General features: G+C 40.5%; 3 protein-coding genes across 3 annotated transcripts in view; 2 read left to right on the top strand and 1 right to left on the bottom strand.

The window, feature by feature from the left end:
* Positions 1 to 1643, top strand: part of LOC146628865 (plasminogen receptor (KT)-like) — a 4579-nt gene extending 2936 nt beyond the window's left edge. The window contains exons 2-4 of the mRNA XM_085358139.1: positions 47 to 177; positions 294 to 403; positions 1297 to 1643. Of these exons, the coding sequence (XP_085214265.1) occupies positions 47 to 177; positions 294 to 403; positions 1297 to 1424 (369 nt within the window). The 3' untranslated portion in view covers positions 1425 to 1643. The remainder of the gene's footprint in view (positions 1 to 46; positions 178 to 293; positions 404 to 1296) is intronic.
* Positions 1644 to 34597: 32954 nt separating this feature from the next.
* On the top strand, positions 34598 to 41274 carry LOC146628864 (plasminogen receptor (KT)-like). The gene is made up of 4 exons (XM_085358138.1): positions 34598 to 34688; positions 38655 to 38785; positions 38902 to 39011; positions 39905 to 41274. Exons 1-4 carry the CDS (start codon positions 34608 to 34610, stop codon positions 40030 to 40032), a joined length of 450 nt encoding a protein of 149 aa, XP_085214264.1. The 5' UTR covers positions 34598 to 34607; the 3' UTR covers positions 40033 to 41274.
* Positions 41275 to 54273: 12999 nt separating this feature from the next.
* LOC146628863 (uncharacterized) lies at positions 54274 to 60130 on the bottom strand. Its single transcript, XM_085359741.1, has 5 exons — positions 60116 to 60130; positions 56112 to 57137; positions 55797 to 55952; positions 54888 to 54980; positions 54274 to 54614 (listed from the first exon to the last, which is right to left on the bottom strand). The coding sequence occupies exons 2-5, from the start codon at positions 57129 to 57131 to the stop codon at positions 54303 to 54305; spliced, it is 1581 nt and encodes a 526-aa protein (XP_085215867.1). The 5' UTR covers positions 57132 to 57137; positions 60116 to 60130; the 3' UTR covers positions 54274 to 54302.
* Positions 60131 to 72089: the final 11959 nt, after the last annotated feature.

Below are 72089 nucleotides of genomic sequence, written 5' to 3'. Positions count from 1 at the left end.
CTTAATTTATTTTTGTGTGTCTGTGTGCGCGCGTGCATGTGCCCAGATGGAGCGCCAGATTCTGATGCAGAACCAGATGAGAGAGCGGCAGATGGCGATGCAGATCGCCTGGTCCAGAGAGTTTGTGAAATACTTTGGCAGTTTCTTTGCGGTGGCCACAGTGGGACTAACTGCAGGGTGAGATTCTAACACCTCACAAAGATCTGACACAAACACACACAGACTCATCTCCGTGTTGTGCTTTTATCTTTGCAGTTAAATATTGTCTTCTGTTTATCATCATTTTTCTTTAGAGCTATTAAAAGAAAGAACCCAGGCATGCTGGCTCCCATCATACCTCTCAGTTTCATATTTGCCTACCAGATGGACAGCGCCTATGGAACGCTTATTAATCGTATGAGAGGTAAAGCTACACACTTACAGGCATCATCATCTTAAGGAAACCTGTTTAACATTTAAAAAGAGGGTGCACAGACGGGTAAATAAATCCTTATCAAGCATTATATAGTGATTCTTTGCTTTGGTTTTCGAGGATTATTTTACTTTGAACAGCAGAACACAGACTCACTATATCCAGAAAACACAGGCTCTAATATACAGTTAGGTCCATATATATATTTAAATACGTGAATAGTGTCTGTTTACCAAAACAATTTCCACTTTCCGCTATGATGGGCATCTATATAATGTGTAGACGCCCAGCTTTCATATGAGAAAATCCACATTCAAATCGGATGAAGGTTTTGGAGTTCCGGCCCCTTAACGTGTGCCCCCCGCTTTTTAAAGGGACAAAAAGTAATTGGACATTTGACTGAAAGGCTATTTCATGGGCAGGTGTGGGCACTTCCTTTGTTATGTCATTATCAATTAAGCAGATAGAAGCCCTGGAGTTGATTTGAGGTGTGGCGCTTGCATTAGCACGATTCAAATGAATACATTTTATTTTATTTGTCCAGTTACTTTTGATGTCCTGAAATGATGGGATTGCATTTTAGTTCTCACATTTTTGTGCAATCTTTTTGTTCAACCCACTGAATTAAGGCTGACAGTCGGCAGTTCAACTGGATCTGAGTTAATTATATTTAAAGTTGTTATATTTAAAATTAATTGTGGTAATGAACAGAACCAAAATGCTAAAAAAGAAAAAGTCTCTGTCCAAATGGACCTTACTGTTTACCAAATAATGCATCTAAATGTTTAACAAATATTGTGTTTAGTTATTCATTAATGACATTTTTAAAAAAGATTGCAGTCACTAATTATACCCATTAAATGTGTTTTTCATGATGTCTTTAGGGGAAGCTGAGAATATCATGGAGACTGAAAATGACCGTCTACAGTTACCTCAAGGGACTCCAACCTTTGAGAGCATAGAGAAGGCCCGCCGTGCTAAAAGCAGCCTCAGCGCCTTCTTGGAGAAATAATGTAATTAGTTATTGTCTAACAGCGTGGTTCCAGAGAGGAGCTGCAGCCACTGTACATTTCGTTTTCAACAAACCACAAAGACGGGGAAGTGGCTCACAAAGAAACCTCAGGTTTAGCTGTCCAAAACATACCCACTCCCTAAACGATACACAACTATACTTTATGTAGCATTAAGGTAAAAGCGGCCTCAGCTCCTTCTTGGAGAAATAATGTAATAATTTATAGAACCAACGTCCTCTATCATGGAAAATTTTAAGGCTCTGCTATTTCTCTCTGTCAGGTTGACCTTATTGAACGAAAGGCTCCTTATTCTGTCTCATTTCAGTCTTTCAGATACACCAATCGGGCATTACATTATGACTACCTAACTAACACTGTGTTGGTCGCCCTTTTGCTGCCAAAGCGGCCCTGACCCATCACATGATATCTGGCACCAAGATGCCAGGTGTGGCCTCCGTGTTGAATAGTCTGAATCAGTGTTACTCACTTTGCTAGTGGTCATAATGTTATGCCTGATTGGTGTATGCCACATGTTGATCCATGAGTTAAGTTTTATTACAGTGTTATAAGAGCATTGTGTGACCACAGCAGATAACTTGTCTCTAAATATTGCACAATTGCAGTTATATCATCAGTGTTTTCTTTAGGTTGTTATTTTCCAGGGTTTGCTTTGATTATGTATGATGGACTTGAAGGGAAATTGATAGTAATATTAATCAGTTTATGTTATCTCTCTGGGGGGTTTTGTTGTATTTAGATGAACAAGAATACCAGCTGCTATAAGCCTGGTTCATGAATGTAATGATGATGATTGAACAAAGTGGTAAGACAATGATTGTTGGTCAAAGCTGCAATTAGACCAGTGCAGAGCAGAAATTCTCTTAAACACTCTTCATAACAGCTCATTTTATCTGGCTCTTATGTGTAATACGTCGCCTTTAAAAAGCTCCTGAAACACTGATGACTGTTGCAGGTCACTTGCCTCTCTGTTTAGATGATAGACTGTATGCAAAAGATGGACGTAGCATCCAAACCCTCCACTTTTTCTCCTTTACATTCAGCTCCTGCTGTCCTGGAACAGCAAAGGCTTGCCCTTTCTTTCTCATTTCAGTGGCTACAATCCATCCTTTGTATTCAGTCTGTGGTTCTTTTCTATCCAGGTCATAGACGTGTTACTTTCTAAGAAGCTTTGTTTTGATGAAATGCCCTCTGCCAGGCTGGTAACTTTTGCAGTTGCCGATAACCAACAGCTGAAGTGATCAAAATGTAATGGTGCATTATTGGTAAAGATTCTCAGACATTTGTATTGACAGATAAAATGTATTATTTTCAACACTAAAATTTTAATTGTAGGTGTGAGGGAGCTTCAATACAAAGCTGTTGGACCTCCAACTTTAAGCCATCACAGTAGATTCCAAGGTGCTGATATCTATACTTTGTGTTTGACATCTGGAAAAAAATTTAAATTAATAAAAAAAGAAAATTGAAAAGATTTCAGTGTCTGAATTGATCTTTGTGACAAGGACACCCCCTGAATGCAAAGCTGTAGAGCAGGGATGTCAGTGTTTCTGTTAATGTAATGAGATCTTTTAATCTCAAAGAGCAGCAACTTAAGCAGTATGTGGGGTTTGTTTGTTTTTTAACGTGATAATGAAATGCTGCATATTAAATGACATTTCTCAGGATGACTCTTTGGGCTTAAATTGTTAGAAGTTAATGTGTAAAGTTATGTCCTCTTTCATATTTTCCACAGCCATTCAGTGGACTGGAGTGGAGCATATTTCACAGTTTGAGTGTGAGAGGATTCCCCAACAGGGAAACAGTGAAACTAGCAGAGCCAGAGCTCAGCAAAGGCCAGAAATATTAAAGATCCTACTTTGTGCATCCTCAAAACACGCTGGCACTCCATCTTCTTGTGAGCCCTTGAGGGTCGGCCTCTGTTTCCTCCCAAAGTTGTGGGGGCCTGCTGCATCCTCCACATAATATCTGTGTGGCAACACTTGATGTCTACCAAGAAGAAGGAGAGGAGGCGGCACAAGCAGGACAAGCCGAAACAGTTGAAGGCACAGGTGCAGACGGGGAGCTTTCAGGAACCTGTGTCTGAGCCAGGCTTGCTGCACAAGTGTCTCCTGAACAGCTACCTGCATGATGTAGTAACGCACAGTGATCACACTACTCAGACAATGAGCAGTGTAGTTAATTACCTCCTCCAGAGAGTAGTGGGAAAGTAGTGGGTCTAAATGGATTTGGTTGTAGTCATAGAGATTAAAAATGTTTGCAGACCTACAGTTGCTGTGGATGTCTCCTGTACTCATGGAGCTGATACAAAAATAATGCAAATAAACAAGTGCACAATTTAAACTTAGTCCGACATCATTTCAGCATCTGCAACTAGTACAATTTCAAAGTATGAAGGTAAAACCTTTTGGTGGGAAGGTTTGGGGCAATTTTATGTGTTAAAAAATAATTAAAAATCTGCTTTTTTTTTTTTTTGCTTTTTCACTTTCACCATCTTTCACTAGTGAAAGATGTCACAGCAGAGGTCAGAGGTGATGTGCGAGTGGGTGCACTTTCACTCACCTGCAGCCGTGCATTCGTTAGCATGAATTCTTGTTGCTTTTTTAAATTGTCATCCATGGATTTGGACAGCAGGACACCCATGGCTGCGTTGGCGTTTCTGTGAATTAAACACGCAGTCATTCAAACGTGCTGCTCTGCTCTCATCACAACAGCAAACAAAATTCCAGAGTCGGGCTTAGAAAAGCCACCTGCTTCAAACTGGATTTGTTTCAGCATGTAGTGACCTCTTCAGTCCTTCAGTGTCTCTTCACTTCAGCTTTAGCTTTAAGCCTCAACTCATTTTAAGCTTTCCCGTTAAGTTAGCGAATAACAACACGACTACTGTCTACACAGAGGAAGTATTTGCAGCCCACCAAAAGGTTTTACCAGAGAAAAAGAGGGGAAAGTGTTTTTTTTTTTTTAACTTTTACACCAATTCAGGATTTTTAATAATGTCAACTCTAAGAAGCATATTTGTTTACAAAATGGTCACAAATAACAGGAAAAGGCGTTGATTTTTGTCAGATAAGACGATGAATTCGCCTCCTTCAAAAATACTGTAAATGCTTCAGCTAGAACCACAGTTACTGCCAAATGCAATAAATACTGAAGCACTTCCACAGGTAAGTGCTTACGAGCTTTATCTTATGATTGCCTATCAGGTATGCTTTTTGACTTGTGCTATGTTTAAAGTGATAAATGTTACAAGGTCAACAGTAATAAAATAGCTGGCTCCTTTTTTTTGAATGAAGGTGATACATGCGTGCAGATTCATGCATACAGAATGGATGAGGTGCTGCAACTGAGACCCGCCGTTTGTCTTTTCTGGTCGGCGAGTGGAGAATCACACAGGCTGGTCTGCAAAGAGAGCTTTAGGATGCTTCCTCCCACTGTCCACTGCATCGTCCATCCACAGGGTTTGCAGGGCTGGCTCAACCCATGGCTGCCACACCACTAAGATGTTTTCAGAAATATGCAAGCATGCAACAATCATGTTTTACAGTCCTGTGGTCTCAGCCTCAGATGCTTATTAAATCACACAAAGCTCATGTAGAAACAAACAAACGAACAAAATATGTTCTCCTTAATTTCTGTCAACCACACGTTTCCAGCTATCATGGTTGCTAGGCAACCTGGGCAGCGCGACGGAGGCTAGACCGTCCCATTTCACAAGCCTCGCACTTCCGGCCTTAGCGGTCTTTGAGTACACGGCCCTTGAGGACCATTGAGGCTGCGTACTTTAAGGCTGCAGACCCTGAATTGGGATACAGCCATAAAAACCATGAAAAAATATTGCCGTAATATGAAGCGATAGACTTTTTCATATCATCATCCATATGTGTCGTTATATCGAACAGCCCTATTTTGAACTCTCCTCGTCCTTTGAGTGCGCAGTCGCCTTTGTTATATAGCAAGGTATTTAAAATGAATAAATAAATATCCCGTTCATTTCAATACGCATGATCTGAGCATGCGCGGAATGACACGGAGCTATTCTTTGATCCTTTGATCTTCTCAAAGGGGAGACTGTGACGTGACGGTCGACCGCACGTCACAGTCTCCCGTGACGGTTGACGTCACCATCTCTGCCACATGAGTCTATAAATAGAGGTGCTTCAACACAGTTTACCTTTAGGACGGCCGCACGTAGAAAACAGTTTTCATTAATCTTGCGCGTGTAGTTAGCAAATATATCTGTAAACATGTCAAACTCCGTTTGGGGCGCGATTTGCACTGTGGGCACTTATGCTCACAAAATTATGAGAAAAACGTTGGGATTTGATGACCAACGTTCACCCACTGCTGACCAAACTGTATGCGAGGCACCTGAAGTTCGCTGTGGTAACCAAATTTTACACGCGGAACATGAGGTACCATTGCCAGATCAGCATATACCTGAACCCCGCTTCAGCAGCTGCAGAGGACAGCATAATCAGAATAGCGGTTTAAACCAAGTGTGTGAAATTCTTCACCCTGAACATATACAGCAGCAGCCTTCTGTGATTCAAAGACATCAGCTATGGGAAAATACAAATCGAGATGCATCAGACCCTGCTGAATCCACGATCCCAGACCTAAGACCTAGTCCCTTGGAAGGGAGAGAAGAACATAATGGGATTCTTCATAGAGGGGTTTCTATCATCAGGAGAGGAACTGGATTTTTAGGACAATCCATTACCACAGTGTCTAACATGTGCAAGTTAGCAATTGTGGCTATTCATCACATGTTCTGGAAAATGGTCCAAGAGGTCAGACATTATGTGGCACACCTGATGTCACATGCTGTAGGATGTATTTGCGTTTGCCTTTGCATTTTATTGTTCTTGGTCAACAAAATTCGAGCTATATTAATTTATTTACTTTCATTTTTAGCACAATACCTTTAATTTTCCTCTATGGAAATGGAAAAGGTGAAGACAAACCTAATGTCAGTGCCAACTTTATTTGGCTCTAACTGGACTATGACGATTTTAATAGGGAAATAACTAATAATTGGGGTATAATGGGGTTAATTAGGCTCTTACCATCTCAGTCATGCAAACAACAGTTGAGAACCCAGCCAGTCACGGCAGAAGGCTGCTCCTTCCTGAGCCTGGTTCTGCTGGAGGTTTCTTCCCAACGGGGAGCTTTTCCTCCCCACAGTTGCCAAGTGCTTGCTCATAGGGGATCATCAGATTGCTGGCCTTGTCTCTAATACTGTAGGGACCACCCTACAGTTGTCTCTAATACTGTAGGGACCACCTTACAGTTGTCTCTAATACTGTAGGGACCACCCTACAGTTGTCTCTAATACTGTAGGGACCACCTTACAGTTGTCTCTAATACTGTAGGGACCACCCTACATTTGTCTCCAATACTGTAGGGACCACCCTACAGCATTAGAGACAGGCCAGCAATCTGATGATCCCCCATGAGCAAGCACTTGGCAACTGTGGGGAGGAAAAACTCCCCGTTGGGAAGAAACCTCCAGCAGAACCAGGCTCAGGAAGGAGCAGCCTTCTGCCGTGACTGGCTGGGTTTTCAACTGTTGTTTGCATGACTGTATTTGCGTTTGCCTTTGCATTTTATTGTTCTTGGTCAACAAAATTCAAGCTATATTAATTTATTTACTTTCATTTTTAGCACAATACCTTTAATTCTCCTCTATGGAAATGGAAAAGGTGAAGACAACCTAATGTCAGTGCCAACTTTATTTGGCTCTAACTGGACTATGATGATCTTAATAGGGAAATAACTAATAATTGGGGTATAATGGGGTTAATTAGGCTCTTACCATCTCAGTCATGCAAACAACAGTTGAAAACCCAGCCAGTCACGGCAGAAGGCTGCTCCTTCCTGAGCCTGGTTCTGCTGGAGGTTTCTTCCCAACGGGGAGTTTTTCCTCCCCACAGTTGCCAAGTGCTTGCTCATAGGGGATCATCAGATTGCTGGCCTGTCTCTAATACTGTAGGGACTACCTTACAGTATTAGAGACAGGCAGCTGTTGTTTGCATTCAAAGCCACATAAATAAATTTGAATTCTCAATGAAATGAATGGATTTGATTTGATTCCTTTACCTTCACAGAATCCTTTTACTTCAGTTTTGTCTTCTGCTTCTTGGTAGCAATAATTAAGCTTCTTGCCCCATTCATCCTTATGCTCTCCTGTTTTTTCCTAACTGGCATGTCTGACCCGTGGGAGTGCAGACACCACACAGAGAAAGCCTCAGACTTTAAAGCCGGAAACATTTTCAGTGACGTCACAGAACAACGCACCTGCAGTCCACACAGTAGGTGACGTATCATTTAGTTAATCTTATGATTGCCGATCAGGTATGCTTTTAGACTTGTGCTATGTTTGAAATGATAAATGTTACAAGGTCAACAGTAGTAACATTGCTAGCTCCAGTTTTTTTTAAATGAAAGTGACAGATGTTAATGTGTGAAAAGCTTTAACCTTCCCATTGTGATGAATTGACCTGATTTCAAGTTTTAAAATGTAAAAAGAAAATTGTTAAAAGGACCTTTCTTATACAAAATTTCTGCTTGGATTAAAAAGTGTAACCAGCATATAAAATGAAAATGGTTTGACCTGGCAGCCAAAGTGGAGGCTGAAAGGGTCTAAAACTACATCTGTCTTTGCAACTGTGAGACATATTTCCCCAACACACACACACACACACACACACACACACACACACACACACACACACACACACACACACACTCCGTATTCTATTGACCTGACGTGTAAAGTGCAAGAACGCAGGTGTTGTGAACTGTCCTGTTCCTGTGGGCAGTAATGGAGTTGATAATAAGATATCAGCAAAGTTTACTGGAATTTTTTGGGTTCTGACACTTCTGGATGGCTAAACAAACTGACTCAGGGATATCCTTGCTGTACCACAGAAACAACACAACAGGAGGGTTAAAAACTGAGACCACAGTGAAATTAAGCATTCTTTGGTCAACACTGCCACCTACTGGACTCTACATTAAGGCCTAAGATTTTCAACTTTGGTTTAAATCATCTAGCCACGCAATGTGAGGAAAAGTTCACTCCAATAAAACTAGTGAAAGAGGCAAGAGAATTGTGTAGCAAGGGTAAACTAAGATTAGACAAAGTTCATACCAAACTGTGAAAATCTGATAAAGTCACTGTCGGGAGAAGAGAGTGCTGAAAGTATTAAGGACTTAGATCTATTGATGGAAAGACCACTTGGTGTTCAGTGGTGCATTTCTTCTGATGAGTTTTAGTTCAGAGTAACTGTAAAAGAGCGCCCAATGACAAGAAGAGGAATTCTGTGCACAATAGCATCAGTGTACGACCCACTGGGATTTGTGGCACCCTTCATCCTAAGAGGAAAACAAATCCTGCAACAGTTATGCCAAGAGAAAGTAGAATGGGACGAGCCACTCTCAGATCAACACTGTCACTGTGGGAATCCTAGATCTTCAAAACTTGTCAAAGGTGAAAGTTCAAAGACGTGTCTTACCTGCAAACACAGGCAGTGTGAACTACACCATTTTTCAGACGCTGGTGTGACAGGCTACGGAAAATGTAGTTATTTAAGAACAGAACAGAACAAAGAAATCAAGGACTTGACTCGAGGGAAGGACATTCAACTGAAGGATAAGACACACATGCTCTACAGCCTAAGTCCATTTGTTGATGAGCAGGGAGTACTTAGGGTGGGAGGACAAGAGCAACTCTACACCCATATATCAAACATCCTGCCATTATCCCCAAATCAAGTCATGTTGTGTTTACTTATTAAACAGTACCACGAAAAGGTGCAGCATCAAGGAAGAGGAATAACTGTCACTGAGCTGCGCTCCAATAGAGTATGCATTACAGGATGCAGCAATTCAGTTGCTTCTCACATCTACAAGTGCACAACCTGCACAAAGTACAGGAGACATAGTCAAGATCATGGGAGGTCAGATTTACCAGAGGATAGAATGGAAACAACACCCCCATTCTCCTACTGTGGCATTGACTGTTTTGGACCTTTTTATGTAAAAGAGGGTAGAAAAGAACTTAAAAGGAATGGTCTTCTTTGTACATGTATGTGTTCTAGAGCAATACATAATGAAATGTTGGATGACCTTACAACTGATCATTTTATGAATGCATCATGTTGTTTTATTTCTATTTGTGGACATGTAATCAGGTGTGACCAAGGTACTAAATTATTTTGGTGCTAAGGGAGAGCTTTTGAGGGCAGCATGGTGGCACGGTGGTTAGCACTGTTGCCTCACAGCAAGAAGGTCCTGAGTTCAATTCCAACCGTGTTTGCATGGGTTATCTCCGGGTACTCCGGCTTCCTCCCACTGTCCAAAGACATGCAGTTTGTAGGGATAGGTTAATTGAAAAATCTAAATTGCCCGTAGGTGCGAATGGTTGTCCATCCCTGTGTGTTAGACTGGCGACCTGTCCAGGGTGTACCCCACCTCTCGCCCTATGACAGCTGGGATAGCCTCCAGCGCCCCCCGCGACCCTGAAAAAAAAGGAGAAATGGATGGAGAGCTTTTAAATGCACTGAATGATTTTGACAAAGAACAGTTGAAACAATGCAGATGTAAGTTTGTTCTGAGCACCCCTCTTCAAGCCACATGAGAGGTTTTTGGGGAAGGCAAATTAGGACTATTAGATGCGTTTTAACGACTATTCTAGATCACACCTCTAAGAGACTTGACACTTCCTCACTCAGAACGTGTCTTTATGAAGTTATGGTTATTGTGAATAGCACCTAGTAGTAGTAGAGAACCTAAATGACCCAAATTTAGAGCCTCGTACACCAAATCATATTCTCATGATGAAGGCCAGCATTATTCTACCCGCTCCTGGCAAATTTGTGAGCAGGGACCTGTACTTGAGAAGGAGATGGCGCCAAGTTTAGTTTTTAGCCAATTAATTCTGGACAAGGTGGAAGAAGGAATATCTTCTCACTCTTCAACAGAGACAGATCTGGCAAAAAGATAAAAGGAGTGCAAAGGTGAAAGATATTGTTATTCTTCAAGAAGACAATTCTCCAAGGAAAAAGTGGAAACTGGCAAGAGTAACAGAGGTATATCCAAGCGTAGATGGAAGTATTAGAATGACTACGCTGCCGACGTGGTTCAAAAGAGGAAGGAATACGCTGGAATTAAGAAAGCCTTAAAAGAGAGAGGAATTCGCTTCCAGACGCCTCTGACCAGAATCAGGATCCACTGGGAGAGCGGCGTCAGGACATACGACAGCGGCCGGGCGGCGGAGGAGGAGCTAAGGAGGAGAGGAATACAGGTGGAGGTGCCGCAGCGGAGCGGGGAAAGCACGATGCTGGAGAAGCGACTGCAAAATGCATTGGGATGGCAGCGATCTAACACCGAGAACTTATAAGTGAGGATACAAACATTTGAATCTGGTGGAAATGATTGAACAGTAGAACTCAGAAACTAAAGGTTCATTACTCTGTTGCTTTTCAAGGCAAGGTAGACCGGTAAGTGGTAGGTTTTCTTTTTTTTTTCTTTTTTTTAAGGAACCTATGTTGGATCTCACGGGGGCCCCTAATCTGAAAGGGATATACCCCACGAACCACAGGGACGCTGTGGGTAAGAAATACATATTTTCAGTTTCTCTTAAGTTTCTTGTTATCTTGTTCCAAGTTCTTAGAGTTAGTGTGGGATGCTATGATAGTGATAAGCCAAAAATAAAGCAAAACTTAACAGTGAAAAGATGAGGAATATAACGCTGGTGTCAATGAATGTCAATGGGATGAATAACCCAATTAAAAGAAGTAAAGTGATACTTAAAATGAGAAAGCTTAATGCCAATGTAATATATCTACTAGAGATGGCACGATACCACTTTTTTATGTCCGATACCGATACCGATATCATAAATTTGGATATCTGCCGATACCGATATGAATCCGATATAGTGTTTTTTAATCAACAAAACTGTTTTTTAAATATCTTGCTGCATTTTGTTTAAGTTCATACTCAAGTTTAAAACAACAACTACACTAAAGCTATTCCGTTATACCTGTATGCAAAAAAAATATTTCATAGTTCAGCAATACTGATCAATCTAATAAACTTAAACCTACACCATCCTCCCTATTCTGGTATTTTAAAGAGTACTTAGCATAAATATTAAGCAACCTAACTAATAGGGTTCCAACTCCCAGCAACAACAAAAATAAATAAATAAAAAATAGGGAACCACCCCTCACGCTCCACCTCATGATGATTAATCAACGTAATCAACCTTAATTTGATGCAGTGTGAAAAAAAAATGCACAGAAATCAATTATTTTTCAAGAAATATTAAATAGATTCAACATCTTTCTTCAACAAAATTGCAGACTGCACAGATGGTACCTTCCCAAAGGAAAAAGTACTATAGCTTACTAGGGTATATTAGACTTAATAGTTACTATATACAGTAATTGACTTCTATTCATTTTACATCAAATTAAAACTTTGGGTGTCAGATAATTATTTATTAAAAGCTAGACATTTTAAATGAGAATAAGAAAGAAATGTATGTCTTTGTGCCCCCTTTTCCCTGTTAATGCCCTATCGGCCCCCCTGGCTAAACTTTGCTAGATCCGCCCCTGCACAGTTACCAGCCGTCAGCTACGTAGAAAAAGATCCTGGAGTAGAAAGTAATATTAAATAAATTCTAACAACAGCTGATCAAGCTTAAACGTGCTGCTGTTGTTCAGCCGCTGGTTTCCTCTTTCTGGTGCAAAGTGGGCCAAAAGCAAACAACAGACACGGACTCGACAGAAAAGCCGATCAGCTGATCGTTAAGCAGTTTCATGATTAAAGTAGCAGCAAGAAGAGGCAGTAGCTTGTTAAGCTTAACGCAGGAATGCTTTACATACATTCAGAGATGGACTTACACACTTGCTTTACTTCTCTCGGAATAACTTTGTCGGAGATGAAATGCCGGGTTGCTAGCGAAGCTCCACATGCTATCCAGACCACCGACAGGTCCCGCATGCCACAGCCGCTCTATCACGTGATGCATACTGCTCTGACGTGCTAACGTTCTGAGGTGAGTTACGGCGTGTTGCAAGTTTTGTGAGGTGCTTTCGTGATATTTAATGGATCGGATTACATTTTTTATTTTTCTCCGATATCCGATCCAGTAATTTAGGTCAGTATCGGACCGATACCGATACGTAATATCGGATCGGTCCATCTCTAATATCTACAGGAAACACATCTGTCGCAGGAAGAGCATGATAAATTGAAGAAATTTGGGTACAGAAATTCTTACTATAGTACTTGCAAGAAAAGTCGTAAAAGGGGGGTAGCAATACTTATTAAAAATTCAGTTAATTTTGAATGTTCTAAAGAAATTCCGGACAGTGAGGGGAGATACATTATTGTAAGAGGTAAACTAGAAGGGGAGGCATTGACACTAATCAATCTCTATATTCCCCCTGAGAGCAACCAACAAAATGTGAAGACTCTACTTACTACAGTCATGTCAGAATCTGAAGGGACTGTGCTGTGTGCAGGAGACTTTAATGTGGTATTCGACCATAGAATTGATACAACAAGTACAAATAGAAGCAAAAACAGCCTGGCGAGAATGGTTAATACATTTATGAAGGAGCATGGAATGGTAGATGTATGGAGGGAACACCACCCACTGGATAAGGAGTATACACACTACTAAAAGACTCACAACACTTACTCAAGAATTGACTATGTCTTAATGAACAGATGGGATCTACACAGAGTAACTGAATGCACAATTGGAGTGGCAGATATTTCTGATCATTGTGCCATTCATTTAAAGCTAAATCTAAATAGTAGGCGTAGAAATACCTGTTGGAGGTTAAATCTGAGCTGTCTGAATAAAAAAGAAACGAAAGACCAAATCAAGAAAGATATAAAGCAATACATAGAGGAAAATTCCACTGAAGAAATTAGCCCAACTGTGTTTTGGGATGCATTCAAAGCTGTACTCAGAGGGAAGCTTATTGCTATAACTTCAAAACAACACCAAATGAGGAAGGCCCTGTACCTAAGCCGGGTGGAGGAATTGAAAAACACAGAAATATTATACCGAACAACTCGGAATGTTCAGCTCCAAGACAGAATCAAAACACTAAAAAAGGAAATTGACAATATATTGACTGAAGAAGTGGAAAAAAAACTTGGATTTTTGAAACAGGATTATTATGAGAACGGCCCAAAGGAAGCTAGACTGATAGCACGGCATCTTAGACAGCAGCAAGCTGTTAATTCAATTCACAAGATTAGAGACCCATCTACAAATAACTTGCAGTATAGCCAGGAAGCAATAGAAGAAACATTTAAGAAATATTACGAAAACTTGTATAAACAACCATGTTCAACAACAACAACAACAACAATCTTTATTTATAGAGCACATTTAAAAACCAACGGCATGCCAAAGTGCTTAACATGCACTTTCCTCAAATAAAGATGAGAAAACTGCTTTTCTTAACTCCCTAGACTTACCACGTATTGGTACGCAGCAAAACAGCAAACTGACTGCCCCCATCAGTCATGAAGAAATATCTAGAGCAATTTCAAGACTTAAAGCTAATAAATCACCGGGGGCCGATGGGTTTCCCTCAGAGTGGTACAAGAACTTTAAGGAGGAGTTGATACCAATGCTTCAATCATCATTCAATCATACCCTTGCGGAGGGTGTAACCCCTCCCTCATGAAGAGAGGCGATTATCTCAGTAATCCCTAGAGGGAAAAGACACCGAATATTGTAACAATTACAGACCCATATCGGTTCTTAATGTGGACTACAAAATATACACATCTATAATCGCTAAGCGATATGGAGCAATTATGACAGACTTAATTAATGAAGACCAAACTGGCTTTATCTCAGGACGTAGAACTCAAGATAGTATAAGAAGGACCCTCCAGATAGTTAATTCGATACAAACAAAAAAGGGCAGTACGGCCCTAGTAAGCCTGGATGCAGAGAAGGCTTTCGACAGTGTAGATTGGAACTTCCTGTATGCCGTGCTTGAAAGGTTTGGTTTTAATGACGGTGCTGTGATGTGTATCAAATCCATTTACCAATCTCCTACGGCTCGAATTAGAATCAATGGCAGCTTAACGGAGCAAATCTCTCGAGAGAGAGGGGTACCCGTCAGGGTTGTTGCCTCTCACCTCTTCTCTTCACTCTATATATCGAACCCCTGGCACAGGCCATCCGACAAAGTGAGGAGGTGAGAGGAATAAGTATTAAAGGGGAAGACCACATCATCAGCTTATTTGCAGATGATATCATACTCTACCTAGAAAATCCAAACCAAACTTTAATTCCGATGTTTAATGTAATTAATATCTTTGCTGAACATTCGGGGTACAAAATTAATGTGACCAAAACTCAGATACTGGCTTTCAACTATTTGCCATCCGAAGAGGTTAAAAATAAGTTTAAACTGAACTGGACTGCAAAACAAATGAAATACTTGGGTGTAACTGTGACTAAACAATTGAGTGACCTTTTTAAAACAAATTATGATAGACTGACCACTCAGATTAAACACGATCTAAACCGATGGTCAACTCTTACACTAGACTTTAGTGCAAGAATCACAACAATAAAAATGAGTATCCTCCCACGGTTATTGTACCTTTTCCAATCTCTGCCAGTTAAGATCCCAGTGGAAAAATTCAAGGACTGGGATAGGCTCATCTCTAGATTTGTATGGAATGGTAAAAGGCCTAGAATAAAATACACAACATTACAACTATCTAGGAAGCAAGGTGGTGTGGGACTCTGAAGGATATAAAAAAAACAACAACAGCAATAGAATAATATTAAACACAAAGTGAACCCGTCATCCTTCATTAAATAGGTTCTTTTAGATGTTAAGGAGGAATTGACTTAACCAGGCTGGCGGAGAATGAAGACAACCGGACACCTGCAGCAGATGGGGAATCAGTGAACTTTTATTGAGACAGAGACAATCTCTCAACACAGCTCACAACAGGAGATTCCTCATATTTGCTGTGAGGATGGGTATATATTCTCTAAAACTTACAGGAGGGGGTTGTGAGGAAAGTGCTGCATTAGCAGAAAAACAACTCCATAAAAGGAAAGCGGCCTTGGGTGTTCTAGCCTCTTCGCTTGCAGATATCTTCCACCTGCAGGATGAGGCGATCGCTTCTTATCGCTCTCAAGGCCAAAGTCGTGAGCACACATTTTATTACACAGTTGCACAGTAACTTTAAAGCTGAACAATATTTAAAGCTGAATAATGTTTGATCAGATTATATTTTCTTCAAATCCCCCTTTTGACCCATCTTAAATGGGTCAACACACAAAAATAAGTAACATTCAAAGGAACACAGAGACGTGTCGAAGCCTGGCTCGAAAAACTCCTCGGGTCTTATCATTTGTCTTTATCTGTCATTGCAGATGAGGAGAAAAGAGTCCAGGCACCACCCTGCCCAGGGGTCGGCTGCAAGCAGTCTCGGTTCCCGATGAAAGCAGTAACAGCTGTCCTGCACACAAGGATACAACGAGTTAGTGCAACCAGGGTAGTGACACAAAATTAACAGTTCCTGTAACTCAGCAACCAAAAAGCATAAGTAATGATAAAAATGTGGAGAGTACAGAGTATACTATAATAATGAGAGATATAAACGTGAAAATGTGAAAGAATAAATCAACCATCAAATAAACCCAGAACGGTAACTGCTAAGGACATGCAAAAGTGAATATGGTAAAACGTGAGGAAGGGGTGTGGAAAAAAAAAAAACAATTTATATCCAGTGGTGGGAGTACACATTCGCTCAGGCTTAAGTCCGGAGACCCTGAGAACATCGCTTAACCCTCACAACCCGACCAGACACAGTTCAACCAGATATATCCTTCAAGAGGAAGTGGGTGAGGGAAACAATTAATAACAAGCCTAAGACAAAACACCACAGAGAAACAACCATTCTAGAAGCATTTAAACAAGAGAAAGACGATAATGTTCGTCACCCTCACGATCAGAGTTTTCATCATCCGTTGGCGAGGAGGTAACCGTGTCTCGTTTCTTTCTAACTGGATCGGGCGTGGGCAAAACTGGAGAGGAAGTGGTGGGCAAGACCCTAGGGGCTACATTTGTCAGATTGGGACTGTCAGAAAGGGGCGAAGCTTTTGAACTTGAAGGTGTCAGAAGTGTCGGGGGCCCTTCACAGATCAGGATTATGCCAATGGGAATGAGACCCAGGGCCAGGAAGCAAACAAAGACGCAACATCTTTGCCTGCCTGTCATTTCAGGGGGAAAGGGCCAAGACATGTTTACTTAGCTTGGATGTCGTCTAATAGAGGATGATGGGGCAGAGAAAGGTGGTCCAGTTCCCCCCACCTCGCCAAGGGCGTGTTCTAGGAGTTAAAGAGCAACAAAAAGTATCAGTGACACAACTTTAAATGAGCTTTCAGCGGTTAAAACTATTGCAATGTAAAATGTAAATCTTAAAAACTCAAGCCAATATAAAAGCAAAGTCATAAAAGATGTTAAAAATAGAAAAATAAAAATGTTTAGTTCAGTGTGAAGAACACCCCCTTTTGTAGCCAGCCGGCTTGTAGGTTGAGTTTAGGGCTCCCTCAAGTGGTTGGTGATGCTGTTGCAGCTCCTTCTGACAGGTCCTTCTGCACCTCTCTCAAGGTTCTTCCTGGTTCGGTGGCAGCAGCGCACTGTGTGTAATGAAACCAGGTGTCACCTTTCCCTTCGAGCCTGACAGCGTGGGAGGTCCGCTCTGTTATGCGGTAAGGGCCTGTCCAGCGAGGCTCAGCCCACTTTCTCTTTGTGACTTTCAGGAGGACGTAGTCCATTCCAGGTGTAGCCGCCTCTTTCAGCTCTTGCTGGTTTCTTTCAGCGACCTGTGAGGAATACTGGGCAACAAAACTGCGGAGCATGTTATAATATGTCCTCGGATCGAGGTCTGAATCAGCTTCATCCGACATTAACAGGCGAGAGGAGGGGCCAGGAAAAGGCCTGCCATGCTCCAACTCAAATGGAGTGTAACCAGAGGTTTGATTTACTGAGCATCTTATGGACATTAATGCAAGAGGCAATGCCTTAACCCAATCTAATTTGGTCTGTGCACAGATTTTAGCCAATTTAGTTTTTAGAGTTTGATTCATCCTTTCCACTTTCCCCTGGGACTGGGGGTGGTAAACTGAGCCAAACTTATGTTTCAAACCTAATGCGGCTTCAACCCTCTGCAGATCGTGGTTCCTGAAATGTGAACCATTGTCCGACCTTATGACCTCGGGAAACCCATGCTGTGGTATATAATGATTAATCAGACACTTCACCACAGTTCTACTGTTTTCACTTGCTGTCGGCCAGGCTTCTGGCCAACCTGAAAATGCATCCACAGCCACCAGCAGGTACCTGTAACTACCCACTCTGTCCACCATGTCTGTGTAATCAATGATTATTTCTTTCCCTGGGCAAAGTGGGATGGGGAAGTACCCTGCTATTGGCTTGAAGGCGGGCTTGATTCCAAATTGGTTGCACTCCTTACAGGTTTTAACCATGTATTTTGTCATGTCTTTTAGATAAGGGTGCCACCAGGCGGCTAAGTTCCTCATCGTTTGTGCAGGTCCCACATGCCCCATTCCATGTGCCTCTTCCATTGCTGTCTGTCTGACCCCTGGCGGTAGAATGGGCCTTCCATCTGGGCTACGCCAGACATCTGTGTTTGTGGCCCCTCTTGTTACCCATAATGATTTTTCCTGGGGGCTGGCTTTGTCCTGTAACTCTCTGATTGTGGCTAGGCCTAGTTGTATGGGTGGTCTTTCTGGAGGGGGTGTGGCTTCTGGGTCCATTACCATAATCAGGGAGGGTAAGTAACCAGCTGTCTGCTTAGCTACTAAGTCGGCCTGTTTGTTACCTAATGCCACTAAGTCCAATCCGGCACTGTGTCCTTTGCATTTTACCACTGCCACCTTAACAGGTAACAACAGTGCTTCCGCTAATTCCCTCATTTCTATCTCATGTTTAATAGGCTTTCCGCTGGCTGTCAAAAAACCAGCTCTTAGCCACTGCTTGAGCTCCACATGCACTGCTCCCACAGCATAAGCTGAATCACTGTATATATTCACTTTCTGTCCCTTTCCCATCCTTAAGGCTTCAATCACCGCTCTCAGTTCAGCTCTCTGTGCAGACTGTTGTCCTGTCAACTGCTCTGCCTTCACTGTTTTCCATCTCATGTCTGTCTGTTCCACTATTGCCCATGCAGCCTTCAACATTCCACTTTCAGTTCTGAAACAACATCCATCTGTGAACCAATCTTTTTCTGCATCCATTAGAGGTTCTGCCTGCAAATCTGGCCTGATTTTCTCCTGTACCTGCACAACCTCTTCACACATATGTGGTTCCCCCGATCCCATGTGATCAGCCATGTTTATGCCTTCATGTGAGTAGGTGATGTGTGGTGCTTCCAAAATGGTACTGAGGCGTCTCTGCCTGAGTGAAGTGAGTGTGAAGGCCTGTGAGGAGACGTAGGCCACCACACTGTGTGATGTCAAAATTTTTAGTGGGTGGTTCATCACTATGTGTGCTGTTTTCTGAATGATTTTTGCAAGTCCAGAAACGTGTTGTGTGCACGGTGGGTGGCGTTTTTCAGTGTTGTCAAGCATTACGCTTACATATGTCAACACTTTTCTCTCTCCCCCTTTTTTCTGGAACAGGATACCATTGATATGGGTTCCAGTTCCAGAAACATCAAGATGAAAAGGCAAAGCATAATCTGGCACAGCAAGGTCAGAGGCGACAGAAAGCTGTTGTTTTAACTTTATAAACGCCTGTTCTGTTTCTGTAGTCCATGAGAGGGGAGCAGAGAGGTTTCTCATGCCTTGTTCATTTACCAAAGCGCGCAAAGGGGAAGTAAGGCCAACATAGTCTGGGACATAGGTCCTGCTGTAACCAGTCAGGCCTAAAAATGACAACATGTCTTTTACAGTTAGAGGTTTTGGATGGTGCAAAATGGAGTTCCTGTGTTCTGGGGACAGGGAAATACCGGACTGTGAGACCATGCGGCCTAGAAAAGAAACCTGTTTTCTTGCAATCTGTAGTTTGGTTTTGCTCACTTTAAAACCTGTTTTGGCCAGGTGGTGAAGTACCACTCTCGTGGCCTCCAAACAGATGTCAGCCGTGGGAGCAGACAGCAAAAGGTCATCCACATATTGTATTAACATACAGTCAGATGGTAGTGGGCAGGTTTGTAAAAGTTCTTTCAAACACTGATTAAACAGTCCTGGGGAGAGGGCAAATCCCTGTGGTAAGCGAGTGTAACGCCATTGTCGGCCTCTAAATGTAAATGAGAAAATGTCACGCAGTGACTCACGAAGTGGGAGGCAGAAAAAGGCATTAGCCAAGTCAATGCAGGTGAACCAGGCATGAGATGGTGGGAGGTTGGTCAAGGCAACATAAGGATTAGGCACAGGCAAAGTAGGAGTGCCAAGTAAGGCATTAATCCTTCTCAAATCATGTGCCATTCTGAACTTCCCCGTGCCTTTTTTCTCAACGGGTAGGATGGGCGTGTTCCACTTAGAGCAGGAGGGCTCCAGGACACCGGCAGTGACCAAACCAGAAATTGTTTCTGCAATCCCAGCCTCAGCCTCCGGTCTGTGTGGGTACTGAGGCTGCCACAAAGGGGTAGCAGATGACAGTTGAAAAGAGACTGGCTCCACATCAACTAAACCTACATCTGTGGGTCCATGGGACCACAAACAATCTGGAAGAGAGTCGAGTAAAGGCGCAGCATCACAGTGGTCTGTGTGTTCTCTGCCATGTGACCCGCTGACCACTCTATGTTGCAGTGTTGAGGAATTAAAGCAATCATTTAAAATTTGGTATGTGTTGGTAGATGGAGAAAACAAAACCTGTGGGAGTTTTGTAGGTGTCCAGTCAGTGGCCGCAAGGGAACGTTTAACCATTCCACCCAGCTCCTTAGCCTGGTGTCCAGGATGTAAGGCCAGTGACACATGGGGAGCTGCCTCATCAGACATCATGTACCACTGTAATTGATCTGTTGTAAAAGTAACCGCTGCTGCCACTCCCTCCGGTGCCGCAAAAATGCACGACATGTTCAGAGACCAAGCCCGCCCCTCACACTGCTCTTGGAACATGTGCTGGTACCAGGTGGTGTCATGCCTGTCATAAAACAGTGTAACATGAGGTGGGTCAGGGGGAGGGAGGAGTTGAGGCAGAATAGGGAGGTGGCTGAGACCTATTTTTCTTCATGTGTGGTTTTGCAGTTTCCCATAAACACACCCAGTGATTAAATTTAGCTTTGCGGCCTGCGTGCTTATCTGCTTCCTTTCTGTGTCTCACCCTGCTCATCACACCTGCACCTGCTGCTGCTGAGTTGGCTTCTTCCTCTTTCTCTTTAGCCTGCATAGCCTTATTCTGCCAAATTATTCCCCAGTTACCACTACTCCCCTCATCCTTTCCCTTTTCTTTCATTAACCTTTCAGCTGTTTTCCTCAATGACTCTTTCTGCTTTTTTGCTTCTTTAGGCTGGTGTGTGGAGTTGATGACTGTCTCAACACATGTTAATTGTTCTCCCAATGTGCTAAGAATAACACCGGGACCCCAACCATCATCATTAGTTTCTCGATCTAATTCTCCATCCATTTTACTGTCAATGGAGGAGTGTTCTTTTATTGATTTTAAAGGAGAATTTGGGCCAGCTGGGTTTCTGCCTCTGTTAGGCACTAACAGCTGGGGCGCTGCTTTAAAGGTGAGTCAGCACTGAAATATCCCTTCAGGTGTTACCAAGCTTCTACCAAACCGGAGTCTGGCGGGTAACCTTGCCTAGAGCTTCCTGATAGGGGTGCTAGTTGGTTGTCACCTTGTTCACACGTCTCATTCACACTTCATACATTACCTGCAGTCACTCATTACCCTCCTTATGTATGTAATAAATGTGTAAAAAGAATTCTATGTGTGGTGTATTATTTTAACCAAAAGAGGAACCTAGTTCCTTTAATTGTGTAATCTGTGAACAACGGAGAACCAACTGTCCTGCCCAGTGTTCCACAGCAAGCATTCAGCGTGTATTTATGTGTGTCCAATATCAAACAGAACATCAAAACATTTAAAACACTGAAATCATCGGGGTTTTAAGAAGAGATCCGTTTTCTCCTATTGATCAAAGGGACCCCTCCTTTGGACTCCAACCAGTACTTCTCCTTTTTAAGTTTTAGAGGATCTTTTCTAATAAAGTCCTCTGGGCCTTCCTAACCCTTCTGTAGTTTAGAGAATATTACTAAAAAATATTCTCAAGGCCTTTAACCTTTTAATTTGTTTAGAAAGGCGTTACTAATAAACCCTTTCAAGGTCCCAGACCTGCACTGAGGTATTTATCCGACACCGGAGAGCAACCCGTCGGCTGCAACCGTGGTCAGACCTCAGTTCACTCTTATCTTTATTCACTTATTCACTTATCTCTTATTCACTTATTTCTTATTCACTTGTCTGATTCTCAACAAGCCTTAAGTAAGCCAGACAATTTTGGTTATGAATTACTAGGAGTTTGGACACTAAGTATTTTTATAATGTTCAATATAGCAGAAATAAAAGGTCTGCTTACCTTGTTTTTGTGTGCACACAGCTTTTGTCCAAACTCCGTTCACTCAGACCACGGCCGATGTCCTCCCATCCGTTCCAGTTGACCTGGAGCGGATCCTGTTCGTGACGCCAATTGAAGGATATAAAAAAAACAACAACAGCAATAGAATAATATTAAACACAAAGTGAACCCGTCATCCTTCATTAAATAGGTTCTTTTAGATGTTAAGGAGGAATTGACTTAACCAGGCTGGCGGAGAATGAAGACAACCGGACACCTGCAGCAGATGGGGAATCAGTGAACTTTTATTGAGACAGAGACAATCTCTCAACACAGCTCACAACAGGAGATTCCTCATATTTGCTGTGAGGATGGGTATATATTCTCTAAAACTTACAGGAGGGGGTTGTGAGGAAAGTGCTGCATTAGCAGAAAAACAACTCCATAAAAGGAAAGCGGCCTTGGGTGTTCTAGCCTCTTCGCTTGCAGATATCTTCCACCTGCAGGATGAGGCGATCGCTTCTTATCGCTCTCAAGGCCAAAGTCGTGAGCACACATTTTATTACACAGTTGCACAGTAACTTTAAAGCTGAACAATATTTAAAGCTGAATAATGTTTGATCAGATTATATTTTCTTCAACTCCCTAATCTAAAAGATTACTACCATGCGGCCCAAACCAGACCGGCGATAAAGTGGTGTGATCAGAACTTTAATGCTAAATGGAAAGATATTGAAATAAAAGTACAGGATGTCCCAGTCCAGACATTTCTTGGAAATGAGCAACTTAAGAAAACCTTACAGCATTTCCTTGATCCTATAACATCCCACACTCTAGAGATATGGTTTGGCCTAGTTAAACAAAGTAAGTTGGAAAGGGAGGTTAAGATGTTAAACTGGGCTGCCTATGTTGTTGGTGATATACCAAGTGCTCACGACTCAGGATTCAGGAAGTGGGAACAAAAAGGAATAACAGCGATTTGTACAGTAATGAAAGATGGCCATTTGATGAGTTTCCAAGATTTAAAAGATCGGTATAGTCTAGAGAAAACCGATTTTTACCGGTACCTGCAACTCTGAGACTACTTTTCAAAGGAAGTACGAAGTTTGCGTACGTCTTATGGCATCCTGAATTGTATAATTAAATCATACAGGGGCCTCCAATTCAAGGAAATTTCTGTACTATATAAAAATCTAAGAGAGAACACGGCAACATCAACTGAATGCATAAAAAAGAAATGGGAGCAGGAAATAAAAACTGATATCTCAACTGAGGAATGGTTAGATATGTGTGAAACCCAGAACACAACGACCAACTCAAGATGCTGGAGAGAATTTGGATGGAAACACCTTACTCGATTTTTTATTACACCAAAAATCAAAAGTAAACAGACTCAAGACAGTTTGCCATGCTGGAGAAGATGTGGTAACATGGAAGCACACCATACGCACGTGTTTTGGGAGTGCCTGAAACTGCATAATTTTTGGAAGAACGTGACTCTTGTAATAGGCAATATCTTGGGCTATCAATTACCACACAATTTTAAAACTGTATATCTTGGGAATATTAGAGAGTATGTTCTGTACGACGACTTGTATTTGACAAAAATCCTATTGATAGCTGCAAAGAAAGCTATAACAAGAAACTGGTACAAACTGGATCCGCCTTCTTCAAAAGACTGGTTAAATATTGTTGGAGAAATCTATGCAATGGAAAAAATGACTTACATTCTCAGATTAAAGGAAGATATATCATTGCTAAGTGGGAGAAGTGGACATTATATGGCACGTAGGAAAATTAATGAACGAACAAAACATTTAAGGTCTATGACTCTGTATATCTATTGATGCATGCCCGTATAAAAGTACGTATATAAGCTGGAGTATGTATGCTGCGGAGTAAAGGCAGGCATGCATACGGTAGTTGATTAGAATTGGCACCCACACCTTTTGTTCGCTTTAGTTCTGTTTGTTTTGACTGTGTGCTTGCATGGTTATTTTTCCTGTAATGCAATACATGTCTATGTTTAAACTGTGACAAAACTATCAATAAAAATTACAGTGTCAAAAAAATATATATATATATTTAGGACGGCTGCACGTAGAAAACAGTTTTCATTAATCTTGCGCTTTTAGTTAGCAAATATAAATAAATCACGTCTTTCAATCGCCACAGTCACGAGCAGTTTTAAACTGCGGAAAAAATGCACGACTGGTTTCCACGGTAATCAGATTGTTACCGTCGTCACGTGTTCACGCAAACCTGGTGACGTCACACATAGAACGCTTCCCTTTGATCCTCAAAAATCCTTAAACAGACCTTTGAGTTGCATGACGCACGCTAAAAGCTTGTTTAAGCGCTATAACGCAGTACTGCAAGAATTAAGGAAAGCAATAGAGAACTCATCATCTGTAAACATGTCAAACTCCGTTTGGGGCGCGATTTGCACTGTGGGCACTTATGCTCACAAAATTATGAGAAAAACGTTGGGATTTGATGACCAACGTTCACCCACTGCTGACCAAACTGTATGCGAGGCACCTGAAGTTCGCTGTGGTAACCAAATTTTACACGCGGAACATGAGGTACCATTGCCAGATCAGCATATACCTGAACCCCGCTTCAGCAGCTGCAGAGGACAGCATAATCAGAATAGCGGTTTAAACCAAGTGTGTGAAATTCTTCACCCTGAAAATATACAGCAGCAGCCTTCTGTGATTCAAAGACATCAGCTATGGGAAAATTCAAATCGAGATGCATCAGACCCTGCTGAATCCAGGACCTCAGACCTAAGACCCAGCCAAAGAGTCTCAGAACACCATGATGAAATTGTGAACAGAGACAGGCCTCCTTTGGAAGGGAGAGAAGAACATAATGGGATTCTTCATAGAGGGGTTTCTATCATCAGGAGAGGAACTGGATTTTTAGGACAATCCCTTACCACAGTGTCTAACATGTGCAAGTTAGCAATTGTGGCTATTCATCCCATGTTCTGGAAAATGGTCGAAGAGGTCAGACATTATGTGGCACACCTGATGTCACGTGCTGTAGGATAGTGATGGGTCGGTCGTGAACAAAATGGCTCTTAGAGCCGGTTCTTTGACGTGAACGACGCGAGCCGGCTCCTTGTCGCGAGCCGTGGGTTTTTTTGTTCTTTCTCTCACCCTCTCTCTCGCACTTTTTCCCCGCTTCACTCACCATGCGAGCCTTGTGCTTAGGGTTGCCAACCGTCCCTTAAAAAACGGAATCGTCCCGTATTTAGAAACAAAAGTACACGTCCCGTATTGAGCTAATAAGGGACGCACTTTGTCCCGTAATACAGTGATAATCAAAAGTGGTCTATAACTTTTAATGGAATTAACGCTTTGTTGGAAAACATAATTCCCAGCCCCTCTCCTGCTTTGTGACCAATGAGCTGACAGCACACTTATGACAATTCGAGTATGACAATTCAGATTACCGCTTATCTCATTGGTCGAGGAAAGGTCGCTTAGGGAGAAAATACCGGAAGACAACAGATGACCACAACAAGAAGCATGGCCAACAGGAAAACAAACGCCGACACTGCGGTGCAAGTCTCGGACGACAGTACACCTAAAGCTGGACATACACTGTGCGATTTTCAAACTGCACGATTGACTCGCAGGGGTTATAAGTTTGTAGGTCACGATGCAGGGTCTCACACTATACCGCCCGATGCTCTGATGCGACCTGAGTGCTCACACTGTGCGTTCATAAAATGAAGGTTATAACAGAAATTCTGTCGCTCGCTCTCCCTCTGTCTTTCACTCACACAGACACGCACACCACCACCATCAACTTTGCTAAATTGCTAATGAAAAACATTGATCAGACAGCTGTGATTGAGCAGCAATGTAAATCCAACTATTTTCACGGTTGTTGTGGTCATGATAATTTTGTGATGCCACATCGAAAAGGCTCTTCAGGAAAGCTCAAAGAAAATAAATGGCTAAATGATCATTTGTTTCCCATATGGTCATATCACAAAGAATATGCATCTGCTTAAATCAAATTCAAGTCAAATGGTTAAAAAATAATTTCACACACAAAAAAAAAGAGCTACCACACTGGGAAGGGTGAAGACAACTGGGTTGCCCGGCCCTGGCCACGAGGTGTCCCTTATTTATTTTTCAGGGGGTTGGCAACCCTACTTGTGCTTTACCCTGGGAAGAGGGGGGAGGGGCGGTAGCTACACTCAGTAGCACAGGAACAGAGCAGGAGGGAGAGAGAGAAAGAGAGCCAGGGACAACAACATCACATTAGAAAGGTATAGTAATCATCCACAACTATTTTCAGTTGCGGATGATAAAGGATTCAGAAAGTTTATTCCTGCAGGCCCATATGACAGAGAATATGCATGTTCTTTTTGTTTTCATATTATAATTTATATTTAATTGTGTTATGGTTTGCAGTGTTTTGTGTTGTTTCACTTTAAATTTGTAAAAGGAAAAAGTTGAAAATTTAAATAGTTAAAAGTTGAAATGTGAATAGTTGATTTTTGTATTATATGATTTATTTATTACATTTTATGTGGAGTGAATAAATAAAAGTATATTTACGGTGGCCCCTACAGACAAAGCACATACAAACTTCAAATCACGTACGAACCCTGAAGCACGTACAAACTCAAAAACACGTACAAACTCAAAAACACGTAAAAACCCCAAAACACGTAAAAACCCCAAAACACGTAAAAACTCCAAAACACATAAAAACACGTACAAACTCCAAAACACATAAAAACTCCAAAACACGTACAAACTCCAAAACACGTACAAAAGACAACAGAAGTGCTCCAGGATGATAGGCACAGTGTTGAGCTTTTGTTACCTAGTGGCTATCCGATTGTTCAGTCTGACGTCACTAGCCGTGTCTGGGTCTAAACTCCGCTGCAGGTCCATATATCAAACGATCACTATGGCATTACTGAGAGTTGAAAAACTGTCTAAAGTCTTTCATCTTTAATAAAATGATCAGCGTTCTGCTCTACCAGGTGTAACAATTGAGTTTAACATCCAGGCATCCATGAAAACGGAATTTATGACATTTAACGGAGTTAGAAGTTAGCAGGGAGTTAGCTCGCTAGCTTCTATCTAAATACAATATAGCATGTCCTGGCTGCGGGGTTTTGGAAACAAATTCAAACGTACAGCTCTGTTATCACTTCCAGCATAAATGAAGACAGAAAACTAAACAGCAGTGATGTTTGTAGGGTTACTGAAGTTGGGCTAGCTGGTATTTAATGATGTGCTACGTGACCGCTAGCGACACAGTTATGTTAGCATAATATAAACAAGCTAACTTTTTTCCCCACTCGATAAAAGTTAACGTGAGTGTTCTCGGTGGTCAGGAACAAATGTAATCGCATGGCAGGATGCTGTAAAAGGACCAAACTTCAGCCAGGAGAACAACTGAGATAATCCACCCACAATACGAGGTTAGTCATTCATATACTGCTGCATGGGCTGGGCTGCAGTTACATCCTAAGGTTTTAAAAACTGAGCTTAAATAAATGATTAGTGGTAATAAAAGCCGAGGGAGGTCAACAGGGATCACTGACTGTTTTAGGAGCTTTTTGAGATCAAATAGAAGAAAATACAAAACATTAAACATGTTAACAACACAAAAGCCATATTAAACGCAGACTACTTTAGACCCGGAAGTAGGATTCGTCGCGTCATCACTGAACAACCGGATACAAGCCAGCAAGTACCAATGACCGGATTTGGTGTGTGGTAATAACAGGTAAATGAACTTTTTTTTTAAATTTATTATTTGACTATATATGAATGCTTGTGTATAAATACACAAACAATACACCTATGCTTTCATGCTTTCAATTGTGTAATTTAAGTGATCTAGGTAGCTCTGTTTTGGAAGTTCAGTTCATGCTAGAAATGTGTTTTGGAGTTTGTACGTGTTTTGTCTAGGGGCCACAGCATATATTTATATATAAACATATATAAATAAAACCACTTTTTTTTTTACATTAGTAATTCCTTTTGTGCATAATTTTATATTATTGTTAATAATAAATTAATTAAAGCAAAAAAACCAACCTGAAGAGCCGGTTCGGAGCCGAAAGAGCCGGATCTTTTTAGTGAGCCGAACCGAAAGAGCCGGTTCTCTAAAAGGAGCCGGAAATCCCATCACTACTGTAGGAAGTATTTGCGTTTGCCTTTGCATTTTATTGTTCTTGGTCAACAAAATTCAAGCTATATTAATTTATTTACTTTCATTTTTAACACAACACCTTTAATTTTCCTCTATGGAAATGGAAAAGGTGAAGACAAACCTAATGTCAGTGTCAACTTTATTTGGCTCTAACTGGACTATGACGATTTTAATAGGAAAATAACTAATAATTGGGGTATAATGGGGTTAATTAGGCTCTTACCATCTCAGTCATGCAAACAACAGTTGAAAACCCAGCCAGTCACGGCAGAAGGCTGCTCCTTCCTGAGCCTGGTTCTGCTGAAGGGTTCTTCCCAACGGGGAGTTTTTCCTCCCCACAGTTGCCAAGTGCTTGCTCATAGGGGATCATCAGATTGCTGGCCTGTCTCTAATACTGTAGGGACTACCTTACAGTATTAGAGACAGGCAGCTGTTGTTTGCATTCAAAGCCACATAAATAAATTTGAATTCTCAATGAAATGAATGGATTTGATTTGATTCCTTTACCTTCACAGAATCCTTTTACTTCAGTTTTGTCTTCTGCTTCTTGGTAGCAATAATAGTTTTGTCAATTAAGCTTCTTGCCCCATTCATCCCTATGCTCTCCTGTTTTCTCCTAACTGGCATATCTGACCCGTGGGAGTGCAGACACCACACAGAGAAAGAATGGGACGAGCCACTCTCAGATCAACACTGTCACTGTGGGAATCCTAGATCTTCAAAACTTGTCAAAGGTGAAAGTTCAAAGACGTGTCTTACCTGCAAACACAGGCAGTGTGAACTACACCATTTTTCAGACGCTGGTGTGACAGGCTACGGAAAATGTAGTTATTTAAGAACAGAACAGAACAAAGAAATCAAGGACTTGACTCGAGGGAAGGACATTCAACTGAAGGATAAGACACACAAGCTCTACAGCCTAAGTCCATTTGTTGATGAGCAGGGAGTACTTAGGGTGGGAGGACAAGAGCAACTCTACACCCATATATCAAACATCCTGCCATTATCCCCAAATCAAGTCATGTTGTGTTTACTTATTAAACAGTACCACGAAAAGGTGCAGCATCAAGGAAGAGGAATAACTGTCACTGAGCTGCGCTCCAATAGAGTATGCATTACAGGATGCAGCGATTCAGTTGCTTCTCACATCTACAAGTGCACAACCTGCACAAAGTACAGGAGACATAGTCAAGATCATGGGAGGTCAGATTTACCAGAGGATAGAATGGAAACAACACCCCCATTCTCCTACTGTGGCATTGACTGTTTTGGACCTTTTTATGTAAAAGAGGGTAGAAAAGAACTTAAAAGGAATGGTCTTCTTTGTACATGTATGTGTTCTAGAGCAATACATAATGAAATGTTGGATGACCTTACAACTGATCATTTTATGAATGCATCATGTTGTTTTATTTCTATTTGTGGACATGTAATCAGGTGTGACCAAGGTACTAAATTATTTTGGTGCTAAGGGAGAGCTTTTGAGGGCAGCACGGTGGCACGGTGGTTAGCACTGTTGCCTCACAGCAAGAAGGTCCTGAGTTCAATTCCAACCGTGTTTGCATGGGTTATCTCCGGGTACTCCGGCTTCCTCCCACTGTCCAAAGACATGCAGTTTGTAGGGATAGGTTAATTGAAAAATCTAAATTGCCCGTAGGTGCGAATGGTTGTCCATCCCTGTGTGTTAGACTGGCGACCTGTCCAGGGTGTACCCCACCTCTCGCCCTATGACAGCTGGGATAGGCTCCAGCGCCCCCCGCGACCCTGAAAAAAAAGGAGAAATGGATGGAGAGCTTTTAAATGCACTGAATGATTTTGACAAAGAACAGTTGAAACAATGCAGATGTAAGTTTGTTCTGAGCACCCCTCTTCAAGCCACATGAGAGGTTTTTGGGGAAGGCAAATTAGGACTATTAGATGCGTTTTAACGACTATTCTAGATCACACTTCTAAGAGACTTGACACTTCCTCACTCAGAACGTGTCTTTATGAAGTTATGGTTATTGTGAATAGCACCTAGTAGTAGTAGAGAACCTAAATGACCCAAATTTAGAGCCTCGTACACCAAATCATATTCTCATGATGAAGGCCAGCATTATTCTACCCGCTCCTGGCAAATTTGTGAGCAGGGACCTGTACTTGAGAAGGAGATGGCGCCAAGTTTAGTTTTTAGCCAATTAATTCTGGACAAGGTGGAAGAAGGAATATCTTCTCACTCTTCAACAGAGACAGATCTGGCAAAAAGATAAAAGGAGTGCAAAGGTGAAAGATATTGTTATTCTTCAAGAAGACAATTCTCCAAGGAAAAAGTGGAAACTGGCAAGAGTAACAGAGGTATATCCAAGCGTAGATGGAAGTATTAGAATGGTTAAGCTTTTTCTCTGTGATTCAATTTTGGATAGGGATGGGAAAAGGACTGTCAAACCAGCGTATCTTGATAGGCCAGTACACAAAACTGTGCTATTGCTAGAAGCAGAATAAATGCTAAAATGTAAGCATGTTCCTACTATAATGTGTTTAGGCAGAAATCACAATAGGTTTGTCATTTGGTGGGAGTTTTACTGCCATACTTTTAGTTAACATATTTTGTTTTGCACTATGCATATTTTATATGTCATTAGGACATTTATTGTGGAAATTCTCATGTAGGAACTATTGTACTGCATGTTGGTTCCACTGGTGCACCTGAGGAAGATGCATGCCCATGCTGAGGTATGACCATGGCAAGCTGAAGCTGGAGAGACAAATTTAAGTCAGAAGAAGTTCAAATGTTCTTAAAAATATCTGTAAGGTGTTTATTTCTGCCTCAAAGCATGGGCCAGTATGTTTTGCATATTATATCGATGACTTTATGTCTCTGTTTCACCCGTCTTTCTATTTCATTGAATTTACATTGTGTTTTAGTTCAACGGTTGTGAGTTTGTGATCAAGTTGATGCTGTAACAATATCAACCCCGAGACCTTACAACTCACTTTAAAGCCAACTTCATGCCATCAATAAAAATAACTCTTTGACTTAAAGAAGAGGTGGAAGTGATAAATATGTTTTCCAATAAATCTGATGGCCTACTAATAAAAGCACTCTGTGTAATTTAGACTAAATTAAGTGAAATATATGTCTACTATCAGACTAGAAGACGGAAAACACATCATAAGATGTTTACTTGAATTCTCAGCAACTTTGGTCCTCAGCCAATAAAAAAATATGAAACTTTTACTGTGACGTCATAGAAAAACTCACCAAGGTCAAATCTTATTATGTTTACACGCAAACACATATCATCATTCTCGGGTTGAGCAACGCTACGGCTTCACTACATCTGTTTGTTCTGTACAAAAAGATGTGCAGGTCACTTAAAAATATCTCACCCTGTGTTTCTCTGCCTGTGGTAGAGGTGGAACCAGATCAAGTGGAGCTGATTCTTGAACAGCCTCAAGTCAGAGCTGGATTGACCTTCTGTCACCAGGTACTGATGAGCCCGCTGTGGAGAAACATCACTGATGATGTTCATGAATCCCCAGCTGACTCTGGTAACCTTAATACAGCACAGAAAAAATGTCACAATATTCATTTATGTTGTGATTATTGTGATAATAACAGAAACAGATGCATCTATGTCATCATCTTTGAGCTTTTACACTTAACATAATTATAAAAACATGAGTATAAAAGGTGTTAAAACTCTGATGCCATCTTGGAATACTGCACTTTGTTCATGTCATTACAACATTTCTCTCTTTCTAATCATATATCTAGATGTTATGTCAACACACATTTAATCTACATTATAAGAGTGCCTTTGTGATAAATGTGTCTTTCATTCTTGAATTAACTGGTTAAATATTTAATCTAACTAAACCCTAAAGATGGAGTCAGAAGACAACAGTCACCTGAAGGGGCTGAAAATTGTAAAGACCCTACAGAACAATCAGTAAATGTGAGTAAATCTGTGATTCTGCGAGTAACACACTGGGTTCAGTTTGGAGGTTGAACTCTCACTCACCAGGATTGACAGCTGTCTGTGCCACAGTTAAACTCATGCAGTGCTAATTTAAAAACTCTCAAATATTTTGGACAATTTATATTTTTCTATCACAAAAAATACACGTCTTCATTGAAGTAAACACACAGAGCAATTAATATATATTTTTAAATATAATTTTTCTTTATTTTAATTATCAAATTACAAATAAAAAAAACAACCCACCTAACGAGCCCTGGTCAACCCCTCACTTGAATTTTTGATTTTCAGTTTAAGGCAATTAAATTCAATCCAAAGATTCAACCCCAACAATCAAGTGATTCCCTATGAGCAACGGTGGACAGGAAAAACTCCCTTTTAACAGGAAGAAACCTGTGACAGAACCAGGCTCAGTGTGGGGCAGTCTTCTGTCATGACTGGTTGGGAGGTGAGGGCAAAATAAAACTGAACATAAATGAGAGCACAGTATAGTTATTATGTTATAATTAGCCAATAAAGGTGGGCAGGTAATAAATAGCGCCCGTTATGGCAAGACCTAGACCTAGACCTAGACCTACGTTACTTGCGAAGTTGGCAAAAGCACTCTGTGGTGCTTTCTCACGCCTCACATTCTCAGTCTCTTTCTTTCGTACACTCAACTCCCTTTCAATGTTGTCCATCCTTGCATTAATCATTCTATTTTGCTCTATGAGAGCCTCTAAACGCTGAGCTATTCTCTCCATTGACTAACTTTGTAACTGCTGCAGGGACAAGTGTCAAAAGAAAAAAAATGTTCCCTGAATTGTTTAAATGTAAAGGTATTACCTTTGTCAAAGACTCCTGCTTTGCAAAAACAAGTCGCTGTTACCGAAGACGCACCAAGGTAAACTGTGTTAAAGCACCTCTATTTATAAACTCATGTGGCAGAGATGGTGACGTCAACCGTCACGGGAGACTGTGACGTGCGGTCGACCGTCACGTCACAGTCTCCCCTTTGAGAAGATCAAAGGATCAAAGAATAGCTCCGTGTCATTCCGCGCATGCTCAGATCATGCGTATTGAAACGAACGGGATATTTATTTATTCATTTTAAATACCTTGCTATATAACAAAGCGCGCACTCAAAGGACGAGGAGAGTTCAAAATAGGGCTGTTCGATATAACGACACATATGGATGACGATATGAAAAAGTCTATCGCTTCATATTACGGCAATATTTTTTCATGGTTTTTATGGCTGTATCCCAATTCAGGGTCTGCAGCCTTAAAGTACGCAGCCTCAATGGTCCTCAAGGGCCGTGTACTCAAAGACCGCTAAGGCCGGAAGTGCGAGGCTTGTGAAATGGGACGGTCCAGCCTCCGTCGCGCTGCCCAGGTTGCCTAGCAACCATGATAGCTGGAAACGTGTGGTTGACAGAAATTAAGGAGAACATATTTTGTTCGTTTGTTTGTTTCTACATGAGCTTTGTGTGATTTAATAAGCATCTGAGGCTGAGACCACAGGACTGTAAAACATGATTGTTGCATGCTTGCATATTTCTGAAAACATCTTAGTGGTGTGGCAGCCATGGGTTGAGCCAGCCCTGCAAACCCTGTGGATGGACGATGCAGTGGACAGTGGGAGGAAGCATCCTAAAGCTCTCTTTGCAGACCAGCCTGTGTGATTCTCCACTCGCCGACCAGAAAAGACAAACGGCGGGTCTCAGTTGCAGCACCTCATCCATTCTGTATGCATGAAGCTGCACGCATGTATCACCTTCATTCAAAAAAAAGGAGCCAGCTATTTTATTACTGTTGACCTTGTAACATTTATCACTTTAAACATAGCACAAGTCAAAAAGCATACCTGATAGGCAATCATAAGATAAAGCTCGTAAGCACTTACCTGTGGAAGTGCTTCAGTATTTATTGCATTTGGCAGTAACTGTGGTTCTAGCTGAAGCATTTACAGTATTTTTGAAGGAGGCGAATTCATCGTCTTATCTGACAAAAATCAACGCCTTTTCCTGTTATTTGTGACCATTTTGTAAACAAATATGCTTCTTAGAGTTGACATTATTAAAAATCCTGAATTGGTGTAAAAGTTAAAAAAAAAAAAACACTTTCCCCTCTTTTTCTCTGGTAAAACCTTTTGGTGGGCTGCAAATACTTCCTCTGTGTAGACAGTAGTCGTGTTGTTATTCGCTAACTTAACGGGAAAGCTTAAAATGAGTTGAGGCTTAAAGCTAAAGCTGAAGTGAAGAGACACTGAAGGACTGAAGAGGTCACTACATGCTGAAACAAATCCAGTTTGAAGCAGGTGGCTTTTCTAAGCCCGACTCTGGAATTTTGTTTGCTGTTGTGATGAGAGCAGAGCAGCACGTTTGAATGACTGTGTGTTTAATTCACAGAAACGCCAACGCAGCCATGGGTGTCCTGCTGTCCAAATCCATGGATGACAATTTAAAAAAGCAACAAGAATTCATGCTAACGAATGCACGGCTGCAGGTGAGTGAAAGTGCACCCACTCGCACATCACCTCTGACCTCTGCTGTGACATCTTTCACTAGTGAAAGATGGTGAAAGTGAAAAAGCAAAAAAAAAAAAAGCAGATTTTTAATTATTTTTTAACACATAAAATTGCCCCAAACCTTCCCACCAAAAGGTTTTACCTTCATACTTTGAAATTGTACTAGTTGCAGATGCTGAAATGATGTCGGACTAAGTTTAAATTGTGCACTTGTTTATTTGCATTATTTTTGTATCAGCTCCATGAGTACAGGAGACATCCACAGCAACTGTAGGTCTGCAAACATTTTTAATCTCTATGACTACAACCAAATCCATTTAGACCCACTACTTTCCCACTACTCTCTGGAGGAGGTAATTAACTACACTGCTCATTGTCTGAGTAGTGTGATCACTGTGCGTTACTTCCTTTGTCCCACACACTGACACAAACCCCTGTCCTAATGATGACACGCATACCATCTTTCTTTTAGTGTTTAAGTATTACTACACACCAAAGTCAAAAACCAGCCCAAAGTGATTTCACAGCAGGTACCACTGTGATTCTACTTAAGGAGGAAACTTGCACAGGTAGAAAAAAAGTTTGTTACCCTGGTGAAGATCATGCTATGGCTTCTGGACTGGGGTGAGCATACACTCAGCTTTAACCTCACTCTTCTCATTTTTCTAGCTCTTATAGTGTGTTAGTAAGATGTGGATCCAAGTCTGTAAAGCAGTTCTGGAAGGCGGGGATACATATTCTAACATGTGGTCTAGTTCGGTGCCTGATACACAGTTTCAAAAATCTCCTGTGGCTGCTCATATGTACGGTACACATATTTTGAGAATGGACTTCCTAGGAATGAGGAATTGGTGCCATCAAAATGGATTTATAGTAGGGGGTAGAGGTGGGAATCACCATACAACTCGCGATACGATATTATCACAATATTTAAAGCACGATACGATATTATTGTGATTTTTTTTAAAAATATTTTGCGATATTCATATTCTGTACATAAAGATAAACTTTATCAATATTCATTTTATCTAATATCAAAGTCTCACACTCAGTCTTTCTCTCATTTCAGTCAGTTTTATTGTTGACAAATTGAATGGTTTGTATTACAGTCTAGTCCAACTTAACTGAATGCAACCATCTGGTACAATTATAGCTATTCTGAACTATGCAATTTATGAAAACTATGCAGCCCATTCAGCAACTGAAGAATTTGAAAGTAAATTTAAAAAAATATATAATTTTACATTAAATAAAAAAGTTTTAAACTTAATTAAAATTAAACATGTCTTAAATTAAAATAAGTAAACTGTCATGTTTATTGCTGCCAAAAAAAAAAGTTAAACACATTTGGACAGTGAAGAAATGTCAGGATTCTTGCTCAGAAAAAGGATCAACATGCTGTGAAGTCAACATGCTCTGATTCCAGAGCATGTTGACTTCAGAGAAAAAATTGTTTGTAACAAACTATCGATTTCTGCTGTCCCTGTATCGATACATTATTAGCAAACAAAATATCACGATACTACACAGTATCGATTTTTTCCCCCACCCCTAGTAGGGGGGGTTTGTTTTCTTTCAAGGAAAAAAAAAACTGATGCAAATATCTACTGACATCAGAGCATTATAGTGACTTACATAAAAACGAAAAGAAAGTAGATCTTATTTACGTGAAATTGGAAAACCCAAACACCGACAAATGGGGGGGGGGGGGGGGGGGGGGGGGGGAATTTTTAGTCACAAAAAGAAATTCTTCTGTGGAAATACACCACTGGGCTCAGATGTTCATATTGCTGTCTTAAGCAGGAGGAACTTTCTTTGGAAAGATGGAGTCAAAGAGGGTCAAAGCTTTCTGAAATCTTTCCAAATTACTGTAACTGTAAGATGCTTTTTTAAATGCCTATTTTCAATCCCCTGGCAATATTTCAATAGAATTGAAATCTTAGCATTGGTTAGGCGCCTCAGGTCTTCTCCTTGAGTCCTTTCTTTGTGGATTTACTAGTACATTTAGGAACATTACTCCATATCCAATTTTGGACAAATCATTTTTAAAAGCATGAGAGCATACAGAGTGCCCAAAAGTCAAAGTTTGCAAACATGTAAAAAAAAAAAAAAACCTTAATCCACAAAAAAAAAAACCCTAACATGAAATATTTTGTATTCATCAGGAATACCTGCTGCACATATTTCCCGCATGTATTTGCTCTGCTTTTCTTTCTCACATGTTACATCTGTTTCTTTTCCTTCTTCCAATGTGTAGATCATGATGATTTGTGTGCATCTGTTTTCAAGTTAGTGTTCCGCCTTGTGTTCATACTTGCACCCTTCACAAATGTCACCCTCGGAGTGCGTTGGTTCATTTCTGCTTTTTCCAGTCCTGTCCCAGAGTCACAGTCTGCTGCTTGTCTGAGCTTGCCAAAACCAAATCTTTTCCTTTTGATATTCCCACCAGCAGATATGTTTGTCTAGTTTTGAATTGCACATCTACACTGATAGGGCTAATTTATCACTTATGGGTTCGTAGCTATCCCATACAAACAGCCTGTAGAAACAGAAAATGGTAAAGAATGTTATACAAAGACCCTGAAGTCTTTAATGTAGATGACACATTATCATTATTATTGTTGTTATAAGTGTTCATTATTATAAACACTCATGAGTCATTTGGCATCAGCACAAAAATGAGAGGGAGATGGGCAGAATATTGAAGGAGCAGAGGCAGTGAAAGTGGATGAGTTTAAATAGCATCCAACCATCCAAAGTAACAGTGGGTGGAGACGAGTGTCAGCGGTAATTTGTGATGGATAGTTACAGACTGAAAGGAAAGGTTTTTAAGATGCTATGATGTGTGGTTTGGAAAACTGGAGGTGACAGAGTTGAAGATGTTAAGATTTTTTTGTTTGGAGTGACCATGAAGGACATGATTAGGAATGAGTACATCAGAGGGCCATTTCAGGTTGAGCGCTTTGGAGACAAACTAACTAATAATGTGAAACTGGTGGCTGAGCAAAGATGTGCAGTGATCTTTACTTATGTTACGTATTTGTGTATATGGGCATATTGAACTGCTTCATTTTTATAAGATGGAGACCCTGCAGCATCTATGTACTTAGATGCTGGAGTGAGTTTCAGGATAGTTTATTCAAATTTAACATCCTCTATCTTCCATTTACTTCCTTTTTTGTGACCCAGATGAAGCCGTCATGAAAGCTGACCTTTCAGCGAACGTGTCACCCCATTTCCCGTTCCTGCAGCTCATACACATGGTGTGGAGGAGCGGGAAATGCTTTCTTTTCATAATTGCATTCTTCACTCATTCACAACATGGGCCGTTAAAGGGGGACACCCTTAAGTGTGCTCAGACTACTCACTAGTTTGTTTCAGCGGATGCTGGCTTTAAAAGAACAAACACTGTCAATTACAGAAGTCATTCCTGTAATTTCCATTGAACCTAAAGAGTGTACAGCCAAGAGTCGATGTCAGGAGTACGAAACACCCAGATTGTGGAGATGAAAAGTTTGTCACTTCCTCCTTCCCTAGAGCGTAGTGTTTGTAGTTGGCATGTTTACAGCAGTGGATTCCAGGGTTTAGTTTCATGACTTAAAAAAAATTCCAAAGAAACTTCTCAAGCATACATAGAAGTTCAGTCTGTGCTCCCAACTAATCACATCTCTGTTCACGTAATGTACACTTCCTACAAGTTTTTAGGGGCTTTTTTTTTAAAAAGTACTAAGCCTTTGGTGCTTATGGAGATCTCTTTAAACTGTCTGTACTCTCATAAAACAATTAACTGATGAATCAGATGATTATTACAGCTCTGATCAACAGTAATTGACTGAAATTGATTATAACTGAAAATGAAATCTTACCAAGCAGGGAAAATTTTATTTCATCATTTCTTCTTAATTTATTTTTGTGTGTCTGTGTGCGCGCGTGCATGTGCCCAGATGGAGCGCCAGATTCTGATGCAGAACCAGATGAGAGAGCGGCAGATGGCGATGCAGATCGCCTGGTCCAGAGAGTTTGTGAAATACTTTGGCAGTTTCTTTGCGGTGGCCACAGTGGGACTAACTGCAGGGTGAGATTCTAACACCTCACAAAGATCTGACACAAACACACACAGACTCATCTCTGTGTTGTGCTTTTATCTTTGCAGTTAAATATTGTCTTCTGTTTATCATCATTTTTCTTTAGAGCTATTAAAAGAAAGAACCCAGGCATGCTGGCTCCCATCATACCTCTCAGTTTCATATTTGCCTACCAGATGGACAGCGCCTATGGAACGCTTATTAATCGTATGAGAGGTAAAGCTACACACTTACAGGCATCATCATCTTAAGGAAACCTGTTTAACATTTAAAAAGAGGGTGCACAGACGGGTAAATAAATCCTTATCAAGCATTATATAGTGATTCTTTGCTTTGGTTTTCGAGGATTATTTTACTTTGAACAGCAGAACACAGACTCACTATATCCAGAAAACACAGGCTCTAATATACAGTTAGGTCCATATATATATTTAAATACGTGAATAGTGTCTGTTTACCAAAACAATTTCCACTTTCCGCTATGATGGGCATCTATATAATGTGTAGACGCCCAGCTTTCATATGAGAAAATCCACATTCAAATCGGATGAAGGTTTTGGAGTTCCGGCCCCTTAACGTGTGCCCCCCGCTTTTTAAAGGGACAAAAAGTAATTGGACATTTGACTGAAAGGCTATTTCATGGGCAGGTGTGGGCACTTCCTTTGTTATGTCATTATCAATTAAGCAGATAGAAGCCCTGGAGTTGATTTGAGGTGTGGCGCTTGCATTAGCACGATTCAAATGAATACATTTTATTTTATTTGTCCAGTTACTTTTGATGTCCTGAAATGATGGGATTGCATTTTAGTTCTCACATTTTTGTGCAATCTTTTTGTTCAACCCACTGAATTAAGGCTGACAGTCGGCAGTTCAACTGGATCTGAGTTAATTATATTTAAAGTTGTTATATTTAAAATTAATTGTGGTAATGAACAGAACCAAAATGCTAAAAAAGAAAAAGTCTCTGTCCAAATGGACCTTACTGTTTACCAAATAATGCATCTAAATGTTTAACAAATATTGTGTTTAGTTATTCATTAATGACATTTTTAAAAAAGATTGCAGTCACTAATTATACCCATTAAATGTGTTTTTCATGATGTCTTTAGGGGAAGCTGAGAATATCATGGAGACTGAAAATGACCGTCTACAGTTACCTCAAGGGACTCCAACCTTTGAGAGCATAGAGAAGGCCCGCCGTGCTAAAAGCAGCCTCAGCGCCTTCTTGGAGAAATAATGTAATTAGTTATTGTCTAACAGCGTGGTTCCAGAGAGGAGCTGCAGCCACTGTACATTTCGTTTTCAACAAACCACAAAGACGGGGAAGTGGCTCACAAAGAAACCTCAGGTTTAGCTGTCCAAAACATACCCACTCCCTAAACGATACACAACTATACTTTATGTAGCATTAAGGTAAAAGCGGCCTCAGCTCCTTCTTGGAGAAATAATGTAATAATTTATAGAACAAACGTCCTCTATCATGGAAAATTTTAAGGCTCTGCTATTTCTCTCTGTCAGGTTGACCTTTATTGAACGAAAGGCTCCTTATTCTGTCTCATTTCAGTCTTTCAGATACACCAATCGGGCATTACATTATGACTACCTAACTAACACTGTGTTGGTCGCCCTTTTGCTGCCAAAGCGGCCCTGACCCATCACATGATATCTGGCACCAAGATGCCAGGTGTGGCCTCCGTGTTGAATAGTCTGAATCAGTGTTACTCACTTTGCTAGTGGTCATAATGTTATGCCTGATTGGTGTATGCCACATGTTGATCCATGAGTTAAGTTTTATTACAGTGTTATAAGAGCATTGTGTGACCACAGCAGATAACTTGTCTCTAAATATTGCACAATTGCAGTTATATCATCAGTGTTTTCTTTAGGTTGTTATTTTCCAGGGTTTGCTTTGATTATGTATGATGGACTTGAAGGGAAATTGATAGTAATATTAATCAGTTTATGTTATCTCTCTGGGGGGTTTTGTTGTATTTAGATGAACAAGAATACCAGCTGCTATAAGCCTGGTTCATGAATGTAATGATGATGATTGAACAAAGTGGTAAGACAATGATTGTTGGTCAAAGCTGCAATTAGACCAGTGCAGAGCAGAAATTCTCTTAAACACTCTTCATAACAGCTCATTTTATCTGGCTCTTATGTGTAATACGTCGCCTTTAAAAAGCTCCTGAAACACTGATGACTGTTGCAGGTCACTTGCCTCTCTGTTTAGATGATAGACTGTATGCAAAAGATGGACGTAGCATCCAAACCCTCCACTTTTTCTCCTTTACATTCAGCTCCTGCTGTCCTGGAACAGCAAAGGCTTGCCCTTTCTTTCTCATTTCAGTGGCTACAATCCATCCTTTGTATTCAGTCTGTGGTTCTTTTCTATCCAGGTCATAGACGTGTTACTTTCTAAGAAGCTTTGTTTTGATGAAATGCCCTCTGCCAGGCTGGTAACTTTTGCAGTTGCCGATAACCAACAGCTGAAGTCATCAAAATGTAATGGTGCATTATTGGTAAAGATTCTCAGACATTTGTATTGACAGATAAAATGTATTATTTTCAACACTAAAATTTTAATTGTAGGTGTGAGGGAGCTTCAATACAAAGCTGTTGGACCTCCAACTTTAAGCCATCACAGTAGATTCCAAGGTGCTGATATCTATACTTTGTGTTTGACATCTGGAAAAAATTTTAAATTAATAAAAAAAGAAAATTGAAAAGATTTCAATGTCTGAATTGATCTTTGTGACAAGGACACCCCCTGAATGCAAAGCTGTAGAGCAGGGATGTCAGTGTTTCTGTTAATGTAATGAGATCTTTTAATCTCAAAGAGCAGCAACTTAAGCAGTATGTGGGGTTTGTTTGTTTTTTAATGTGATAATGAAATGCTGCATATTAAATGACATTTCTCAGGATGACTCTTTGGGCTTAAATTGTTGGAAGTTAATGTGTAAAGTTATGTCCTCTTTCATATTTTCCACAGCCATTCAGTGGACTGGAGTGGAGCATATTTCACAGTTTGAGTGTGAGAGGATTCCCCAACAGAGAAACAGTGAAACTAGCAGAGCCAGAGCTCAGCAAAGGCCAGAAATATTAAAGATCCTACTTTGTGCATCCTCAAAACACGCTGGCACTCCATCTTCTTGTGAGCCCTTGAGGGTCGGCCTCTGTTTCCTCCCAAAGTTGTGGGGGCCTGCTGCATCCTCCACATAATATCTGTGTGGCAACACTTGATGTCTACCAAGAAGAAGGAGAGGAGGCGGCACAAGCAGGACAAGCCGAAACAGTTGAAGGCACAGGTGCAGACGGGGAGCTTTCAGGAACCTGTGTCTGAGCCAGGCTTGCTGCACAAGTGTCTCCTGAACAGCTACCTGCATGATATAGTGCTGCAACTGAGACCCGCCGTTTGTCTTTTCTGGTCGGCGAGTGGAGAATCACACAGGCTGGTCTGCAAAAAGAGCTTTAGGATGCTTCCTCCCACTGTCCACTGCATCGTCCATCCACAGGGTTTGCAGGGCTGGCTCAACCCATGGCTGCCACACCACTAAGATGTTTTCAGAAATATGCAAGCATGCAACAATCATGTTTTACAGTCCTGTGGTCTCAGCCTCAGATGCTTATTAAATCACACAAAGCTCATGTAGAAACAAACAAACGAACAAAATATGTTCTCCTTAATTTCTGTCAACCACACGTTTCCAGCTATCATGGTTGCTAGGCAACCTGGGCAGCGCGACGGAGGCTAGACCGTCCCATTTCACAAGCCTCGCACTTCCGGCCTTAGCGGTCTTTGAGTACGCGGCCCTTGAGGACCATTGAGGCTGCGTACTTTAAGGCTGCAGACCCTGAATTGGGATACAGCCATAAAAACCATGAAAAAAATATTGCCGTAATATGAAGCGATAGACTTTTTCATATCGTCATCCATATGTGTCGTTATATCGAACAGCCCTATTTTGAACTCTCCTCGTCCTTTGAGTGCGCAGTCGCCTTTGTTATATAGCAAGGTATTTCAAATGAATAAATAAATATCCCGTTCATTTCAATACGCATGATCTGAGCATGCGCGAAATGACACGGAGCTATTCTTTGATCTTCTCAAAGGGGAGACTGTGACGTGACGGTCGACCGCACGTCACAGTCTCCCGTGACGGTTGACGTCACCATCTCTGCCACATGAGTCTATAAATAGAGGTGCTTCAACACAGTTTACCTTTAGGACGGTCGCACGTAGAAAACAGTTTTCATTAATCTTGCGCGTGTAGTTAGCAAATATATCTGTAAACATGTCAAACTCCGTTTGGGGCGCGATTTGCACTGTGGGCACTTATGCTCACAAAATTATGAGAAAAACGTTGGGATTTGATGACCAACGTTCACCCACTGCTGACCAAACTGTATGCGAGGCACCTGAAGTTCGCTGTGGTAACCAAACTTTACACGCGGAACATGAGGTACCATTGCCAGATCAGCATATACCTGAACCCCGCCTCAGCAGCTGCAGAGGACAGCATAATCAGAATAGCGGTTTAAACCAAGTGTGTGAAATTCTTCACCCTGAACATATACAGCAGCAGCCTTCTGTGATTCAAAGACATCAGCTATGGGAAAATTCAAATCGAGATGCATCAGACCCTGCTGAATCCACGATCCCAGACCTAAGACCCAGTCCCTTGGAAGGGAGAGAAGAACATAATGGGATTCTTCATAGAGGGGTTTCTATCATCAGGAGAGGAACTGGATTTTTAGGACAATCCATTACCACAGTGTCTAACATGTGCAAGTTAGCAATTGTGGCTATTCATCACATGTTCTGGAAAATGGTCCAAGAGGTCAGACATTATGTGGCACACCTGATGTCACATGCTGTAGGATGTATTTGCGTTTGCCTTTGCAATTTATTGTTCTTGGTCAACAAAATTCGAGCTATATTAATTTATTTACTTTCATTTTTAGCACAATACCTTTAATTTTCCTCTATGGAAATGGAAAAGGTGAAGACAAACCTAATGTCAGTGCCAACTTTATTTGGCTCTAACTGGACTATGACGATTTTAATAGGGAAATAACTAATAATTGGGGTATAATGGGGTTAATTAGGCTCTTACCATCTCAGTCATGCAAACAACAGTTGAGAACCCAGCCAGTCACGGCAGAAGGCTGCTCCTTCCTGAGCCTGGTTCTGCTGGAGGTTTCTTCCCAACGGGGAGTTTTTCCTCCCCACAGTTGCCAAGTGCTTGCTCATAGGGGATCATCAGATTGCTGGCCTTGTCTCTAAGACTGTAGGGACCACCTTACAGTTGTCTCTAATACTGTAGGGACCACCCTACAGTTGTCTCTAATACTGTAGGGACCACCTTACAGTTGTCTCTAATACTGTAGGGACCACCCTACAGTTGTCTCTAATACTGTAGGGACCACCCTACATTTGTCTCCAATACTGTAGGGACCACCCTACAGCATTAGAGACAGGCCAGCAATCTGATGATCCCCCATGAGCAAGCACTTGGCAACTGTGGGGAGGAAAAACTCCCCGTTGGGAAGAAACCTCCAGCAGAACCAGGCTCAGGAAGGAGCAGCCTTCTGCCGTGACTGGCTGGGTTTTCAACTGTTGTTTGCATGACTGTATTTGCGTTTGCCTTTGCATTTTATTGTTCTTGGTCAACAAAATTCAAGCTATATTAATTTATTTACTTTCATTTTTAGCACAATACCTTTAATTCTCCTCTATGGAAATGGAAAAGGTGAAGACAACCTAATGTCAGTGCCAACTTTATTTGGCTCTAACTGGACTATGACGATTTTAATAGGGAAATAACTAATAATTGGGGTATAATGGGGTTAATTAGGCTCTTACCATCTCAGTCATGCAAACAACAGTTGAAAACCCAGCCAGTCATGGCAGAAGGCTGCTCCTTCCTGAGCCTGGTTCTGCTGGAGGTTTCTTCCCAACGGGGAGTTTTTCCTCCCCACAGTTGCCAAGTGCTTGCTCATAGGGGATCATCAGATTGCTGGCCTGTCTCTAATACTGTAGGGACCACCTTACAGTATTAGAGACAGGCAGCTGTTGTTTGCATTCAAAGCCACATAAATAAATTTGAATTCTCAATGAAATGAATGGATTTGATTTGATTCCTTTAACTTCACAGAATCCTTTTACTTCAGTTTTGTCTTCTGCTTCTTGGTAGCAATAATTAAGCTTCTTGCCCCATTCATCCTTATGCTCTCCTGTTTTCTCCTAACTGGCATGTCTGACCCGTGGGAGTGCAGACACCACACAGAGAAAGCCTCAGACTTTAAAGCCGGAAACATTTTCAGTGACGTCACAGAACAACGCACCTGCAGTCCACACAGTAGGTGACGTATCATTTAGTTAATCTTATGATTGCCGATCAGGTATGCTTTTAGACTTGTGCTATGTTTGAAATGATAAATGTTACAAGGTCAACAGTAGTAACATTGCTAGCTCCAGTTTTTTTTAAATGAAAGTGACAGATGTTAATGTGTGAAAAGCTTTAACCTTCCCATTGTGATGAATTGACCTGATTTCAAGTTTTAAAATGTAAAAAGAAAATTGTTAAAAGGACCTTTCTTATACAAAATTTCTGCTTGGATTAAAAAGTGTAACCAGCATATAAAATGAAAATGGTTTGACCTGGCAGCCAAAGTGGAGGCTGAAAGGGTCTAAAACTACATCTGTCTTTGCAACTGTGAGACATATTTCCCCAACACACACACACACACACACACACACACACACACACACACACACACACACACACACACACACACTCCGTATTCTGTTGACCTGACGTGTAAAGTGCAAGAACGCAGGTGTTGTGAACTGTCCTGTTCCTGTGGGCAGTAATGGAGTTGATAATAAGATATCAGCAAAGTTTACTGGAAGTTTTTGGGTTCTGACACTTCTGGATGGCTAAACAAACTGACTCAGGGATATCCTTGCTGTACCACAGAAACAACACAACAGGAGGGTTAAAAACTGAGACCACAGTGAAATTAAGCATTCTTTGGTCAACACTGCCACCTACTGGACTCTACATTAAGGCCCAAGATTTTCAACTTTGGTTTAAATCATCTAGCCACGCAATGTGAGGAAAAGTTCACTCCAAACACAGTGAGGTTCATTCAAAGGAACTTTTATGTAGATGATGGACTTGTACGTGTTATATCAGAAGCTGAAGCAATAAAACTAGTGAAAGAGGCAAGAGAATTGTGTAGCAAGGGTAAACTAAGATTAGACAAAGTTCATACCAAACTGTGAAAATCTGATAAAGTCACTGTCGGGAGAAGAGAGTGCTGAAAGTATTAGGGACTTAGATCTATTGATGGAAAGACCACTTGGTGTTCAGTGGTGCATTTCTTCTGATGAGTTTTAGTTCAGAGTAACTGTAAAAGAGCGCCCAATGACAAGAAGAGGAATTCTGTGCACAATAGCATCAGTGTACGACCCACTGGGATTTGTGGCACCCTTCATCCTAAGAGGAAAACAAATCCTGCAACAGTTATGCCAAGAGAAAGTAGAATGGGACGAGCCACTCTCAGATCAACACTGTCACTGTGGGAATCCTAGATCTTCAAAACTTGTCAAAGGTGAAAGTTCAAAGACGTGTCTTACCTGCAAACACAGGCAGTGTGAACTACACCATTTTTCAGACGCTGGTGTGACAGGCTACGGAAAATGTAGTTATTTAAGAACAGAACAGAACAAAGAAATCAAGGACTTGACTCGAGGGAAGGACATTCAACTGAAGGATAAGACACACAAGCTCTACAGCCTAAGTCCATTTGTTGATGAGCAGGGAGTACTTAGGGTGGGAGGACAAGAGCAACTCTACACCCATATATCAAACATCCTGCCATTATCCCCAAATCAAGTCATGTTGTGTTTACTTATTAAACAGAACAGCATCAAGGAAGAGGAATAACTGTCACTGAGCTGCGCTCCAATAGAGTATGCATTACAGGATGCAGCAATTCAGTTGCTTCTCACATCTACAAGTGCACAACCTGCACAAAGTACAGGAGACATAGTCAAGATCATGGGAGGTCAGATTTACCAGAGGATAGAATGGAAACAACACCCCCATTCTCCTACTGTGGCATTGACTGTTTTGGACCTTTTTATGTAAAAGAGGGTAGAAAAGAACTTAAAAGGTATGGTCTTCTTTGTACATGTATGTGTTCTAGAGCAATACATAATGAAATGTTGGATGACCTTACAACTGATCATTTTATGAATGCATCATGTTGTTTTATTTCTATTTGTGGACATGTAAGACAAATCAGGTGTGACCAAGGTACTAAATTATTTTGGTGCTAAGGGAGAGCTTTTGAGGGCAGCATGGTGGCACGGTGGTTAGCACTGTTGCCTCACAGCAAGAAGGTCCTGAGTTCAATTCCAACCGTGTTTGCATGGGTTATCTCCGGGTACTCCGGCTTCCTCCCACTGTCCAAAGACATGCAGTTTGTAGGGATAGGTTAATTGAAAAATCTAAATTGCCCATAGGTATGAATGGTTGTCCATCCCTGTGTGTTAGACTGGTGATCTGTCCAGGGTGTACCCCACCTCTCGCCCTATGACAGCTGGGATAGGCTCCAGCGCCCCCCGCGACCCTGAAAAAAAAAAAGGAGAAATGGATGGAGAGCTTTTAAATGCACTGAATGATTTTGACAAAGAACAGTTGAAACAATGCAGATGTAAGTTTGTTCTGAGCACCCCTCTTCAAGCCACATGGGAGGTTTTTGGGGAAGGCAAATTAGGACTATTAGATGCGTTTTAACGACTATTCTAGATCACACTTCTAAGAGACTTGACACTTCCTCACTCAGAACGTGTCTTTATGAAGCTATGGTTATTGTGAATAGCACCTAGTAGTAGTAGAGAACCTAAATGACCCAAATTTAGCAAGAGGACCTGGCTGCAGCCACCGTGGAGCTCCACAGTAACCGGAAACACGTGACCTCCACAGTAACCGGAAACACGTGACCTCCACAGTAACCGGAAACACGTGACCTCCACACTAGCCGTAAACACGTAACTTCGGTTAAATCGACTTTGACAGCGACAACTAAATTGCGTTTTTGTTACTATAAAATGGTTTTAAGTGGGGTGTTTTTTTAACACTCTGGGTTTGTTCAAAAAAAATTCACCATCCCCTAACTTGTTCGTGGCCAAAAGTGACACTTGCTGTTTTGCTGATTTATTATTATTTTTACAGTACATCGCGTTGTGCGTTCTGATTGCTGTAGACCATTGTCAATCAATCTAGTCCAGTGTCTCTTGTACAGGAGCGGTCCCTAATAGGCCCACGGACCGGTCCCGGTCCGTGAGTCCTTTGGTACCGTTCCGGGAGAGTTGATCCTCCGGTGTGAAATGTATGGTTGTAGTTTCTGTGTCTTATTTTGAAAGAACTATTTACGCGTTACCATAGCGACCAGAGAGCGTTAAAAAGCAGAGAGGAGGATGTCACTGTCATTGTTGTTGGCGCACAGCTCAAGTCACGTTTATTATTATATTTACAAAATACCACAGTTTCTTTTTTTTATTCTTTTGTTGTATTTATCCGCGACACCTTAAAGGTCTTTCCCTGAAAATATTGTCTGACATTAAAGTGGTCTGTGGTGCAAAAAGGTTGGGGACTCCTGCTGTACAGTACAGAATGCGTTTAGCTTGTCGAATTTACATAAATCTTCGATCGCTAGCAGTGTAACTCTGAAGTGCTGTACTGTATGTTTGTAAGTTTTCTCCCAAACAAACACAACAATGCCGACGAAACGTTTTGCACCCTCAAATGCACCTTTAGGTTTCATTCCATAATACTGGACTCATGTTTCTACGAAGGTTTGAACTCTAAGAGTGTTTAAACAAAAGAGAAAAGTGTGAAAATGTTCATGCCTGTCTGAGAAAAGTGTATAAAGCATGTAGTGAGGGGTTTCACAGTCTTAACATCTACAATAATTGTAAAAAATAAAGTTGGCTACTTCATGGATTTCACCTACCGCGGGTTATTTTTAGAACGTAACACCAGCGATAAACGAGGGGCTGTTGTATTATTGATAGTAGAGTCTGGGACATCTAATTGATTAACATCGACATTGATTATTATGCACTATTATTTTTGTTCAAGGAGAGCCAAAAATATAAAACTCTCTCTCAGCTTGTTTGTTGCCAAAAATGGCCACTTTTTGTGTATGTTCACAAAATGCTATAAAATGTATATTTCTTAAAACATTTTTCTACTTTTACCGACGTGACTCTTTAAAATAGCACCAGTTCTTTTCATCAAAATCAAAATTGTATCTAAATTTTTTACTCTTTATAGCCAGTTAGGTTATATATTACCATTAACTTTTCAGATAAAACGGTGATAAAGTCCTAATGTTTTCATGAAACTTCCTTTTCCCCATCTGAGCATCGGGGAAAAGGCTGTCTTGCAATTGTTGAGGTCACTAGTGTGTGCCCCATTTCTTCCAGGATCACTCTCTTTATAGGTTTTAGTGGAATCCTAGTACTGCGAAGTGGTTTCATGGTACAAAGGGATTGTATTCCAAGATCTGGGAGATTGTAGAAATGAGCAGTGATGCCCTTCCTACCATCTTTCCAGAAAAATAATTGATCTGGAAGCTGTTAGGCTGACTTACAGCAGCAGCACTTTCTGCACCTGCATAAACTCCAGGACACATTTACTAACGGTGTTTGTTGCTGTATGTGCTGCAGCTTTGAATTTTTTAATAATATATATTTTGTTAATATTTCCGCTATGGTGTCTTGTTATGAAATGTACAAGAGTAAAAGTGTTTTTAGCAGGTGCTTCAAAGCTAAGTTTGACTGGGAAACTCAAAGCTCAATAGGCTGTATCATCAGAAATTCACTGCATCCTATGTAATATTTCATGCGTCATAATTTATTCTACTCTATCTTGCAAATACATACTTGTGTGGCAATGTCATGCACAACACACACAACTATTAGATCCTTAAGATCAAACCCGTGTCATTCTTTTGGTCCACTGCAGTGCAGTAGTCAAAAAAAAGAACAAGTGAAGTGTCCACAAATGGCCAGGATAGAGCCCAGAGTGTTAATGTTTAAAATGTATAAAAATATTATTGATTACAATTCTTTACTATTAATATCAACAATAAGCTTTTTATTTTGAAATTACAAGTTTAAAAAAAAATGCTGTTACATTTACATTTAATGCTGTTACACTGTAATCCTTTATTATAAGTATGGACACAGAATAAAGTGAACAACATTTTGAAATAAGTTTAATTGGAATTTTGTACTACGCAAAAAACAAAACAAAAAACAACAACAACATATTAAACAAACAAACACAGCCAGTGCCTTCATTTGTCCATTACATGTCAAACATAGCACTGACCCTTAGCCCCTGCTCATCAGCACATGCTTTCAAAAAGAGCTCCATGTCCTCTGCAAACTGAAAAACAAAGAGGAACAAGTCCCTTGCTCCAGTGTCTTCTTCCTCTGACATGTCTATTAAGACCCTCTGCTGGTCCCCTTGATTTAACCCTCTGATGCATAGTGGTCACTGGAGTGGACAGCTACTAAAACGTACATATCTCTTTAATGCATTGGTTTCTATGGTGGAACTGCATATTAGCCTCTAGAGTGCTCTCTGCTACCATGCTCCATTGAGGTCAATTCAGTGTTCAGTTAGTGCAACTGCAAGTAAATTTCCTCTGAATCAAAGATGGCAGACAAACTGTCACCCCTGCCGACCACTGCTGGCATATCCTGTCAATCCTTCTATGCTAAAAGAGCCCAACAGGTAAAAAAAATATGATGATATGCAGTAACATCTAGGGAAGGATATTATCTGTTTGGAATAAGAAATTGTTATGTCTAATATGTAGAAAACTACGATTAACCATGTGTCCACTGTAGTGGACATCATGCATTACCCACTATATTTTTTTAACATAAGTCATAAATTGTCTCACTGTTTTTTGGGACTGTTTTGGTTATAAGTAAGCATATAATTGTTACATTTATAAGCTACTCATTTAAAATGTATATTTCTGTGCAGATCAGCTGTAGTTTGAGTTACTATAATAATTATTTTATCATATTTTGTAGACTTCAAATGCAGCAAAGAATAAGGCAGCGTACAGAATAGTCCAGGAAATTCCATCCAGCTCCAGTGATGATGATTTCATTGATGAGTGCAGTGATGATGAGTTCAGTGATAAGTCCAGTGATGATGAGAGTGGCTGCCAGAGCAGAACAGAGACATAGGAACTACGGACAGCCTAGGTGTGATGAACACAGAAGTGTTTGGAGATGCAGAGACTAAGATGTCAGTTTGTGTTTTCTTCCAGCATGCTACTAAGGGCTTGGTAATACTGTCCTGCATCGTTATAGAACTGTGTAGACTCAAAAATGTTGCTCTTGTTGGAGATAGTTTGCCATATTCAGGTGTAGGATTCACAGCTAGGACTGTTGATTGGTTTTGTTATTTACGTCTAAACATTGGGGCCTTATGAGTTGAAAGTTCCAAAAAAATTGCTGAGATGTTTTTCAAAGGATACAAGCAAACAAGTGTTTGTATATTTACAATAGAACACAAGGTAATTAATTTTTATAGTAAATTCACAGTATTTCATGCTAAGTGCTCAGGCGCATGTAGTCCACTGGAGTGGACAAGTTTATAACTTTATAAAAAAACATATTTTTGGGGAAAAAAGAGTTGAACATTTTTTTTCATGTCCTGAGAAGAATAAAAGCACTTAAGAAAAAAATCTTGACCAAGGCTTTCATAATTCATGCATCAGAGGGTTAAGGACAGATATTTGGGCATTGTTACATGTCCACAGAAAAGTGCCTTATTTTGGACAACCCAGTGCACAGCAGGACGCAGATCTTCAACAACTGCTGGCTCCTGTGTCAGGCAAATGGGGATGAAAACATAGTTATTTCTCTGTTGCAGAACAGTTTTTTAACAGTTATTCAAATGTCACTAACCATGTAATTACACTACTGTTTAAAGTGAATACTGACCTGACTGACTTCCTGGAACTTGCGCTTTTTCAGTCTGAAAATGGGCACGTGTTGTCCTTCAAGCACAGCTTTGGCTTCCTCTCTCCAGTGTGCAAATAGCTTGCCAGAGCTACGAAGAGCAAGGCCACAGTGAGGGCATGTCATTTTCATCGACTTTCCATCAGCTGCAGTTTTATTGAACACAGAGGGTAGAGCATATGAATGTTCTAACAAAGACTCAGAAAATGGTTCAGATCCCAAAGACAAAACCTTGGGGGGGAGACGGGGCTCCTCGAAGAGTACTGCCGGAGGAATACGGGTCTCCTCGGAGAGTTCAGCGGGGAGCAGTCCTGATAATGGTGGCTGACTTGGCATTGAAGAATGCTGACAAGACAATAAATGCCTTGCCATATCCCCACGCCGTATGATTGTAAGATTACAGACAGGGCAGTGAAAGTGTCCTGTTGTCCTACAAGGCAGCCTGCACCGGCATATCATTTTATCTGTAAGAGAAAAAAACAAACAAACAAACAAACAGATGTAATTTAAATGTAGTTGTATAGAATGCAATCAATTTGTCTAACAATCAGATTGTACATGTTAACAAAAACATCCAAGCCAACCCCAATAATGAAAGCAAAATGGTATGGATCACAAAACTTATGTCAAGGAAAGTGGTGAAAAGTAAATAAAAATATATTTTATAAAAACACTATTTTTGTTGCAGATGAATGAACTGAACTGTACAATATCAACAGCAACTTTTAAGTCAACAAAGATACTGCAGAAGTGCTTAAAAAAGTGCATATTTATAACTATAAAGTATATTTAATACAAACATACCTTTGAAAGGCAAAGCATTTTTTTATATGCACACTTAGATGCTCCTCAATCTTTGCCCTGACAGTAGGGCTGAAAGTGGGGCACAGAGGGCAGTGAAAGAGTCCTCTGCAACACGTGTTGCATTCCTGCAATTCTGGCTTTAAGCCCGAATTCCAGATTGATAAGTGCATCTAAAACAGAGAGAGAAACAGATAAACACCATATACACATTTAAGTTAAGGTTTTAGCAGAAATAACAATTTACAGTTGACATGTAATAGATTTGGGAAGAAAATCCTTGAAAAAAACCCCACAAATATTTTACAAGACACTTTAATTTGTGAGACATGTTTCTATTGACATATAACAGTCAATTGAACAGAGGCTAACTAAAATCTGGGCAATAAAAAGGCTGTACAGAAAAGAATGACGAATAGAAGTATTGATAAATATCTAAATCTGTTTGTGACGAAATTTACAGTGTTGACGCTAACCAAAGGTGTCACAAGTACACTCAAAAAAATAATTCATTGGATGAACTTAATTTCATCTTGCCACCTATATTCCATCTAAACAAATCATGTTAAATCAATCCATCTTGATTGTGTTGTTTCAACACTAAATATGTTTGTAAGTGTAACATAATTTAAACATTAACATTCAGTTAATTTGATTTTTATTCAGTTAACATGTTTGTACCAAGTTAGTCTAATTAAATTAATTTAAATTCATGTTATATTGTTTAAACACTTTGGCACATCAAAAGTCAGTCTTGTTACATGAACTAGTAAAATATTTGTTTGTTTCACCAATGTTAATCTTGTTGAATGAACAAATGTAATTTATGTCTGTAGTACTTACACCAATCATGTTTCAGTTAGTGTTTGTATTGCTTATGTAAACATTACTTTTAATTAAATTAATGAAACATACATAAATGATAACTTGCAAAACCATCTTTTATTTTGCTTGAACATTCTTAAAACAGTTGGCAGGATCCCAGTTCAGCCTAGCTTTCTCCCCTTTAACGATCTCATACCAAGACCACAGAACTTCCAGATCAAGACATGCTGACTGAAAGAAAAATTACAATAAAATAACCCTAACCCTAATAATAAAAATGAAATAAGTCTGTTGAATAGTTTGCAGACAAAAAATATTATCCCCAAAGCAACTTTCGTAAAATGTAGTAAAATATGCATTGCAAACAACAATATGAATTTTAACACAATTTAAAGCTCAGACATAACATTCAACATTACTATAATATTACAACATTACTATGTTGCTTGCATACATTAGTCCTCCATTTAATCAGGCTGTATCCATTAATAGTGACTTTATGCTATTTAACGTGTGGAGAAAACATTCAATTTTGAGCATAACTGCTCCACTCAAACAATTTGTGAAAACCAGTGTGCATTTGCCTTTGTAACAATTGCCATCTGGCAAAAATCAGTGTTTACACTTCAAGTGTATAAGACTTTAAGTTATGGACGAACAATCTTTGTGTAATAGCCACAGAGCAAACCACATAGTTTATATGAACATTTTATAACTTACAATTTTAAACTTTAAAACAGTAAACACATATTTGCATTGCAGAAACCTTGAAAAAAAAATATCTGGCTTGCATGAGTCCGTTTCAAGCTCATTCACCCCATTAGCTTGTTTTTTAGGAACTGTGCCTTGGATGACAACCTCTGTCCATCCAGCTTCATGATAATCTTTTGCAAGACTTCAAAAGTGCATTTGAGCTCCGGTGGGTAGCTTAGGTTCAGACAGTATATCAGTCCAAATAACAGAGCACAAGCAATTGCAATGCTCCTCAAACCAGTGAGAACCTCCACGCCTTCAATCAGGACACCGATGTTCTCTGGGTCATCTCCAGGCTCCGCACCCTCCTGATGTATGACATACACTCCCATCACAGTTTGTTCCATGGCTTCAGTGTTGGCCTCAGTGTTCTGTGACGTAAAATATAATAATACATTTGTTTGAGTCTACATATGAAAAAAAAAAAAAGGAATTCAGCAATCAGCGTGAATATGCTGATATATTTACTAAATTCTATGTCTCTGGTTTCACACCTCAGAAATTTGACATGAAACAAAACAAGGACCAATTGCAATATCTTTTATTCACACGTGGTGTCACATTTTACCATTTCATATATCGAAATTACCCATAACTCCTGGAGCAAATTACATAACACAGAACAACTTGTGAATATAACTGACCGTATATTCCTTCACAAGTTTCTCATGGTCTTCATTCAGGTAGACACACAAGGACTTCAGGATGCATGCTCGTCTTGTATGTATTGTGTCATCCTAAGAAAAAAGGGAATCCATAATGACAATATTTAACTTTTAGGCAGCAGTTTGAAAAAGGAATACTTAGTTTGGAAGAGTCCAAAAGGCCACATGGTAAATAGACTGGTTCTTATATAGCGTTTTTCTACTCAGAGCACTCAAAGCTGCCTTTATACAACAATTCATTCACCCAATCACTTTTTCTAAACTGTTTAAATGGCCTGTATTTATATAGCACTTTACTAGTCCCTAAGGACCCCAAAGCGCTTTACATATCCAGTCATCCACCCATTCACACACACATTCACACACTGGTGATGGTAAGCTACATTGTAGCCACAGCCACCCTGGGGCGCACTGACAGAGGTCGAGGCTGTCGAACACTGGCGCCACCGGGTTTAGTGCTTACTGTCTAACATTCATACACATTCACACTCCGATGAATGCATCGGTGAGCAACTTGGGGTTAGTATCTTACCCAAGGATATTTGGCATGCACACTGGAGGAGCTTGGGACCAACCCGCCAAGCTTCTGATTAGTAGCTGACCTGCTCTACCACCTGAGCTACAGCCACCTCAAAACATCTGTCTAAACCAAATCAGACACAAAATGAGGCAACACTAATGTTTTTTTTGGGGTTTTTTTCCCCATTTTGATCAAAATTAACCATACGATTTTATCAATTACTTATTAATATAAGACTGATGCTTATATAATTTGTATAAAATATGAAAACCTCTTAGGACTTTTGCCTACCATATGTATAGATATCTTTGCTCATAAAATTGCCAGATTATGGGCATAAAAAGTTCTTAAGCACAGATCTAACCCACCTTGGAGATGGCCACCATGATGTGTCTCATTTTTCTGCCAGCCACCCCACCTTTGCCTCGAAAGAGCTCCATCATGCGTGGAGTGTACAAGTCTAGCTCATAAAAGAATCTAGATAGCAGCGGTACTGTCGATATGCGCAGGAATTCCTTGTCAATCTGAAAAACATGAACAATGCACTTATAATATGCACCAGAGGAAGGACATACCAGGAATTATTAGCTGTTTTATCACTATGTTATGTCAATATTAGTGAAGCAAGAAATAACTGGTCAACCATAAACACACTCTAAAAGTTAGACATATAGGACATGCACCTCTTTCTCGGTGAACAGAGCTGGCCATCTGCTTTTAAAATCTGCAATAAAGGGCTGTCCTTGAATAACTTCTTGCCTTCTGTACGAAAAAGTCTTCTGCATTTTCATTGTCACTATATTGTCATTGTTTCTCTTCTGAACCTCTGAAAGCAGTGCAATTCTCTCTTTTTCCAGGCTGTCAGTGGTTTCTCCTTTTGGATACTGCGGACAGTAATTGACTTCTGCTCTTCTAGGCTTTTTCACATTCAATGCTGCCTTACTTTTGTCTTGGGCCTTGTTCTTTAGTGAATTTACCAACACCTCAGCACAGCCCAGGCCTCTCAGTTTGGTCCGGACATTGGCCATTTTATACTTGAGGCTAATTTTCCAACCATAACAGCCATTAAAGGATCCCTGCTCCCTCAGACAAGGATGCTGTTTGACAAGGGCTTCTGCAACTTCATTCAGGTCATTGTCAGTTGGATAGACTTTAAATTTTATTATTTCTTCAGCCAGCCTTTCTAAAAGGTGGGATTTCAGTTTTGGTGAGGGGGTCAAATGAGTTCCACCAGCAATGAACTCAGCATTGGCCTTTTCAAGTTGCAGTTCAGCCTCATAGCTGAAATGAGGGACTGTGAAGACACTTGGCCACACTGACAGTCTTGTAGACGGTGATGAACCTGACGATGAAACGGGCCTTGTATTGTCTGTGTCTGAAGAGCTTGAAAAGGAATGTGTTGGACTTCGCACTGGTTGACATGTCACTCCATCTTCTGTAAAACTTTGCAACTGCACACTATCCAAGTATACAACCTTTAAAGTTGCTTTATCATTAATTTCAGAGATCGCAGTCAGATTTACAAAATCATTTCCGAAATCAGGATCTTGATATTGAAGACGAAAATCCTGTTGCACTCCAAAATTTGTCTTTATTTCCTGACACAATTCCTCAATGGAGTCTGATATCCCAGCTGGTAAAATTAGTTTCCTGGCATCATCTTCTCCGAGAATGATCCTCAGTCTTATGGGCTGGGGCATCATGCTGACCTGGACAAATATCAAATATTTAAAAAATAAATAAAGATGTACTCATTGACTATTGTGCGAGTGTGTGTAACAAATTCTAATGTCAACGATAATTTGATGATGTCACCTTGGCCTCGAGGAATTTTTTTACTGGAGAAGTGAATAGTGCATTTTCCAGATTTGTCTTGCATTCTTCTAATTAATGACAATTCTTGCATAAGATGCTTAAAAGAAATCTACTCTCAATAAATTAAGTAGCAATTGGTCTGCAAAGTATGATGTATTATTTACTGTGCCAGGTGATATAGGGGGAAAATACTTACAAACATCACTCCTGTTTACCCTGCAAGTTAGTGTGTCTCTTCAGAGTAACCAGACGCAGGCCTCCCACTGAATAGGCAGCTAACGGGTAGTCATCGAGTAGTTCCCCATGCTCAATCAGAGACACCTCTCTCGCATGTGACATGTCAAGCTCAAAAGCTCTGAAGTGCTCTCGATACCAAGCAGAGAACTTTTTTACAAAAAAGTATATTCTGCCATGCAAAATAAAAATCTGCAGAATTTCTGCAAACTCTGGCAAACCAAATATTTACCCATGAACAACTATCATTCCTGTGCTGCAGTTCATGCCATTGTATGACACGCTTTTTGTAATATGGACATCAGTTTCATCTGGTAATCTTTGCTTTATAGCTACTGCGATATCACTTTTCAGAACATCAATTGGTACTGATGAGCCAACATTTACCATTAAAGGTGTCTTATGGTCAGAAGAGTGCAAGTCAGAGGCAATCACGAGCTGATGTTTTTTGGCAAGTGTAACAGGTATGTTCTTAAAACAGTTTGTATGGCGAGCAATTTGTTTAAAAAAACTATGTTTCGCCTCAAATCTCATTGTCCATTTGTGGACAAGAGGCCCAAAATGCCGAATCAGAGCAGGGTAGTGCTCCAAATAATGATGTTTAGGGAGAAGACTGTTGTTTGGAAAAAGTTCTTGGTATCTCTGGCGATGTTCACTGATTTTACACTCAAGGTAGGAAATCGACTCATCAGACTGGACAGGGGCTACAACAAGCTCCACAATGTCCTTCAGATCCAAAACAATATGCCATGCAGGTTCATCCTCTGGAACAAGTGGACCAATAATTAGAGGCAACAAATGAAGCAGAGACCAATTTTCATGTGCATTTCCACCAATATTTTTTTTTAATGAGAAAGTCTGGGGAATTGCATGAGGCCGGTTGGTTTTATCTGCCCATTTATACTCAAAATTTTGGATCAAGTTGTTAAGTTTTTCTAAGGTGAAATACTTTTTAGAGATTAAAAAAGAAAAACAATGCGCAAGCTCCACTGGTATTATGCCCTCTAGCAGATCATGTGCTACATCTGGAGGGTAGCCTGCAGTGACATGAAAATGGCTCAGATTCTTACTCAAAATACAATCTCGCTTAACTCCACAACAAGCACTTGCTGTTTCTTGTGCACGCTTCAAATGGAATTCATGAAGTTCCAGTGTTCTATGCTCAAAATCACCAGCAGTCACTGACTTTATTTCAGATTTTTTAGCTGTACAGAATCTGCATATGTATTCAGCAGAAAAACTTTCCACAAAACCTGCCAGCCCATGGGCTCCTAGGTTGTCAGCTATGACGCAGCTCACAGTTCCTTTAATACACTCGTTCAACTGACTGATGAACACACCATGTTGCTCCAAAGTTACCAGATCTCTCAAAAGTGGATCAAAGACTTTTTCAAACCCAAATGTCCTCAAATCTTCACTCTTGCAAAGGATTGCCAAATAAATGGATGAAAGGGCTGAATGAGAACCAGGTGGTAAATTGCCCAAGACCCAATATACACCACAAAGCTTGTGCTTTTTCCGTGAGGTCCCAAGAGGATTACAAACCTCAAAATCATCAATATAAAGGTTAATAGAAATTCTCAACTTCTCACCATCTAGAAAGCTATTTCTTTTATAATGCTCCCCATCTCGAAAAGATCTGTAAACCCTCTGATCACCATTCAGATTCTCTCTATTTTCTTGAGCTATTTGTTCTTCAATCACTCTATCCAGCAATTTATTGTGACTCAATATTTCCTGCAATAACTGTAATAAAGGGATGTACTGAAATGACTTCCTTTGGTCTATCGATAAAAAATACTCAACAGGCTCTACAACCCTAAAATTTTGTATGTAGTATAGTTTTCTTTTATAAGGAGTGGCAAGAGGGCCACACTTTCCCAATATTTTAGCCACAGGGTTAGAAACACATACAGAATTTGCAAGCTCTTCAATAACAGCCTGACTAATATGGAGGTTATGGCTCTTAAAAATTTCTGTAATTGTACGTTTTGTCAGAGGTACACTAGCTGAACTCAACAGAAAAACTAACTCCTCTAAGAACTCATCTAATCCTTTTGCTGGAACATGAAATATGTGTTCCAATTTCAACAATATTACTGCTAATTTCCGTTCAATTAGTTCGGGCTGATTTTCAACAGCACTATTATCACATTCTGTCACTGACTCACTTTCAAATTCACCATAGGATACATCTTCAGAACAGCTAGCCCTTACATTATCAGAGGACTCTATCACTTGAACTGGGTCCACACGTGTAACTACACTGGCTTTAAAATCTTTAAGTGTGTGTGGATGATGCTTCCTCTTTTTGTGTGTATAAAATGTATTGTAAATATTTGTCTTGAAAGGGCAACCAAGAAACACACAACTAACTGTCTCGTTACTTCGCAGATGTGTTCCAATATGGACAAAAAAATCTCTCTCAGAGAAGACGTCACTGCAGTCACATAACTCACATTTAAAAGTTACTGAACTTGAAGCTGTCTGTGTAAACTGAGATGAATGAGCTTTATAGACATGAGTGTTCAGTCCACTCCAAGTCTTAAATGTGCACGGACAATTAACATATATGCACAGATAATGTTGACCTATTCCGTAATGATGATGTAGTTTATAATGTTGAAGTAATTTGTACCTGCTGCTCTCTCTGGTAACACAATGCTTGCACTGCCACATACACGTTGTAACGTCGGGTTGCGTTTAGTGGTTGAGAGGAGGCGGCAAAACACCTAGCAGGGTAGCCAAAAGAATACACACTCACGCTGGCGTTGGGGATTCCACAGTGTGTTCTTTAATATACCTTCTCTTCATCAACCATATAAGCCCGGTTGAACGGCTGCAGCTTAACAAACATAGCGCACAGTGTTCGTACAACCCATAACGTTGCAAACAAAGGTGTCTGGAGAGGTAAAACATAAAATCCGTCCCTCCTCATGTACTAGCGTGCAAGCACATGTCCACACCATCACAGAGAGAGAGAGCAGAGAGACCAGTGGCACACACTGATGACACCATCAACCCTCGACTTGGGTGTCTTAAAGGGACACCACACCATAGTGGCTGTTACAACGTCACTGATAAAAAATGAAATATGCATTAGAAAACGTCAAGGAGATTAAACTTCTGCATCATCCAAAAAAAATAAATAAATAACATAATAATAATAAGGCAAACATGAACTTACCATGTATTGTTGAGGAGGTGCATAAGAATCTCAGAGCATGGGAATGTGGCTTTATTTTGTGATGTATTTCTGGGGAGAGAAATTAATTAAAACAAAGTTATTACTCTGACAAATTTGTGTTAATATCTACATACTGTGAAATGTGAAGACTGTTACGGTGCGTACACACCGAACGCGATAGACGCGACCAGAGCTTCAGGTTTACATGTAAAGTCAATGGAGGAGCACGATGAAGCGCGACTGGGGGTCCAGCTAAACTTCGGAAGCAGATTTGCATTGAGAAAACGCTTTTCTGCCTACTTCACACGACTGACGCCTTTGAAGCGCGAAGTAAAATACGCACTGCAGTTTGTGTGGTGCATTTTGTGCATTCGCGCTTATCACGTCTACCGCTCGAGTTGGTAAAATCTGCGGGACAGCAGCTTCTCAAACTCGGCAAGGGACAGAAGGTGGTACAGCTGAAAGCGGCCGTCATCCAGACGGAGCTTCTGGAGCAAGTGGTGAAACTCACCAAACTGCTCACGCTTGTGGAAGACCTGATGGACCCAGGTACAGTGAGGACGTCCTTTAGGCACTGCTCTGCTCTCCACAGCAAATAGAGAAGGGAGACTCTTTCTTCAAACGCTAGATTGACAGCTGCCATTTTAATAACATACCGTCTGGCACTACTTCCTCCCAGATCTCTTCTTCATACGCGTGAAAATTGCATATAAACCTCGACCAGTTCATGCTGGACGCGCTTCGAGGTGCAAATGTGCACGAGATCAGCTAGGGGCATCTATCGCGTTCGGTGTGAACGCACCGTTAGTCAGCCTAATGCAGAGCACCAGAGAAACTATAACCCAAACAATTATCCACCTAAATCATTCTGAATTCAAAAATTAAGTGAATATATTACAAAAAAAGAAAATGCACATGCAATTATTGTGACAGATTTTATCTTACTCCTTGTTATTAACTCCCCTAAACGCTGGTTTAGTTGAATTAAACCTTTCATCAATCCAGTTAATGCGGTTGCCCGCGACTAAACTCCACTGACAAAAACAGGAATTTTAGATAGAGCATCATAAAACACTCATAAAATCACCAAAACCATGTCGGTCAGTCTTACCACTACTACCAACAATCACCAACTCCGGTTAAGCAGAAAGTAACCCTTCATTCATGGAGCTATATGCGAAGACGTTACGGCTCTACGCGGCTTTCCCGCTCTTCAAAGTTAGCTAACTCCAGAGAAGAAAAACAGTCCTACCAACGCAGATATATGGAACGCCAGGACTGCCATAATGAATTAATTAAATACACCATTAAATAATTAATTAAATGTGGCAATAATTAATTAAAATTGGAATTAATTAATTAAATAAATAGTTATGACACATGTAATTAATTAATTATTGACACATTTAATTAATTATTTATGTATTTCACATTTTAATTAATTATTGACACATTTAATTAATTATTGACACATTTAATTAATTATTTAATGATATATTTATTTATTTCATTTTGGCAGTCCTGACGCCTGGCTCTCGTCATGAAATAATTTTATCTGTCAGCCTCACCCATCAAACTCAGGGGGCGGGGTTAACGCTGCCCATGCAGCTTCTCTAACATTTGATTGGTTGCCGTGCAAAGTAAGTCAAAACAGGTCGATCCTAGAAAATCGATTGCTTGTGTAGACTTGGGGCAGCCAGTTATCCCAGAATGCAGATCAAATCACAAGCAGCAATGGTGGTGGTGTAGTTTTAAAATACCCCGTTTTTCTGTCACCAGCTACACTTTTAACAGTGTTTTAGCCGCGAATGTTGCGACGTATGTCTGGTCAGGTTGTCAACATAGAACATGTTTGCAAAAGTGCTCAGATGTTTTCAGAGATTTCACTAGCTCTGCTAACAGTTAGCATGCAGAGTGCACCGAGGGGGTTACGTTAACCGGTTTGTTTACATATTCCACTCTCCGTGTTCCACATGTTGCATTCGCAGATTCTCATTTTCACCGAACGATCGTCTCTTTCCGCCTGGTCTTGTGTCTCTGTGCTTCTGTAACATAAAGAACGAGCTGACATTTTTCTCACGAAACCAGCGATCAGCTCAACAGACCCTCAGTTTACCTGCATGCATCCTCCTCCTCATCTGTCAGCTGTTTAACACCTGCTGCTAATTCAAGAAACACGCCTAGTTACCTGGGCCCTGTTTCAGGAAGCCGGTTTAGTGGAAAAACTGAGTAAGTATACCCTGAGTTAACGAAAACTCTGGGTTTTCGGTTTCACAAAGCGAGTTCAGCTGCAGCCTGAGTGAGTCACTATGACGACACACTCCGTGAAGCTAACCTGCCCCCTAGCAGGTTTACTACAACTAACCCTGACTGTCTCCGCCCCTTTGTCGGAAACCTGACAGTAGGAAGTGTCGGACATGGCGTGCCACTTCCTTGAAGAGCCAGTAGATCGTGAAGCCCAAATTCTCCGCAGAGCTCTCCGCCGGGAGAGAGTGATCAGAGCGCGTTTGGACATTTTATCATTTCCTGATGATTTTCTGTGTGAACGTTACCGTTTCTCAGCACAATCTATAATTTATTTGGATAACATCCTCAGGCCATATATTACGCATGTGACACATCGCGGACATGCTCTCAGTTCATTGCATATTATTTGTATTGCACTTCGGTTTCTTGCAAACGGGAGCTTTCTGTATAATATTGGTGACGCTGAGCACGTTTCCAAGGCTACCGTCTGTCGGGCAGTCAGGAATGTTACAGTTGCACTGAAACGTCTCCTGTACTCGTCTGTGGTGTTCCCCGGTCACAGACCCACAAGATTTATCAAAGAGGGATGCCACAAAATTGCAGGTATCAGGATGACCAAAACTTAATGTATGATGTGGTGATACTTGGACTACTACTTAAATTGCACATTTATTTTCAGGGTTCCCAGGCGTGATTGGCTGTACAGATGGCACTCACATTCCAATCATTGCTCCTTCAGTAAATGAAGGAGACTATGTGAACAGGAAGTCTTTCCACAGCATTAATGTACAGGTACATAGTTCCCTGTAGCATGTCAAACTAACAAATTATTTCATCATAGTAATGGATGCTAATTTGTGTTCTCTGCACTGTGAAGATCATATGTGATGCTGCCAACATTATCACAAATGTGGAAGCCAAGTGGCCAGGCTCTGTCCATGACTCACAAATATTCCGTGAATGTACACTGAGCACAAAATTTGGACATGGTGAGTTGAGAATACTTTAAAATATATAAAGACCAATTGCTTCAGGGACATTTGAACTGAAGTGTATCCTTCTGTCTTAGGAGAGTTCACTGGCTACTTGCTTGGTGATAGGGGGTATCCATGTTTACCCTATTTGCTTACCCCTTACTCTGACCCTGAACCGGGCCCACAGCAGCGATATAATCTGGCTAATTGCAGGACAAGAGCCAGAATTGAAATGACTATCGGAATGCTTAAGGCCCGGTTCCAGTGCCTGCAAAGACTCAGGGTCACCCCAGAAAGGGCATGTGACATTATTGTGGCATGTGTGATTCTTCACAACATTGCCACAATTAGAGGAGAACACTGTCCTTCTGAACCAAACATCAGCAGTGTCATGGATCGCTGTGTGGCAAGCAGGAGGAGGACCCAAATGCAAAACTCACAGACACGGGGATGAACTCGAGAAACACAGCTTTAATGCTGGCACGGCAGAACACAGGAAATACAAAACTAAACTGGGGAAAAGTAAACTAACACTCGCAGGTAGACACAGGAAGATCCACACAACATGAGGGAGAACACGACGCCGAACAGAGGGAGACTCAGACAGAAATACACAGAGGGTAAACGAGGAAAGTGGGCACACACGGGGAACACAGGTGACACTGATAATCATAACGAGACAGGGCGGGGTGAACTGAACATGACATGTAGAGGCACAGAGGTTCCGACAGGAGGAGAGAGAGCACGGGGAAAACACAGACATAACGGGCTGGGGAAACATGAAACAACCACAAAGGGAGACAAGGGCTCATCAATACATAGAGGGCACACAGGGGGGAGAGAGCCATGAAGGGAAAACACTTAGGGAACAACACAACAGGGCAACTCAGAAGACATGGCCTAAATAAGGAACGAAATACAAAAATACAAAGAACTAAGAATACTGGGCCCACATGGCCCAGGACCATGACAAGCAGTGATCCAAACCATGAACATCCTGACCCTCCCACGGACATACAAGATGGAAGAGCAGTCAGAGACACCATATGTCACAATCATTTCTTTTGACCCATCACCTCAACATGTTGAAAGAAGAATAAACAGATTTTTTGTTCAACTGGCTTTATTGGTCGCCTGTATTTCCTGTACACAAAGTATTAAAAGATGTAAACCTCATAAAGTGTCTCTGTTGCTTCCTCCTCTGTAACAGCTGTCAATGTTTCTTCATTATTTTCCTGTAGTAAAGAAATAGACAACATTGCTGTTCTACTGTAAACTCATATAATCTGTGGAGTATTACTCACAACTGCATGTTGGTCTGGCTCAACAGGAGGCTGCACCAGATGCAGTACACCACCACCATCAACTGATAGAATATGAGGTTTATACAGGTCACTTATAACTTACAAGGGACCAAATGGCAATTAACAAACATACCAAGCACCTTACACTTCATTGTCATTATGCTCTCAAAGACAACCAAGGCTGAGGGAAGGCAAAATCAGTCGGAAAATAACTTCACTACAAAATAATCCATTATGGTAAAGAGTTTATCAAATGAATGAGTAGCACTGCAAAGGTGACTGTGAAGAAAGGATGTATGCACATCATGTATTATTTTGAATTTACCCCTTATGTAGGCACTTGTGTCTTGCGGGGTTATTGCCTCAGAGGATGTCCCCGCAGAGATGCCTTCGGCCACAGGGCGCCCACTGTTTTGGCTGAGGGCCAACTGCTCAGCCTCTGTGAGTGGTGGTGGTGGAGGACCCCCACCTGTTTTTCGGGCCTCCGCTTTTTTCTGTTGGCTATAACGGGCCACATTTGAGCATACAGAGTAAGCAAATATGTACTTGTAATGTGCTCAGATAATTTCAATAAGTGCTTACAGAAAGAAAATTAATGTAGCCTCTAACTGCAATTGATTTACATGGGACAAACAGACCAAGCACTATGGCTCATAATACAATTACACCTTACCTGTTTGGACTATATTTTTATATTTCATTTTTACTTGCTGCCAGGCACGTTTGGGGCCTGTTGGGTTGCACCTGCGCTCACATCACATCACAAAATAAAATGTATAAAATAACAAATAAAATAACATATGATAAAATAACGTGTTAAATGGGTGGAAATCCCTCGATCAATGTTTAAATTAACACTCACGCATTGACTCTGTCGGCTATGTTTTGCCATGCATGCTTTTGCAGCTGTGGCTGTGTTACTTTTTTCCGCGGAATTTGCATGTTATCGGCATATGCTGCCATCAGAATTTCGGCCTCAAGCGCTGTGAAATACATTGACCGCGCCTTCTTTCCCTCCGTCTCCATGGTGACTCGCTTAATCTGTGCTCCGCTTATCAGGGCTTTATGTATCCTCGTCCGCGCGCTTCACTTGGGGTTAAAGCAACTCCGCGTTGACTGAACTAATTGTTATCAGCCTTTCTGAAACAGAATATTCCGAGTTGGACAGTTCGGGGTTACTCAACCGTGAGTGTCGTTTTTCACTCTGAGTTTTCCAAACCGGCTTCCTGAAACAGGGCCCTGGTGATAGTCACAGTTTAACTGGGCAGCCGGTGCTCGATATAACGCAATGTCAGCGCATTTTTCTGCACAAGATAAGTAAATATAGTGTTTTCCCCGAGCGCAGAGCTGCTGGAGCTCGTTTCCTTACAGAGCACTTTATAGGCGAACAGCTTTATCAGCGGCTGATGTCCAATCACCGGCACACAGCTTTCAAACCTCAGCTGAGTTTTAGCTCTCAGTGGTTAAACGCTGGACTTCATTCACTCAGGTTCTGTCTGTCGGGTCACGTTTACTTCGCTGTTTTATTTACAACTGAGCAAATCGGTTTGGCTGAGGTTAAAGTTACGTTTCATAACTGCATAGTTTCACAGACGTTTAATGGTTCACTGGCACATGTGTTAGACTGAACTATCATCTAAATATCATCTGTTTTTTAATAGTTATTCAACTGTATTCTAAGCACCAGCTGTCTGTTAGAATGTGATTTTTTTTTCTCTCTTTGTTGGCAGAGGTATAAAAATGCGCAGGAAAATCTGACATGCATGGCGAACTTCACCGACGATATTTAGGGAGGAATAAACACACATCAAACATAAATGAACCATTTGTCTGTCTCCATAATTGAGAGAATTTTCTCTTCTTATGTCAACACTCTCTCTCTTTTTTTTTTCTTTTTTTTTTCTTTTTCGGTCATGTTATGTTTACCTGTCAAAGGCTTGTTACAAACTATGAAACACATTGTGCAGACTTCTGGATGTTAGAAGAAAACTAATACTGCTCATGAATGAGACTAAAGGCAGGAAGGTGTCCTTTAAAACTAAACATGTTAATAGGACCTCCCTGTTTATATCATAGTTTATGATATAGCACGTGTATTTCAGTAATAGCCTGCTGAGGCCACTATACGTGCTGGCCTCATATCAAATGTGAAGGCAGACTGAGTCTATGTTTGACGTTTTTTATATCTAATCTTCCTTTTCAAACATTTAAACAGCAGCGAGTCTGCAGCTGAGGGAATACAAATTCAAATTGTCGGAACAGGTTTGCTCGTTTCTTGGATTCATTTGGTGATTTATTAAATGTATAACTGTTATTCTAATCTGCTGCTGAGTCTCTTACACTTTTCTTTATGCTGTATATTTTCACGTCTCTGGAATAGTTGGCAGTTAGATAGTCAGCTGGGAAACTTTGTGTTAACTCATGGAGCTGAGGATATCGTGGATATGCTGACCTCGCTGCGTGGTGTACAGAGCGAGGTCAGCATGATTAATATTCACAATAAAAATATTAGCCGAACATCATGAAGTCTGTATGTGTTTCATAGTGTCGAACAACCTTTGTACAGTTAAAGCCAGCAGTTACTACATGACGGAAACACCAACGTTATCTCTTTTATGTGTTTATACACAGGTCACGCTGATTACTGAACAAAAACCCAAAGATCAGATGTTAAACAGATTTATTTGCTCTCTCTCCTCCTTAAACATGTTTTTAATGTTAGTTATAATTCAGAATTGGCGACTGAAACACGTAGGACACATAAGAACATCAGGAAATAAAACATCGATAAATATAACCTCAGTAAAAGAAGTCAGCGGGGGTTACTACAGCTGTGTACCGGGGCCTGCGCTTTGTCAGTGGGATTGCTTGCGAGGCGAGCGGGTCTATCCCACGCTTTGCCGTGAGACTGGGCAGACATCTCCGAAATCATCGAAACACTTTTGCAAAGAGGCTGTATCTTGACAAACCGACCAGACACATGAAGATTAAACCACTACATTCTCGGCTAAAAAAATATTAAAACGGTATTTGGTAACACACAAACAGGGTTTTTCAAAGCTCAGTTCTGTTAGCTTCCACATGCCGGTTGTTGTGTGCTAGAAACAATGGCCACCAGGCCAAAGCAATGGTTTTGACTCGATCAGCGTTAACCCCGCCCCCTGAGTTTGATGGGTGAGGCTGACAGATAAAATTATTTCATGATGAGAGCCAGGCGTCAGGACTGCCAAAATGAAATAAATAAATATATCATTAAATAATTAATTAAATGTGTCAATAATTAATGAAATGTGTCAATAATTAATTAAAATGTGAAATACATAAATAATTAATTAAATGTGTCAATAATTAATTAATTAAATGTGTCAATAATTAATTAAAATGTGAAATACATAAATAATTAATTAAATGTGTCAATAATTAATTAATTACATGTGTCATAACTATTTATTTAATTAATTAATTCCAATTTTAATTAATTATTGCCACATTTAATTAATTATTTAATGGTGTATTTAATTAATTCATTATGGCAGTCCTGGCGTTCCATACAGATAACCATGAAACACACCTCATTCAAAGTCGACAGAAACAAAAACAAAAAACGAACTTACCAAAATAACCTCATCAGTTTTTGCTCTGTTGCAACAATTAGCGACTCCGGTTAAGTTTTTTAAAAAAAACATTAAATTCACCGACTTACATTTGAAAAATGTTTGGGTCTACAACCTCCCTGCTATATATAAATCTCCACACTACACAGGTAAAAATTTTTAACTAATAGTATTTATCTCTCACTCCACTAACCTAAATAAATATATCAAGAAATATTACTTACCTCACTATCAGGTATGCCAAAGAAGTAACTCCACGTGCGCTCGTTAACTTCTCAACGGACCTTTCCGCATCCGGTGGGCGTGGAGCATGCGCAATACATGACGCTATCAGAGCCTTTGGTTTGATGGACCTCATTCTCATTGGATTGCCATGAACGAATTTAACTCATCAAAGTTTTCTTTGATTTATATTCAACAAAAAAGAATGAATCATTTAATGAGCATAAAAATGATTTCTTCATGTGATGTAAACATATTACTACTTTGTTAATCAAACACATGCCCTAGTTGATTTTTTTGAGTGTACACACGTTCCTTACTACAGTTTAGATACCTCTGTTTAAAAAGCACCGACTCGACTTTTTAGTCAAGTCGAAGTAAGAAGTACAGGGTCTAAAATATAATTTATGTACAAAATTTTGAAGTAATATTGCGTCCAAAGCACGCGTGCGGGGGGCTGATTTACAAATGTACGGATTACAAAGTACAGATACGCGTGCTAAAATGTGAGAAGTAGAAGTATAAAGAAGTATACAGTAGGCACAAAAAAGTACAGCAGTAAAGTAAAGATACCAGAAAATTCTACTTAAGTACAGTATTGAAGTATTCGTTATTTCGCATCTCTGACGCCAACAATAAATCATACTCTAATGCAAAATGTGTTTTTTGCTTCTTCTCGCCCACAGAAGCCGTTAATCCAGCTCTCTTACTGAAACCAGGCCCAGGAAAAAGCATATTTGTGTGTTTCTCTGCCATGGAGCACGATGAAAAAACATTAAAATAAGGAGGAATGTTGTTGTAACGCAAAAAAAGTGGCAACATGATCATTGTAAGAAAACTAGACGATTCCTAGAATTATGAAATCACTAACGGCAAATTTATTTAAGAAAGACTTAACCAACCTTTGCGATCAACTTGCAAGACTTCCACGGTATCCATGCGCGTTTACGGCTACTGTGGAGGTCACGTGCTTTCGGCTACTGTGGAGGTCACGTGCTTCCGGTTAGTGTGGAGGTCACGTGTTTCCGGTTAGTGTGGAGGTCACGTGTTTCCGGTTAGTGTGGAGCTCCACAGTGGCTGCAGCCAGACCCTTCTCAAATTTAGAGCCTCGTACACCAAATCATATTCTCATGATGAAGGCCAGCATTATTCTACCCGCTCCTGGCAAATTTGTGAGCAGGGACCTGTACTTGAGAAGGAGATGGCGCCAAGTTTAGTTTTTAGCCAATTAATTCTGGACAAGGTGGAAGAAGGAATATCTTCTCACTCTTCAACAGAGACAGATCTGGCAAAAAGATAAAAGGAGTGCAAAGGTGAAAGATATTGTTATTCTTCAAGAAGACAATTCTCCAAGGAAAAAGTGGAAACTGGCAAGAGTAACAGAGGTATATCCAAGCGTAGATGGAAGTATTAGAATGGTTAAGCTTTTTCTCTGTGATTCAATTTTGGATAGGGATGGGAAAAGGACTGTCAAACCAGCGTATCTTGATAGGCCAGTACACAAAACTGTGCTATTGCTAGAAGCAGAATAAATGCTAAAATGTAAGCATGTTCCTACTATAATGTGTTTAGGCAGAAATCACAATAGGTTTGTCATTTGGTGGGAGTTTTACTGCCATACTTTTAGTTAACATATTTTGTTTTGCACTATGCATATTTTATATGTCATTAGGACATTTATTGTGGAAATTCTCATGTAGGAACTATTGTACTGCATGTTGGTTCCACTGGTGCACCTGAGGAAGATGCATGCCCATGCTGAGGTATGACCATGGCAAGCTGAAGCTGGAGAGACAAATTTAAGTCAGAAGAAGTTCAAATGTTCTTAAAAATATCTGTAAGGTGTTTATTTCTGCCTCAAAGCATGGGCCAGTATGTTTTGCATATTATATCGATGACTTTATGTCTCTGTTTCACCCGTCTTTCTATTTCATTGAATTTACATTGTGTTTTAGTTCAACGGTTGTGAGTTTGTGATCAAGTTGATGCTGTAACAATATCAACCCCGAGACCTTACAACTCACTTTAAAGCCAACTTCATGCCATCAATAAAAATAACTCTTTGACTTAAAGAAGAGGTGGAAGTGATAAATATGTTTTCCAATAAATCTGATGGCCTACTAATAAAAGCACTCTGTGTAATTTAGACTAAATTAAGTGAAATATATGTCTACTATCAGACTAGAAGACGGAAAACACATCATAAGATGTTTACTTGAATTCTCAGCAACTTTGGTCCTCAGCCAATAAAAAAATATGAAACTTTTACTGTGACGTCATAGAAAAACTCACCAAGGTCAAATCTTATTATGTTTACACGCAAACACATATCATCATTCTCGGGTTGAGCAACGCTACGGCTTCACTACATCTGTTTGTTCTGTACAAAAAGACGTGCAGGTCACTTAAAAATATCTCACCCTGTGTTTCTCTGCCTGTGGTAGAGGTGGAACCAGATCAAGTGGAGCTGATTCTTGAACAGCCTCAAGTCAGAGCTGGATTGACCTTCTGTCACCAGGTACTGATGAGCCCGCTGTGGAGAAACATCACTGATGATGTTCATGAATCCCCAGCTGACTCTGGTAACCTTAATACAGCACAGAAAAAATGTCACAATATTCATTTATGTTGTGATTATTGTGATAATAACAGAAACAGATGCATCTATGTCATCATCTTTGAGCTTTTACACTTAACATAATTATAAAAACATGAGTATAAAAGGTGTTAAAACTCTGATGCCATCTTGGAATACTGCACTTTGTTCATGTCATTACAACATTTCTCTCTTTCTAATCATATATCTAGATGTTATGTCAACACACATTTAATCTACATTATAAGAGTGCCTTTGTGATAAATGTGTCTTTCATTCTTGAATTAACTGGTTAAATATTTAATCTAACTAAACCCTAAAGATGGAGTCAGAAGACAACAGTCACCTGAAGGGGCTGAAAATTGTAAAGACCCTACAGAACAATCAGTAAATGTGAGTAAATCTGTGATTCTGCGAGTAACACACTGGGTTCAGTTTGGAGGTTGAACTCTCACTCACCAGGATTGA

Source organism: Diplotaxodon limnothrissa, linkage group LG7 (genome assembly GCF_057381915.1).
Source record: "Diplotaxodon limnothrissa isolate DT_005_m linkage group LG7, D_limnothrissa_male_GT1.1, whole genome shotgun sequence".
Taxonomy (NCBI): Eukaryota; Metazoa; Chordata; class Actinopteri; order Cichliformes; family Cichlidae; genus Diplotaxodon; species Diplotaxodon limnothrissa.
Note: the sequence above shows the minus strand (reverse complement) of the source record. Positions and strands in the feature narration are given on the sequence as shown.

Excerpts from the sequence above, each read along its gene's own strand:
- LOC146628864 (XM_085358138.1), top strand. The coding sequence starts at position 34,608 with ATGGGTGTCCTGCTGTCCAAATCCATGGATGACAATTTAAAAAAGCAA. Across the intron at positions 38,786-38,901 it reads ACAGTGGGACTAACTGCAGG|AGCTATTAAAAGAAAGAACC; the intron begins GTGAGATTCTAA and ends ATTTTTCTTTAG. Across the intron at positions 39,012-39,904 it reads GCTTATTAATCGTATGAGAG|GGGAAGCTGAGAATATCATG; the intron begins GTAAAGCTACAC and ends TGATGTCTTTAG.
- LOC146628863 (XM_085359741.1), bottom strand. The coding sequence starts at position 57,131 with ATGATGCCCCAGCCCATAAGACTGAGGATCATTCTCGGAGAAGATGAT. Across the intron at positions 55,953-56,111 it reads CTCTGTTCACCGAGAAAGAG|ATTGACAAGGAATTCCTGCG; the intron begins GTGCATGTCCTA and ends CATGTTTTTCAG. Across the intron at positions 54,981-55,796 it reads TCATGGTGGCCATCTCCAAG|GATGACACAATACATACAAG; the intron begins GTGGGTTAGATC and ends CTTTTTTCTTAG.